This window comes from Meriones unguiculatus, chromosome 1 (assembly GCF_030254825.1).
Source record: "Meriones unguiculatus strain TT.TT164.6M chromosome 1, Bangor_MerUng_6.1, whole genome shotgun sequence".
Classification (NCBI taxonomy): domain Eukaryota; kingdom Metazoa; phylum Chordata; class Mammalia; order Rodentia; family Muridae; genus Meriones; species Meriones unguiculatus.
The window spans coordinates 53,805,370-53,877,177 of NC_083349.1; the positions used below are offsets into that span (position 1 = coordinate 53,805,370).

Here is a 71,808-nt window from a genome sequence, read left to right on the forward strand (position 1 = left end):
CTAATATTTCCAGCTGTGTATTATTTGACTATTTCTTCTCTTTTTTTTTTTTTTTTTTTTTTTGTGTGTGTGTGTGAATTCATATGAATTCTAGGATTTTTTTCTAAATAATAAAATATAACACCATAATACTGATAAATATCACATTAAATATGTAATTCTGGTATCAGAACAAGACTGATTTCATAAGATGAATCTGGTAGTATTCCTTAACTTTCTATCCTGTGGAACAATTTTTTTTTTTTAAGACATGGTTTTTCTGTGTAGCCTTGGCAGTTCTGAACTTGATTTGTAGACCAGGACTGGCCTGGAACTCACAGAGAACTGCTTGCCTCTGCATCCCTGAGTGCTGGAATTACAGGTGTGAGTCACCACACCTGGCTGTATTTTGTAGAACAATTTTAGAATTGGTGTAAAGTCTTCCTTGAAAGTTCTCTAGACCTCAGCAGTGAATCCATCTGGTCCTGGGATTTTCTTTTCTTTGAAGGGATGCTTTTGATTACAGCTTCTAGCTCATTGCTTACAACGGCCTATTTAAATTGTTTCTATCTTCTGCCTTTAATTTTGGTAGATGATATGCATTTAGAAAACTTCTATTTTTCTAGATTTTTTTACAGTGTGTATTTCATAGTAATCTCTGTGTGAGGGTCTACAGCACAAAGGAAGTTATCAGGAGAGCACATAGATGGTCCACAGAATGGGAAAGAAGTCTTTATCAGCTATATTTCAAGAAGGGGCTAAAATTTTAGAATTTGCAAGGAATTGCAGAAATAAGGAAGTAAAACTGTCAATCAACAAATGAGAAAATGAAAAGAATAGACAGTTTTCTAAAAAGAAAAAAAAACATGTATGGCTAATAACTACTTTTAAAAAGTGTTCAACATTGTGCTGGAGAGGTGGCTCAGAGGCTGAGAACACTGGCTGTTCTTCCAAAGGTCCTGAGTTCAATTTCCAGGAACCCACATGGTGGCTCACAACCATCTATAATGAGATCTGGTGCTCTCTTTGGTTCACAGGCACACATGCAGGCATAATGCTGTATAAATAATAAATAAATCTTTTTTTAGAAAGTGTTCAACATCCCTACTTATCAGGGGAATGCAAATTAACAATCCTTTGAAATAACCATCTCACCCCAAGTGAGAATGACTGTCATCAGGAACTCTGACAACCAATATGGAAGTGGGTGTGGAGAAAAAGGAACCCTTATTCACTGCTGGCTGGGATGCAAATTAAAACAGCTATTATGGAAATCAATTTGGATGTTTCTCGAAAGAGTAAAAATAGAAATGCCATATGACCCAGCTATTCCACTCTTGGTATATACCCAGGGAACTCCTTACCCTACCACAGACATAACGGCATACTCATGTTTACTGCTGCTCTAGTCATGGTAGAGGAATGCGGAAACAACCTGGACACCACCCACATCTGTGTGGATTGGATAGTGAAAATCTGGCACACAGAGAAAACGGAATACTATTCAGCTCTGAAAAAAAATGAAATCACAAAATTTCAGAAAAATGGGCACCTCCACTCCTAATCCCCACCCCCAGTGCTAGAGACCCAAACTTTTGTGCAACCCTGGCGAAGCAGGGAAGCTCAGACTGACCAAGACTCAGTGGTTCCCATCCAAAATCAAACAGAAGCATGCTCACAACAGAAATTCAGTTTGCAGACAACTGTTTTCACCTGAGTTTTTGTGTCAAGCTAAGATCTGAAAAACGATATCAATTAGAGATTAATCTAAGTAAAAGAAAAGGAAGAGAATTCCGAAGAGAAGCATGTACATCATCTTGTTTTCAGGGAATTGTGCAGTTCATTTAAAATAAAATTCTACCAAAAGACTTAGTTTGTATGTTTTGTTTTTTGTTGTTGTTGTTGTTTTAACATCCTTAAGAGAACAGCTCCCAAAATCTACTGAAAGCAGTGGTTAGTATATGAACTCTATAATCTGTTAGCATAAAAATAACCAGAGGTATGTTCTCCAAAGAATAATGATATTTATAGTACTTGGGAAAAGCAACATTGTAACAGTTATACTCACGGACAGAAAATGGAATGTGTGTTCAATGAGGAAGGAAGGGCTTCAAAGGCGGAAGAGGAGAGAGCTATGGAGATCCTTAAATACTAGGTTCGCTGACTTTGGAAGACTCGGGCAGAAGCTGGTGTCAGCTCATGCATGGCTGTACCGCTGCTGGAAAAGCTCTCTGTTCAGAGTGTCTTGTCTGAGTGGTTACGGTCTTAGCACATGCTGAAGATAACCTTTGTTACAAAAAACTGTCCGTAGATATCAGGTGAGCAAAGCACAGGGTGACGGAGAATTTGGAAGAGCCATTTGTGGTACCTGTAGAAAGTTCTTGAAATAGTACTTACCTTGGACGTGACTTCCCTCTTATGGTTATATCTAGGTCTGACAAGAATGATTTCATTTTGCCATCATCAACTTCTATAGCATCAGGGTCTCTTATGAGTTATGCTGTTTACATGCCCAGGCTAGTGTTTCACTACTCTAACAAACACCTGAGAGAAACCATTTCAAAGGAGTAAAGATTTCATTTGGCTTACGGTCAGGTAGCTTCACTGGGGGTGGGGGTTGGGGGGCGGCTATGAGGCAGACTACCATGGCAAATGGGTGTGGCGAGCAGTGCTGTCACCTCCTGGCAGCCAGAAAGAAGCCAGGACAAAGAGACAAGGAGAGACAAGAGTGAGTTTGAGGCCAGCCTGGTCCACAGAGTGAGTTCTAGGACACCCAAAGCTACACAGAGAAACCCTGCCTTGGAAAAGAAGAAGGAGGAGGCGGAGGAGGGGAAGGAGGGGAAGAAGGGACAAGAGGCAAGATATTTTTTCAAAGGCATAGCCCCAAAGATGCATTTTCTCCTTATGAGGTCATAGAATTGTGAATTTATCTGTGGATTAATTAATGATTGGTCCAGGGCTCTCAGGATATAATTAGCTCCCAGTGAGGGAACCACCAGTTGGGGACCAGGTCTTCACCACATGAGCCTTTTGCAGGACCTTTCATATCCAAACCATAACACAGAGAGAGTGGTTGCCCTATTCCACAGTGGCCCTATTCAGAGTGAATTGATAATTTAGCAGTCCATGCTTGTAACAAACAATTAGAGATTATAAATTAAATCAATAGAGACATCTGGCCCCATGTGAAACCATCAGATTCACTCTTGGAAGTTAAGTCTGATGGCTACCAAATTAATAATTTGCAGGGTGCAGCTGGAACTGGGCTTTCTTTCTCTGCCTCTCTTTCTTCCCCCTTCGCCCCCCTCTACACAGAAAGAGGAAGAGAGAGAGAGAGAGAGAGAGAGAGAGAGAGAGAGAGAGAGCACTAAGAGGCTTTCCCCACTCAATAGAGAAATAAAGAGAACTAGCCTGAAAAGTCAGGGAGAGCTAGTGTCCAGGGACCATACGGACATGAGAGGAATCCAAGGTCACCTTACTCATGATGACATTTCCTCAGACACCCAGTTGTGTTCCTGCCTAAGATTATGGGGTACATTCTGCGTGTCACTAAGCCCACCCTTACCTCATTTCTTTCTGACACTAGCTCAAGTGACTCTCCTTACTCAGCAGCTAAAAGACTGTACAATGCATAATTGTGCTTGTTTCCTGATGGGGCAGCCAAGAGCAGCTACATGCCCAAGCAATGAAATTACAAGTTGCCAGGCCAGTTAAGACAATCTGATCTTTAACAGGCATGCTATGACTCAGCAGTTTTCACCTCAAAAATCTCTGCAAAGTCCTGGGAAAACTCAGAAAAGTACTTTCCTCTCCCCCTTGTCTCAGAACGCATGCAAGCAAGTCTTTAGCACCAGGATTTGCAGGAAGACCAACCAAGCTCCTACCTGCCTCGGACGGCTAGCTAGTGAGGGACACAGGCCAATAAGCAAAAATTATAATTCTCTTTGAATGCTGTTTAGACCTGGGGAGGACTGCACCTTGCAAAGGCACATGGCAAGGGTACTTCTAGTCAAGGGATTGGAAAAGAAAGTTATCTCTCCATTGAAGAAATAAAGAGATCTAGACTCCATCAAAGTCATAACATATGTGGTGTTCGCTGTGTGCCATATGTTGTTTTAAGATCTATATATGTATATCATAAATATATATGCGCGCACACACCAATTTAACCCTCACGGGTGTAAATACTATTCTGTTCTAAATTAACAAGCACCTACAAATGTATAACTAGTACCTGTGGAGCCGAGCTTCAAGCCCATATTAATAGTGAATGTTTGTTAATTGATTATCAGCTGCACTGTGGGTAAAGTGCGCAATGCTTATCCACCCTCTTATCCCCATGGAGATTATTTTTATTTCCAAACTGTCAATATCTCTAGGCTTTGAAACATGCATCCAGTATGACCCAACTGTGTGCACAGAATCAATGTCAGGAGGGCTACAGAGAGCATTTCCAGGCAATTCGACCATGTTATCTTACTCCAGAAAATAAATGAGCAGCCTCCGCTTCATTATCTGCGGTGACCTCTACACTTCAGGGAGCAAGGAAAACAAACATCATTTCAAGGTTGTACCAGCTGCCAGCTGCAATTACCCCATCAGGGGCAACTCTGGAGGAGGAGGGCTACCGGGTAACAGGAAACTTGTTTACACGAAATGTTCCTTTCTGAAAAAAAATCCCTCCGTAAAGATTTTTATTCCCATATTTATAAAGCTGATTTTGTAATTTCATCAGAAAATGTCCATCTAATTAATCTATCTAACAAAAGGTACTCTGCAGTTACTTGTAAAGCTGTTGCCATGGGCTGTTCTGTGTTTGCTTTTAATTAGAAAAAAAAAATTGTGTGTGTGTGTGTGTGTGTGTGTGTGTGTACGCACATGCACTTATGCCACAGTGTGATGTGTGAAAGTCAGAGGACAACTTTCAGACTTGGTTTTTCTCTACATTGCTCAAGGTCTTTCTTGCTCTGTTCTTTGTTGTACTGTACTCCAGGCCAGCTGGCCTCTGAGCTTCTGGGCAGTCTCCTGTCTCTGCCTTCTATAGCAGCGGAGTGGTAGGATTGTGGCTGTGTGCTAACACACTCAGTCTTTTCATGTGATCCGTGGGAACCAAACAGGTCGTTCGGCTTTTGTGGCAAATATTTTTACTCACTGAACCATCTCTCTGGTCATGTTTTGTTTTTAAGATACGGTCTTTCTGCATAGCCTAAGGTAGCCCGGAACTCTTGATCCCCCTGCCTCAGATTTTTGAGTGTTAGGGCTAGAAAGGAATGCTCCCACATCTGGCTGACAGTTTAAATTTGTTTCTGCTTTTCTTCCCTCCCTTCCCATGACTTTCAGTTGACATCTGCATCCCTCTCAGTGATTTTCTGCTTATGCACTTCTGGAAACTTTATAGTAGTTAAGTAAGAGCTAGTAATCCGATTTGTGCTTTTGGACTTTCAGGTAAGTGGTGAGTCACTGATAGCACTCATTTCTCTTGATATCAACTACTCGGTTGTCAGTAGGTTCTCTTCACTTATACACAGCACTCCTCCTCCTCACACGTGACAGGACCGTGTCTCCTACCTGTCTTGATGCTTCCTTGGAATCGGATGACTAAGCTACTAAAACAAGAGGAGTGTTGTGACTGTATTAAGAGGATACATAAATTCTAATAATAGTAACACTAATTTCTTGATGAAAAATAACAAGTGGTAATGAAGAAGTAGAGAGAAACTAAAATGTCATTGAAACTTTGGGAAACATTTGATTGTTCTCAATGAATGAAACGTGGAGATGGTTGTGGTAGTGCATGCCTTTAATCCCAGCATTTGGGAGGCAGAGGCAAGCAGATCACTGTGAGCGCCAGGCCAGTCAGAGCACACTGAGACTCTGTCTTTAAAAAAAAATTAAATAGAACTGTTATGTAAGCCAGCAATTCAACTCCTAAGTATACACTTGAAAGAGAAAATAAGCACTCAATAAATCTGTACACAAATATTCATAGCAGCTCAGCTACAATAGCCAAGTACAGAAAGACTATCATATAGAAACCAATTAATAGATAAATAAAATATGATGTATATAAAATGAGATATTATTTAGCTGTAAGCAAGAATGAGGTAAAAGTATATGCTACAACATAAATGAAAGTTGACAACATTACACTAGGGAAGACATTAAACACAAAAGGACATTAATGTGTGATTCTATTTATATCAAATGCTTGGAAGACACAAAGTAGATGGCTAGCTGCCAGGTGCTGGGGGAAGGAAGCGGGGGTGGGGTGTGGCTGCACAGTGAGGAGGGTATTTCCACCTGGGGTTATAAAGGTTTTCTGGTTCTAGAAAGTGGTGATTGTTTTCTATAACTGTGAATACAATTAATTCCACTAAGTTATAATTGCATTTTGTTAAGAATTAGTTAGTTTATGTTTTTATGTACTAGATCACACGTTTTTAAAAAAGAATGTGAGGGACTGGAGAGATGGCTCAGCAGCTAAGAGCACAGGGTGCTCCTCCAGAGGACCTGGGTTCAATTCTTAGCACCTACATGGCAGCTCACCACTGTCCAACTCTACTGTTTCAGGGGATCCAACTCCCTTACACATACAGGCACATACATACATATATACCAGTGTACATTAAAAAGAATATGTGTACACGAGCGCACATAGTTCTTCCGAGTAATCACAGATGCGGTTGTTGATAAATAACATCCATCAGCCAGAGTGACAGTAGTCTGATGAAAACACAAACTTTTGTGTTAAGCCATTTGTCTCAGCTACGTAAATAACCTGTCCATCCCCACTGGAAATTATTATAATGTACTTGGTTCACCTAGCCTTTTCTTATACCTCCTTTGTGCTGGATAGTGGGAAAATGGAGAGAATAAGCCTCAAGCTACTTATAAACTAGCAAAGGAAGTAAACATATAAATCAAGAGATGTTCTTCAGTGTGATGGCAACATAATAGAGGTAAATTACAAGTTATAGTGAAAGCACTAATGGAGGAGATTATGAGTTACAGTGGGAAAACAGAATAGATAGATTATGTGCTAGTTACAGAGGAGACACATAATGAAAGGGAAAGTACATAATATCTGGATTCTGAGTCACAGTGGCTGGCCTTGCCAATTCCTCCCTAAAATCCAGAGGAATCTACCCAAGGAGGCCCAACTTGAGTTTAAAAATTCAGAAGAGGTGTAAAAACTTTGCCAGCTAGGAAAAGAGAGTTCACTTCCGGTAGCTTGAAGAGCTTGGTCCCTTTGCAATGGTAAAGGCTGGTGAGAGCTTGGAGTGCAGGGAAATAGCAATCATTTGATTAGAGGAGAGTGGAGGTGAGACCAGAGAGGTTGGCAAGGATCTGGATTTTGGACAAAATCTTGTTACCAGTTCTTTCTAAGTTTCTTTTCACTCCATCTAAGGAGAGTGAATGCTTATACAGTCTGCAAGCCTATAGAACACTTGATGAACTGGCATACCTTAGTTCATGGCAGCAGTTGGAGGTTGTCGTTGGGAAAAGTTACTATGGGTCATGGAGAACATGAATGGCACTTGTTGGAGTTACTATTGCTGTGATAAAACACCGTAATCCAAAGCAACTTGGGAGGAAAAAGTTTATATGGCTTATACTTCCTCATTACTTCATCATTGAAGGAAGTCAGGACAGGAACTCAAATAGGGCGTAAATCTGGAGGCAAGAGCTGATGCAGAGGCCATGGAGGCGTGCTGCTTACTGGCTTGCTCTCTCTGGCTTGCTCAGCCTGCTTTCTTTTGGATCCCAGAATTACCCGGCTAGAGATGGCACACTCACAATGAGCTGGGCCCTTCCACATCACTAAATGCCCTACATGACTTTCTATAGCCTGATCTTATGGATGCATTTTCCCAATTGAGGTTTCTCCTCTCAGACAACTATAGCTTGTATCTGGTTGACTTAAGAGTAGCCAGCATAGTACTTAAGCTAAGAAAGGGGATGATCAGAACAATATTCTAAGGCATGGTTTAGGAGACAAAACAGTATGAAAAGTAAGTGTCAAATCAGTAAGATGTGGATATGTAGGAAGAAGAAGGAACCCGTTCTTAGGAACCCATTCTCTCAGTGACTAAGAAGGGAAGAAGAAGAAGAGGAAGAAGAAGGGCTTAAAATGGCTCCCAGCCTGAGTGATGACTGGTAGAGGGAAGGACAGGCTGGCTTCACACTGCAAAAAAACCTGTTGATTTGGACCTCCTAGTAGAGGTGTTTGGTAGATACTTAAAATTGGAGTACTCACATATGATTTAAGGAGAGGACTGGATAGGATTAAGGATGTACGGGTTATGGACTTATGGTTAAAGCCTAGAGGATGGTGAGGTGGCTGAGAGAAACAAAAGTACAAAAGTACAAAAGAGCTTAGGGCATTTAAGGGGGGCACAGAGAAAGGAAAGCCTCTGGGAAATAGTGTTGACAGTTCTTTGATGCCTAAAGGGATCTTCTCAACTGGCTGAACACTGAAAGTCTGAAAGAGTAAATGTTCCATAAAGGCACCTCGGAGAATTCCAGAAGATTGGCCCCTGGTACAGGCAGACACTTTTTATTAAAATGGAAGGGTGGAAAGATTATACCATTTACATAAGTTTAACAAACCCATAGTCATCTCAAACATTACAGTGTATTGTCATTATTTATTTATCTTTCTGCTCTTTTAACTAACTGGACTGTGAAATCCTTAAAGGCCTCTAGTCCTGGTATCTTGTGTGATACTTGGAACATAGTGAATACGCAGGTGACATATATTTGTGAGTGAATATGTAAATTTCAGAGTCCAGTCTAGATAGAGAATGTGTTTTTGGGAACTTACGCCTAGTCTTTCCAAGGTTTTGTAATGGAAATATGTTAAGTGGGCAAGAGCTATATAGAATTCTAAATATGGCAGTGGCCTTCATCCTAGTCAACATTGATGATAATGCATGGACTATATTTAGGATGTACTATCATACATCAAATGGGATGAATCAACTAGAACCACGGTTACATAGACAAATCTCACAAATAATAGTGGAAAGAGTCACATAAGAGCATGCTCTTTGAATCTGTTTTGTGCTGCCATAGCAGAAAACTCAAGACTTGACACCTTTTTGAAGAATAGATTTTGTTTTATGGTTCTGGAGGCTGGGAAGGTCCAAAGTCAAAGGGAGAAATTTCTTGCTGCCTCACCCCATGACAGAAGGCAGAAGGGCAAGAGGACACATACATTGGAGAGAGGCAGGGAATGACAAACTCAACTTTCTTAGAAACCCATTCTAAGAATGGGCAACTAACTCACTCCAAGATAATGGCATTAACCCACTCAAGAAAGCAGTGCCCTCCAGACCTGATCATTTCTCTGAACACCGAATATTGAGGATTACATTTCCCATATGAACTTTTTTTAACTTTTATTAATTACACTTTATTCATTTTGTATCCCCCCATAAGCCCCTCCCACCCCCCCCTCCCGGTCCCACCCTCCCCCCCCCTTTCTGCATGCATGCCCCTCCCCAAGTCCACTGATAGGGGAGGTCCTCCTCTCCTTCTTTCTGATCTTAGTCTATCAGTTCTCATCAGAAGTGGCTGCATTGTCGGGGTTCTAGGTTATCTCCATGAATAGTCCTTGGTTGGAGTATGAGTCTCTGGGAAGTTCCCTGTGTTCAAATTTTCTTGTTCTGTTGCTCTCCTTGTGGAGTTCCTGTCCTCTCCAGCTCTTACTATTTCCCACTTCTTACATAAAATTCCATTCACTCTGCCTGTCAGTTGGCCATCAGGCTCAGTATCTGCTTTCACAGTCTGCATGGCAGAGGCTTTCAGAGGCCCTCTATGGCAGGTTCCTAGGTTGTTTCTTGTTTTCTTCTTCTTCGGATGTCCATCCTCTTTGCCTTTCAGGATGGGTATTGAACATTTTAGTTAGAGTCCTGTCTTTTGCTTAGTATGTTTAGATGTACAGATTTTAGTGGGTTTATTCTATGTTGTATGTTTATATGAGTGAGTATATACTGTGTGCGTCTTTTTGCTTCTGGGACAACTCACTCAGGATGATCCTTTCCAGGTCCCACCATTGACCTGCAAATTTCATGATTTCCTTATTTTTCATTGCTGAGTAATACTCCGTTGTATAGATGTACCACAGTTTCTGCATCCATTCTTCAGTTGAGGGGCATCTGGGCTGTTTCCAGCTTCTGGCTATTACAAATAAAGCTGCTACAAACATGGTTGAGCAAATGTCCTTTTTGTGTACTTGAGCCTCTTTGGGGTATATGCCTAGGAGTGGTATGGCTGGATCTTGAGGAATCACTATTCCTAGTTGTCTGAGAAAGCGCCAGATTGATTTCCAGAGTGGTTGTACAAGTTTACACTCCCACCAGCAGTGGAGAAGGGTTCCCCTTTCTCCACAACCTCTTCAGCATGTGTTGTCACTTGAGTTTTTGATCTTGGCCATTCTGATGGGTGTAAGGTGAAATCTCAGGGTTGTTTTGATTTGCATTTCCCTAATGGCTAATGAGGTTGAGCATTTCTTTAAGTGCTTCTCTGCCATTCGATATTCCTCTGCAGAGAATTCTCTGTTTAGTTCTGTTCCCCATTTTTTAAGTGGATTACTTGGTTTGCTGCTTTTCAGCTTCTTTAGTTCTTTATATATACTGGATATTAGCCCTTTGTCAGATAAAGGGTTGGTGATGATTCTTTCCCAATCTGTAGGCAGTCGCTTTGTTTTGATGACGGTGTCCTTTGCTTTACAGAAGCTTTTCAATTTCATGAGGTCCCATTTATTGATTGTTGCTCTTAGAGCCTGTGCTGTTGGTGTTCTGTTCAGGAAGACCTGGAAAGAAAAATTCTCAACTTTGTATGGAATAACAAGATACCAAGAATTGCTAAAACAATCCTCTACAATAAAAGATCTTCTGGAGGTATCTCCATCCCTAATCTCAAGCTGTACTATAGAGCAACAGTTTTAAAAACTGCATGGTACTGGCATAGAAACAGAATGGTGGATCAATGGAACTGAACAGAAGTCCCAGAAATAAACCCACACACTTACTTATGGACACCCGATCTTTGACAAAGATGCCAAAACCATACAATGGAAAAAAGATAGCATCTTCAACAAATGGTGCTGGTCCAACTGGATGTCTACATGTAGAAAAATGAAAATAGATCCATACTTGTCACCCTGCACAAAACTGAAGTCCAAGTGGATCAAAGACCTCAACATAAAATCAGACACATTAAATCGGCTAGAAAAAAAAAAGTGGGGAACAGCCTAGAACTCATTGGTACAGGGAGAACTTCCTGAACAGAACACCATATGAACTTTTGAGGGCACAGTCAAAGCATAGTAAAGGAGAACTTCATAAAACACTTGAAGTTCAGACAATCGGGACTAAGGTGGCAGTGAGGAAGGATCACGTGGGGCGGACCTTTTGAGAACTGTTCTTTATTTCCTGATCTGGGTCATGCTGACATGGGCACACTGAGTGTGTGATCTTTCATTGAGCTGTACCTTTTCCGGTATGTTTGACATTTCCATATTGTTTTCTTACTAAAATAATCATAGTACACAATTCTACAAGGTATGTAGAAGCCTTAAGGGAAATTTTTGACCTGAGTATGGCATTAAGGCAGTAGTTAAAACTATACTCTCAAATACTGGATTTCAGAAGGAATGGGAGACTTGGCTGATTTATAGGCTAGAGACCCAATATTTCCTGCGGGTGTACTTGGCTGGCGATAAAGCAAATAAATAAATAAGTAGACTCAAGAAACTGTTGATAAATTATTTATATATAATTATGGATTCTGTTAATGTCGTTATAAAACCATTTTTCTTCATTTTATAGCCTTCTACCCCAAGAAAATTGAGATGTTTGAGAAATAACCACAACCCTAGTGAAAACCACATAGTATCACTATCGTAGCAAAAGCTGGCAAAGGATGTTGCCAGTTCAGGGCCAGTGCAGTTGCCAGTCTCAGAATTAAAAACAAAAGATCAGGGGAAAGAAATTGCTCTAATGAGGGGCTCTAAGAACCCAACAATCCAGTTAATTAAATGCTTGCCCGGCGACTTGGGCAGAACTGTCCAGACCGCCCACTGAGATGTCTAAGATCTTGAATTCTAGTCCTATCCCTGCCCCTCCCCCTCAGTGTGACTTTAAGCAAGCTGCTTGACCATCTCTAAGCTTCACTCTTCTCATCTATAAATTGGGGATAAAACTCATACTTTAAAGAAAAAAAAAGAGCACTTGGATCTGGGATTTGCCATGAATCCTCTCATTTTCTTAGCAGCTACATATTCTTCTTCCATTTTCTATAGTAGAAAAAGGGGTCGGGGGAGGCTCAGACGGGGGTCATCACTTGTCTGAAGCCACACAGCTGGTAAGTGGTACAGACGAGCCATACTCCTGCGCCTTGCTTTTAACAATTACTTAACTGCTGAACTTGCCTGGTCGAGCTCCCCAGGGGTTAGTGAACCAGAGCACCTAATTGTCCGTAACATATTTGGAGCATTTCATGAATGTTAATTATTACAAGAGTGGGATGGAACCCAGATATCAAACCACAGCAAATCCAAGGTTAACATGGATCAACTAGGGCCAAGCCGAAAGCTGAAAGCCGGGCAAGCCCGGTCTCAGAGCATCTGGAAGGTCTCAGAGGAGGGTAAAGGTTCCCCGGGTGTAAGGTATTATGTATGTAACTCGAGTTTCTCAGTGTGGGAACAGACTGGAGGGAGGGAAATGAACAAGAACTGGAGAGCCTGCCAACACAGAAACAGAGCAGTAAGGCCTGCAGGGCGCCCTCTGCCCAGGAGACTGCAGGGGTGTAGCCCTCTGACTCATTGCTGAAGACATGGATCCAGAGCTACACACACACACACACACACACACACACACACACACCTGGCTTGCTTGCTCCTGCCTCCCAGGCCAGTCTGTCAAATGGAGCAGAGAGCAGCCTAGGTCTGGATCCCCTGGTTTACATGACGTCAGGTAACGGCAACGTCAGTGTTTGCCGCTCCCCCGTCATCCCTCTCCCCATCCTCGAGAGGTCAGCAGCTCTGTCTCTTTTGTTTCCCACTTAATCTCTGTTGTCTAGTGTAAACACTTAGACCTTAGTCAGATCTGCTCCTTAAAAAGAAAAAAAAAAAAAAATGGGATGAAGATAAATATTTCAGGGACTAGAAAGGAAACCTGACATAAATATTTCAGATGGAACACCGGACTTCATAGAAACTTCTAAAATCTGATAAGGGCTGTACACTCTGTCTCCAGAGATTAAACTGGTAATATTTTTACTACTGGTAATATTTAGCTAGAAAATACTGAAAAGGTTGGAAGGCACTAAACGAGGTTTCCTTTCCCCTTTTAGCGTTTTTCCCCTTTGATGCTCGTCTTTAGATCCCAAGCCAGCTCAGGCCGATGCCCAGGTCTCGGTCATCCCAAGAAGTGTCTCTCCCCTCCCTTCCAGCTGATTTTCGCACAGGTCTCAGGTTAACACACTCTCCTCCTTCCCGTTTGTCACACAGGAATCAGAGACAGCCCGACTGCCTGCGCTGTATTAAGGACCCATCAATCACAGACCCTCCCCCTTCCTCTGAGACCCGGAAGAAGGGACCTCACCACCAACGCACTCAGCCATGTGGGCTTGTGCTCTCCTCAGAGTCCCCATCACGTCTGTCTGTCTGTTTACAGTGTTAATTACTCCGAATAAATCTCTTCCTCTAAAGGACAAGCTGTCTCAGTGTCCCCTAAACCCAGAATGTTTTACTCCTCAGCCTCTCTATAGTTCAGAGCCGGGACTGAAGAGCTGAAGAGGGACCAAGGCCGGCGCTAGGGTCATAGCTCGGGTGTCTGGGTGGGAAAGCAGAGCCAAGCTAACTGCAGCTATGGCTCTATGTTCCTGTGGAGCCTTTTGCTGGTGTTTGCTCTCCGACTCCGTATCCTCCTGCCTCAGACTCTGTTGTATGGGGACGGCAGATGTGTGGCACCCTGCCTAGCTACACTGCTGATTTATTATCTGACTACTATATACTCTCAGACCGGTTTTCTCTGGAATGTTTACCCTCTTCAGGTTAGTTGGTGTGGGAACAGAGAAGTGGCTGGAGATGTGGTTTAGTTGTCAGGGTGCATGATGCATGCCTGTGATTCCAGGACCGAGTGGGTAGCGGGAGACGGACCAGAGGTTCTTGGCTATACAGAGATCTCAAGGGCAATCTGAGCTACACGAGACCCTGTCTCAAAAAAATTCATTAAGCCCGGTATGGTGGCACACACCTGTAATACCAGCACTCTGAGAGGCAAAGGCAGGTGGATCTCTGTGAGTTCGAGACCAGCCTGATCTACAAAGCAAGTCCAGGGCAGCCAAGGCTACACAGAGAAACCCTGTCTTGAAAAAAAAAATCATTAAGTAATTACATAACTAAAAAAAAAAATAGACAATCCCATATGGTCACAATTTCACCATTTTGAACATAGAGCTTAGTGGTGTTATTTACATCACTATTCAGACACCACTGCTGTCTATGCACAGAATTCTCTCAGCTACTCAACTGAGACCACACCCACTAAACACTAGCTTCCCCGTTCCTTCCTCACTCCAGCCCCTGGCAACCACTCTTCACCTCCCCATCGCTATGGATTTGATCACGCTAGGCCTCTCTAACAAGCGAAACCATACAATTTTTGTCCCTTATGTTTGATTCATTTTATTTGCACAAAATTATTAAGATTCATCCATGTTGTAACTTGGGTAAGAACATTTTCCTTTTTAATGCTGAATAATATTGCATTATATGGCATATATCATATTTTTATGTATTTGTTTATTGATGGACTTTTGAATTGTATTCACCTTTCTGTCTTTCTCTTTTTTGTCTTTTGCTTCTGTGAACCAGGTGTACAAATGTATGCTCAGGTCCCTGCTCAGTGGCATTTCTGAGTCATGTGGCAATTCTCGGCGTAATCTTTCACGAGCTATACTTACATCCGCTATTTTGCTTCTTACATTTCCAGAGCCGGTTTGCACCTATTTGAACGGCGTATTTTGCCTTTCAAGTGTACAAGTGTATATTCGTCCCAAGTGACCTTTCTTTTGCCTGTTCCTTCTTTAGTAAGAAGGCTATTTCACAACATGATCATAATGTTCCGCCTCACTAATTCTTTCAAAACAGAAACATTAGGCTTCACGCTTTAGAATGAGTCGCTGTTTCCCAAATCATGGAGTATATTTATACTTCAATGGATAAGAATCTACACTTCCGTGGGGAACCAGTCTTTGAAATCAATATTAAGATGCCAGTGTGGCTGGTTTAGGGCATGCCTGTAGTCCTGGCTACTCAGAAAGCAGGTGAGGGATGGTTGCTTGAGTAGGTGAGTTTTAGGACAGCCTGGGCAACATAGTGATATTATTATGAAATTTAGAGTCAGCCTGTGCTCCAAGAAGCCAGGTTTAGATACTTTTACCCAAGCCTATTGAAAGAGTCAAATTAATAGTGAAACACACACACACACACACACACACACACATACACACACAGAAAAAGATTTGTTAAATTTAGCCACTTAGAAAAAAGGGACAAAGAAATCTAGCTATTTGTAAGCCCATCTTCAAGCTCCTGACATGAAGCTAAGGATATATTAAAAAAAAAAAAAAAAAAAAAGCAGTTTATCTAAGGTGTGATTCACCCTGTCACCCACATCTTCAAATCTGTCTTGCAAGGCTGACAATTTCTAAAACCTTCTCCCAGTGAAAAGTAGTTGTTCCTCTCCCCAGCACACCCCACCCAGGGCATCAACCTTTCCTCCCTGCAAATTTCTCATTCTTGCAAGGCAGGCTGGTTTCGAGGCTTGCTTGGGAAAATGACTTTAATATCAGCCCGGGCAACAGAGTGAAGCCTTGTTTCCCCACAAACAAACAGCAAACCAAGATCTCGGTCTGGTGTACAGTAGGTGGCACACTAAAACCACGAGGTTCTCAATGCACACCCATCCCACCTGGAAATAGGCTTGAATGCTAACGGCAACGGAAGCCAGGAGTCTTATTCTTGTGGTTCTGAGTCTCCACCAGCTGTGCCTGGACTGTGAGGCGCTTGGATTTGGGGTTGTTGTTAGGGAGAGGCAGGAACTACCTTTCCTCCACTTGTACCCTCCTTCTTGTCACTAAGGCTCTTGATGTCACCCCCTTTGCTTACTGGCATCAAAACGAGAGCTCCTGTTTGCCTTGGAGGATGAAATCCTTCCAGCCACAACAGTTTCACGCCAATTGATAGACCCCGTCTTCATCTAAGTTGACCCTTCCTGGCTGCTTCTCCTACCTGAGATCAGAACATCTATGCTTCATACCGTAGAGAAGGGGGCATCACTGCTCACCAGCTCAGTAGCTCTGCCCCCGAAGTCCTGGAATAACAAAGGTCAGTGGAGAATTTTCACCAGTCCATACCTCTCCCGAGGATCTTCAGAGAGCCAGGCTCACATTAATTGGTTGCCTTCTATCTGTACGGCTTTTGTTTGTTGAGCTAAAACAGGAAAATGAATGTGATTGATACTATTCATATAGCAAGGGCAACAGTGGAGAGGGAGGCAGTTAAAGAAAGCAGAACTGTAAGCCTGAAATTGTCTCAGCACCCCTTAGTTACTCTGGTCAATAAAATCAGTTTGATACCTATTTTATTTTTCTCTTAGAATTTTCTTTTTTCAAGGATGATATTTCTTTTTTTTTTCAAGGATGATGAAGGTGTAGTAATCAGAGTACTCTCCCAAACCACCATGCATTTTTCTTCCTTTTCACACTTCCTAACCACCATCTCAGTCTCTACAGCTTTCCTATATCAGAATCCTGGAATGTAACGAGAAACTGCAGTTGCCTCTCTGGATGTTTGGAGAAAGCATCTTCATTCTTACTTCATAATCATCTGTTTGGGTTTTTAGGTTGTACTCACCTTTCAGCTCGGTGTGGTGCTCCTGTGAACACAAACATCTATTAAAGTTCGGGCTGAGTGGAATTGCTGGACCCCATGGTAACTGCAGGCTAGGTGTAAAGAGCTAAAAATCCTGCATTGTTCCAACCAGAGCCGAATCCCTCTGGAGGGCAGCGGTTCCATCTTCCAGGAAGAACAGTAGGTCTCACCTTGATCAGCCACCCTCAACATCCCTTCCTGAAAAATCTATTAAATCCACGTTTATCTTGTAAGGCTCTTTATCAAGCTTATGAATGTGAAAAGGATGAATTTGTAAGAGCCACTTACAGACAGTATTTTCCTCTCCAGCAGTGATTCCATTCTGCTACTCACAGTTCAGTCTACCCTCTGTTTTACAGTAGCCACACCTCATTCCTCTGGATCTGAATATACAACTGTGTGTTGCAGACAAAACATTTTCAAGTGACTTTCAAATGATATAAGTAAGGAAACAATAGTCAAGCTTTCAAGTTTAGACAACCATACTGCAACAACTGACCAATATAAGCAATATAATAGCGTTTCTCCCCCTTCCCTCCACCTCCTCCCCCCTCCTCCCCCCCCCCCCCCCCCCGAGCTCTGGCAGTTTTATTAAAGGAAAACTTTCCTGGCTTACATTCCAGCAGTCTGTTCTGGAGTGTTCCTAATAATGTCAGAATCACCGGATCAGTCATAGCTGGTACACATACTCCATAGTATTTACCCGGCTCAGTGATAGCTGGTATGCATACTCTATAGTATTTTCCTCATGCTGTGCCAATATTATTGCCACCAATAATGGCCGCCAGCTTTAGCCAACATGCATTGTATTCTAGTTCAGATTTCTTCAAGTCTGGGCAGCTGTTGTGAGAATAACTGATTTCGCTCTGCCCTGTCATCCTCAGCACCTGTTTGTATCCCAGAGGCTACTTTCCAATTTTCATAACAAGTTGGAGCCTAGAGTTGACCAACTCTAGAGACTTTTCCCATCTTTTTGTCACCATCATCTTCCTGCCTCAAGTAAGGGATGGCTCTCAAACAAGAGCAGCCACCAAGATAACTGGGAGCAAGAAAGGCGAAGCAGCTCTTAATACTTGTTTATTCTGTTTTATTCAGATAATGATACTAAGATTCCTAACTCCCCATCACCTATACATTTTCTTTTTTTTCCCCCCCCAAGACAGGGTCTTTCTGTATAGCCAATTTATTAGAAGTTATAATAAATATAACAATAAACTAGTGCTCCAAACTTGGGCTGTGCATAGGGAAGACACTACAAGAAGGCACAAGCACTTGCCTTCTTTTACAGAGGTGGAGATATAAAAGACAATTTACTGTACACATTTTAGTTACAGTTTTGTACACTGCCTTAGTATAAGCAGGCCCCATTTTCTACTTAAGCCATTTTTAAACCAAAGCAAAATAACCTAAGCAATGCAAGTTATTAGAGTACAGCACAAAGATAAAAAGCACACACACTCATTCCAGCCAGGAATGTGATGGCAGTATTATATTTCATAGTTCACAGTCATGTTCAGAGAGTCACACAGACACACACTTACAGATCACTGGCTTCAGTGAAATTTATGCAGTGGTAGCAAAGCTGTGTAATTACAAACAAACAAACAAACAAACAAAACTTTACTGGACTGGGGATATGGCTCAATGGTTAAGCTCTTCCAGAGGTCCTGAGTTCAATTCCCAGCTATCACATGGTGGCTCACCACCATCTATAATGGGACCTTCTGCTCTCTTCTGGCATGTAGGTGTACCTACACATAGGGCACTCACACACTAAATCAATCAATCAATCATCAATCAATCTTTTAAAAAAATTACCAAAGAATGTACAAGTTTAAAGTGTATTCACCTTTCTCTGTCATATTCCTGGATCTTTCACCAATGATACCTAAGGACAAAAACAAAGGCAGACAAACGAGAAACTGAAATCGGAATCACTTAAATGTTATCGAGGAGGGAAGCAAACAAACTCAAATCTAGTAGCCATCAACAAGAGGACAGCAAGGGAATTCGGTGAAAGGAAAAGAAGACTGCCAGAAAACTGAGCTCACCCTTCTCTCCCAGCAGGAAAAAATGCTCCTTCGTGAAGAGGAGCATGAGCTGATCTTTTCCTGCTAAGGTAATAGAAATGCAAGTTGCTTTGGAATACTGTGGAATGACAGGTGGATGTGCCATGGTGATTCTAACTAGTTGTTGCAGAGTGGGCCAGGAGCACACCTGCAGGTTCTGGGGATGGCATATGCTGTGATTGGAATAGTGGACTCTAGAAAAAAGAGAGTGGGGGGGGAGAAAGGGAAGAAGGAAAAGAGGGAAGGAGGGAGGGAGGGAGCGAGGAAGGAAGAAAGGCAGGAAGAACACAGGCATACATGACAAAAGCAAATGAGATTTCTTTTACATCTTAGCAACATTTAGATGAAATCAGCTTCAGTGCAGTCCACTCTGCTTTGATGAGTTCAGCCCCTGATCTCGACTGCATGACACATCTTCTGTGAAAACATTCAGAAGATGTCTTCTTAAACACAGACCTGTTTTAGAGATGTGTCTGCACAGGACTGAAAGCCCATCAATTGCCTTTCTTTGGAGGAAGTCCTAGCCTCTTCTGTACACCCTCCCTATGAGTGTGACTTCTTCCCTGGGTTTTCCCTCAGGAGTCTACATTGCTGTCTTACCAACTCTAAAACTGACCACAGCTCCACATACATCATTACTGTAGCTATCACAAGATTCTCCAATACGGGTGCAATGGTGCACTCCTCTAATCCCAGTACTCGGGAAGCAGAAGCAGGTGGATCTCTGTGAGTTCGAGGCCAGCCTGATTTACAAAGCAGGTCCAGGACAGCCAAGGCAACACAGAGAAACCCTGTCTCAAAAAAACAAACAAAAAGATTCTCCAATAAGGAACACAGTGTTTCTAGCTGAAAGTGATTGAGGTCACACCATCTCTGCTGTTAAATTAGCAGTGGCTGTGAGTCTTCTCCACTTGTTTTTCTCATCTTCCCACACAATATCAATAAAGGTTGAGTAGTCACAGCCAGGCATTAGACAACTAGACAACTGGATATGCTTGTATTGAGCCCCAAACTCTTCCTCAGTGTCAAACTTACATATCAGTGAAAGGTTTGCTTGCCAAAGTGTTCTCCTGTTCTCCAGAGGATGACTAACACAGTACTCAGGGTTAGCTACCTCCTGACCCTATTCTGGTCCTTCCTCTTCCATAGGTGATGATTGGGGGATAGTGGTAGGGATGATTCCCAGTCCCAGAGCCACCATCTTAGCTGTGTGTAATTTTGTAAGCAGTCTTAAGTTATTTTTCAGACAACGCAAAGCTATGTATTTGTCAAGTGAGAATTGAGGCAGTTTACTTAGGGCAGTCCCAGTTAACCCCACTTACCTTGCAATTTTTAAAAGAATTTTCCGGCCTAACCTAATTCTCAAATATAAAGAAAATTCCAGTTTGGAGGATGAATTCTCTGTTCAGTCCAGGTAAAATACATCATAATCTCCCAGGGAAGTTTCCATGCTCTGCTGTGAGCTCTGGTTATTGCATCTCATTTGCTAACAGCTCTGAAAAGCAGGCAGAGGCACATTTCATCTGTACTCAGTGAAGGAGGTCATCGTGGTTTCAAGGATGCATAGATGACTGAGGCTGTGAAGTCACCCCAGAAGGAGGATTCTTGTTGACTTCAAGTCCAAATTGTTTCTGCTATGAGCTGGTGTGTGCCAATGTCTGAAGAAAGTCTAACTTCACGCCCTCGTTTGGTAATCTGGTTGGTTCCTGGACCTAGAACAGTTTAGGGCACGTTCATCCTTGCCCAGAGTCTAGGCAAGCATTTAAACCAAGCAAAGAGATGGGAAAAGAAGATAAGCATTAGAAGGGCGTTAGCAAATCCAGAAAGCAAATGATATAAACCTTTAGCTTTACTGGGTTGTGTCAGGTTATTTGAATCTTACATCTAGCCAAATTAAGGATGGAGTGGGAAGGAGGTAGGGAGAGAAGAGTGAGAGAGAAAGAGAGTGGGGAAGGAGGAGAGAGTGGAAGGGGGAGGGAGAGAGAAGATACTGCATTTGGAAGAGTATATAATTAAGTTCTGCTCTGTCTCATAGATGTATTTTCCCTTTGTCATATGGGACAAAAGTATGTATTCATTGAGTTAGAACTATAAGAAATATCAAATATGGCTCTTTTCCATCAAACACTATAAAACCTATGTTTAGGATAAGGAATTCAAATCTTTTTATCACCCCCCACCTTATAAGACCTCTATGCAAATGTTTTAATTTCCTAACTCAGTAAAATTTTTGGTTTATACAAAGCCTCATTGCTGTATTCCAATAACAGATGGAGATATGTAATAATGATGACAGACTATATATGAGAAGAAAAGGACCAAAGGGGATGTTTAAAGGGAATATTAGAAGTTTAACCCACAAGGAGCTAAATCCATCCCTGACTTATATAGTCATTAAGAGTTGATGGGTGTTGTATTCATGATTTTAAAATCAGCATTTGGGAGGCAGAGGCAGGTGTATCTCTGAGTTCAAGGCCAGCCTGATCTACAAAGTGAGTTCTAGGACAGCCAGGGCTACACAGAGAGATCATGTCTTGAAAAACTAATCAGTCAAAGAGAAAATAACAAAAAGAAACAAAAAAGTTGAATGGTTTCTTTGACATGTGCGTTTTCTCTCTCTTTCTCTCTGTCTTTCTCTCTTCAAGAGTTTTGCTGGATGTGAATCATTAAGGTCACAGGGTATTAAAGAGTGGAGGAATGGATAACTCTAATAGAGTCTGTCTTCTTCATGGTTACTAATGAAAAAGTGGAGGATATAGGCATTCAGATCCATATTAGTACAGGGGCTTATCTGTTAATTTACTCCTCATGGTTATTTGTGAGAAAAGGAATAGAAGTTAGAAACTGTGGGGGTGGGGTGAAGGTGGCACATGCCTTTAATTCCAGAACTCTTTAGGTATTAAAGGCAGATTCTGTGAGTTCAAGGCCAGTCTGGTCTACAGAGCTAGCTCCAGGACAACTAGGACTACACAAAGAAATTCCATCTTGAAAAACTAATAAAATAAAGTTAGAAACTCCTCAGAGGATGCTCTGAAGAGGAAGACAGAGAAGATCTGGAAGAAATTCCAACATTCTCTGTTTCACGGGTGAGGCACCTGACAGAGAAAACTTCCCCTTAAGGAGTCTAGTGGGTAAGAATACTCTTAAGGCTACCCACTGACCTTAAGAAAGAAATGTCTGCTATTTTTCTGTACAGAAATCTGGCTTGAATAGAGGATAAAATGAGTCCTCTATAGAAAAGTAACAGAATATTATGTTGTCTATACTTTAATTTCTATGTAGGAAGGAAGGCATTTACCACACTTTTCAGGTCTTCTGCCTCCATTTGCATATGCATCTACACTGATTGTGGGTTTTGGTTACTCTAAGTCTAGCCAGGGAGGGCTCCAGCTTGGACATTTGTAAAGGCAGATGCATCTGCTGCCTTGATGGTCCTTGAGCATGGAGTCTAACTGCCACTTACCCATGATAAAGGTGTCAGAGGGTGACCCTTCAGAAAAAGTGTTCTGTTGGCCTAGGAACCTGTGTCTACCTCTGGACCTATAATTATATCTAGCTACAGGTATACATTCCTTTGTCTGTTCTTGCTAATTCCTAGCCCAAATGCATCACCTACCAGATGGTAAGGCAGATCTGGACAAATCTCTTCAGGTCATAAGGAAGACAGATGCTTTCAGTCCAGCCAGTTATCACTGGACTCAACAGCAAGCCTCATGTTCAAAGTAAACCAATGGTTTAAGCTTCATGAAGAAACAATAATTTTGCGTATGCTTTTAGTATCTCATGATACAAAGATGTCTGTGGCAAAAATAACCACTGGGATGTCATCTGTACAGAAGATAGACAGAACTCTCTGTCTAAAGATCTCTCAATAGTCACTCCAGCCATCTTAGTTTTAACAGGGCTTCCCCCTCAGTGAGCTTTTCTGGATGTTGCAAACAGCAGTTGGATAATGTTTAACTACGTATTCACTAATTCTTTGTATCTGTGACACATACTTATTCAAAAAGCACAGTTGTGCTAGTGATTCCATGTACTATATGAAGACTGTCTTATGTTTTCTAGAAAGCTTTCCTGGAAACTTCCAAAGGCTCATACTTTAAGAGTATGTACCCAGGTAATATATTAATTTGTTACATTATCATATGTACACAGCTTTCTTTCTTAATGGTGGCATTGCACAGCCTTATCTTGAAATAGACAACTGCCTTTTCCGTAAGATCAGCTGTGCCTGCTTACAAAAGATGACCACACTCTGGCTTGCTGACTGTTGATCCTCCTTCATAGAAGTGGGCAAGAGAAGTCCCTGGGCCCTCACCTGAGTATTAGGCTTTCTCCCAGCCAATTGTATGCAATTCTGCCCTAATTACACATAGCCTCATGATTTGGGGGAAGAGCTAGGATATACAGGCTGGAAAAGTCTCATGGAAGGTGGCTGGTGGGTGGCGTGTCCCAACTCATGCGGCTATGGTGTGGGACCAGGGAACCATGGAACCAGGAGGAGCCAGTCTGGAGCAGAAGTGGGGACAAGTTGTCCCCACTCAGAAATCTCATCTCTAGAGTAGTAGGAGTGAGGACCACTCACTCCCTTGTCCCGGGCCTGCACGTCCTGGTGCATGCAGCCTTACTTCGCCCACCTCTGACCCTTTAAGTGGTCATATAGCCTGGTGGCCAGGTTACAGGTTAGACTCCCTCTCTCTTATAAGGTCATGCCCAGCAGGTACCTGGAATCCCTCCTCATGCAAATAAGACATTCCTAGCACCTTGGCCCTGGCCAATAATATACACTCACCCCAAAAGCTTCAACTCACTCCCCAAAAGGTTTAAATAATCTTTGTTCCCCCCAATTAAACAAGCTGCTCAACGAAGCCTCCCTGCTGAGAAGCCTGTTTCTCCTAGAGCTAACCAGCAGCCTGAGGTCTCCATTACCCCTGACCATTCCTGCCTCATTTTCCCTCTCAGGCCACCAGTCTGATTGGGGGCGGTCATGCCATTAAAGAAGAGGGAAAGGACAGGCATTGCTTGGTAACCTTCCCTTTTCAGAAAGAAAATTCTCCTAATAGATAGTAAATTCATTCGTTAGTGTCATCGTGTCTCTGTGGTATTAAGAAAGGAAAGCAGTAAATAAAATAACATGCTAGAAGAACGGATGCAAGGAGATTGTTTCAGTAAAGAGGGATTTATTAGATATGAAGGTTAAGATGGCTAGATGTCCAGAATGGGAAAGAAGACTTGAAATCACTCGAAAGTTATGAATATTTTAGTAAGTCACTTGAAGTACATAAAGGAGACTTAGAGATGATGTATATGGTATTAAAGTTGCTAATGTCAATGACAAAGAACTATAAGGACTGGCTAAAATGTATGTCTAATCAGTTTATTTAGAATTATTGTACAGTAATACAAAATTCCAGACTGGTGTAACTGACCCTCTGGATGTTTAAAACCATAGCTGGAAGCTATTTAATGTGCTCAGAGGGATTAAATGGGAAAACATTTCTCCCTTGCGCTCTAAGATTAATAAAGTCCCGGGGACCTAGAACAGTCTCCTAAACCATCTTGTGACTGAAGAATCACCTGTCTCTTGTTCAAGGAGGCCAAGGAGAAAATCTCACTTAGTGAATTCTACTCAGCATCCAGTCTACAAACAGGAGGGTCAATGCAGAGGAAAGATTTCCTCAGTGTACCCAGGCAAAGCCACAGTCAGGCCAAGCAAGGCCTGGATTTATCCTCCCATAGACTGACTACTAGTAAAAGAGAGGCTAGCAGAGCCTGAGATTCCTCACACGCCTGAGCAACTGGCCTTGATAGTACAAAAGAAAAACTAATTTTGGCTACCTGCATGGTCTCAAATACCCAGCTGGAGAGTATCACCAGAGACTAAAAGAACTGGTAACAGTCCAAGGGATTGCACTCCCCAGGCGTTAGAAGTAAGTCTACAGCTGGGCAGGGGTGCTACACGATTTAATTCCAGCACTGAGAAGGCAGAGGCAGGCAGGTCTCTGAGTTCGAGACCAGCCTGGTCTACAGCCTGAGTTTCAGAACATCCAGTGCTACACAGAGAAACCCTGTCTCGAAAAACAAACAAACTAACAAAAAAGAAGTCAACAAGGGATGTTATTTAGACAACTATGTCTCACTGTTATTTTTATCTTGATAAAAAAGAAGTTGTCAAGCAGGAGTGGTGGCCCACAGGCGGATCTCTGTGAGCTTGAGGACAGCCTGTTCTACAAAGCAAGTTCAGGACAGCCAAGGCTATACAGAGAAACCCTGTCTCAAAAAACAAACTGAAAAACAAAACAAAACAAACAAACCAGAACAACAGCAACAAAAATGTTGTTCAGTCAGGCACAAAGGCACACGCCTTTAGTCTTATCACTTCGGAGGCAGAGGCAGGCAGAACTCTGGGACTTCAAGGCCAGCCTGGACTACATAGTAAATTCCAGGACAATTATGTAGAGAGATCCTGTCTCAAAAAACAAACCACAGCAAAGGCCCTGGGTCACTGCAGTACGTGCTCATAGCCAAGTTTACTATCTTTTCTTTCTTTCTTTCTTTCTTTCTTTCTTTCTTTCTTTCTTTCTTTCTTTCTTTCTCTCTCTCTCTCTCTCTTTCGTTCTCTCTTTCTCTCTCTCTTTCATTCTGAGACACCATTTCTCTGTGTAGCCCTGGTTATTCTGTACTTTGTAGACTAGTCTAGATTTGAACTCATAGAGATCCACCCACCTCTGCCTTCCAAGAGCTGGAATTAGAGGCATGTACCACTACACCCAGCCTGGATTACTGTTTTATTTTTTTATTTTTTTTTTTGTTTTTTTTTAACTTAAAAATTAAATGATGGCTGAATTTCTTCTCTCCTCTTAGAAGGCACATGAGAAAGCCATCATGTTTAGCTGATGCAAGAACTATCAAGGGGTATGAAAACAGATTGAGGGTTCATCATTATGGAGACCAACTTCAGAGGCCAAAGAAAAATGAAGAGCCCAGTAGATAAAGGCTCTTGTGAGCCCATGAAGACATTCTAATAGATTTTGATTAGGACACTTAAAAACCCCTTTAAGACATCAGTCAAGGAGTTCCTTTCCTTCCTACATCTAAGAGTTGAGCTCTCTGGAGAGGTATCCCAATATGTCAAATTCAATACCCTAGATCCAGCTGGGAGAAACCAGATTCACCATTACCTCATATGGTCAATTATCTCATTATGGTACAATCTCATAATGACAGTTAGGTTTATTTTACCTCTTCAGAGAGGAGAGATAATTAAAAAAACAAAAACAAAAGGTAGAAATTGGCTAGGCAGTTTAGGGTAAAAATACTCTACAGAAAAGTAACCAGTTTGTATTCGCTCTCCCTCTCTCTCTCTTTTAAAGCCAAGGTTTCTCCATATAGCCTTGGCTATCCTGGAACTCATTATCTAGACCAGGCTGGCCTTGAAATCACAGAGATCTGCCTGATTCTTCCTCTTGGGTTCTGGGATTAAATGCAAAAAATAAACACTTTTCTTAACTAAAAGCCAAATGTTTCATTCTTGCCAAAGGCCAAAGATGCCAAGTGTTTGGGGAGCTCCGGTCTTTGGTTTGGATCCTCCCCATCTTTGATCTGGGTTCTAGATCATCATAGGGTTACCTCTTTTAAGGAGGTGGATGTTAAAGTATCAATGGAGACCTGTTAAGTGGAAACTCCTCGTCAAGAGAATAGACTCTCTCTGGCCTGGGTACAGAACTAACATTCAATGGGGTCATGATAATCACCTGGCCAAGGAACCAGCCCTTGCAACCCGCTTACCTTAAACCATGCTAATGAAACAGATGCCATAATTAAATTTTTTTTTTTTGTACCAGAGGCCTAAAACAAACAAAGTACAATTGTACAACTCAGCATGACTGAGTTGCTAATCAGGTAAACAAATATTATCTCCCTATTGCAGTTTCTTACTCCAAGATAGGACAGAAAAAGGGCCACCACCTTTTTTGTTTGTTTATTTCACTTTGGTCCTAGCTGTCCTGGAACTTGCTCTGTAGACAGGCTGGCCTAAACTCAGAGATACTCCTGCCTCTGCCTTCCAAGTGCTGGAATTAAAAGTGTAAGCCACCACTCACCAAGAGCCAACACTTCAATGAGTTTAAAGAAGTGTATTCTTTTCTAAAGAGGAGGGATTTGTAAGAAATATTAAACATGAATCTTTTTTATCAAATACTATAAAATGTGTTTAGGAGCAGGAATCAAAGTCTTTGATTTTACAAACGTCTTTACAAAGGTCTTTTTAATCTTACAAAAATCTTGTAAGATTTTTACGAAAGTGTTTCAATCCACTCATTAAAAATCTTTGTTTACACAAAGGCCCAGTGCTGAATTCCAGGAATTGGATGAACAAGGCTCAGTGTCCCCTTTCCCCTTCTTCCTTCAATCCTGAGCTCCAATTTGTAAATACCAGCCACAGAAAAGACTGTAAGGTCTGACCCCAGGCAAAGGCGGGGGTGGGGGCTTAGCGGGGAGGGGAAGGCACAGTTCCCTCTGTTTGGATTAAAAAACAAATCCACTTCCTGTCTCTATGTGTTCCATCTTCTAAGAGCACCTTCTTAATCAAGAGTAACGTTTACCTTGCCCAGACCCTTCTTTCTTTGCCAGCTGGAACTTCAAATAGAACTGAGGCAGCTACTTGCCTCAGTTTGCTGAGACAATCCCCTTTGCCCTGACATTTTGTTTGATTTTTTTGGAGACAGGATTTCTCTGTATTGCCTTAGGTTTCTTAGAACTCGTTCTGTAGACCTGTCTTTGACCTCATATGTCCAGCTGCCCTGCAATTTTTAAAAGCCTCCTCCCCCTCTCTTTCTTCCTTTTTGTTTTGTTTTTAGAGACAGGGTATCTCTGTGTAGCCTGGGGTGTCCTAGACTCGATTTGCAGAACAGGTTGGCCTTGAACTCACAGGGAGTAGCCCTACATCTGCTGATGAGATTAAAGGCGTTTGCCACCGAGCCCAGCTCCTCCCTTTCAAGCTTAAGTTTCTCTATGTTTACTACTTAAATTCTATCTCCCTTGGTCAGGTCGAACTGTGTTTAAAAACTGACATATTTCCAAGCCCCGGAGCATCGCAGAGGCACTCCACATCAGTAGACAGCCGTGTGTTTTTTGTTTTTAAATTTAATTCACTTATTTATTTAGGGACACCGTCTCTCCCTATGGCCTTGGCTGGCCTTGAACTCCGGAGATCCACACGCCTCAGTCCCCAAATGCTGGAATTAAGGGCGTGGTGACACGCCCAGCTCAGACACACAGCACACAGTCTTTCTAAAGCAGCAGAAGGCCCGAAGACCCGAAGAGTCAGGGCTGAAAACCGAGCGACCCTCCCTGTCTGTGCAAAGAGGAGGATCAGCGTGCGGTCTGCACAGAGGAACCACCGCCGAGCCAAGCGGTCGCCACCGCAGCCCGAGCGCAGGCGAGCAGGCGGCGGGCTCCCCGGGGGCGGGAGGGCAACGGAGGACAGGCGCGCGGAGCCGGGAGCGGGCGCACGCGCACACGCACCGGCGCGCCGGGGGCCGGAAGAGCCGAGCGGCCCGGCGGCGGCTGCGGGCGCCAGACGGCGCGCTGCTGCGGGGAGAGCGCGGGCTGCGGGATGGGGCCCCCGGAGAGCGCGGAGGTGCTCGCTCCCGAGGCGGTGGAGCTGCACGAGCCCGTGGTGCGGCTCGCGGACCCCGCGTCCCCCGGCGAGGAGCAGGAGGACGTCGAGGCGGCGGACGTCCCCGGCCGCGGCAGGTGCTGGCCGTGTGGAGCCTGGGCGTGCGGCTCGCGTGGGGAGCCCGGTGAGTGCGGGGCTGGCGGGTCCCCTGCGCACTGGCCTCAGCCGGGACCCACAAAGTTTCCGAGTGTTCGCCACCCCAAATTGGTGACGGGGGCAGGACCTCTCGGTCGGTGGCCGTCAGAAGTAAAAGGTCACCGAGAGGGGCCAGGCGGCGGGTGGGAGGGAGGAAGGAAGTCGACCTGGGACCCTGATCGCGAGGGTAAACCGATCTTCCCGAACCACGTAGGAGAGAGATTCTGAAAGTGTTCCCGAATCTTAGCATCTCAGAGACGAGAGTTAAGTGGACCACTGGCCCTCAAGGTTTTGGAAATAGGAGGACTTTTTAGCTACAGGCTTTATTAAAACAGGGTACGCTTTGTTAGAAACCCCGGTGAAGAACCCTTGACTTTTACTCAAACTTCCCTTACAGAGAGATAAAGTGAGGTCATGGAGGATGAGGGTTCGGGGTTGGACTCCTATCTGGCTAGGGCAGGTCCAGACAGTATTAGGTAAGGCTTTGCATTTTCCAGGGATCCTGCCTAGGGCCTTTTCCAGTACCTTTCCAGAAAGAAGCCCATGGAGATCTTTTAGAATCAAGTTAACAGCTGTCATAATCTGCTCCTGGGGCTCATCCCCTAAATATGTCCTGGGGCTTCCATGCCTCTTGTCCCACCCAGTTTTCTTCCTCCATAGTTGTGTTTTTCTGACTTTATAGAGAAAAGTTCTAGGGAGATGATTATTGCTGAAAGCGAAGAGATCGGGTTTCTGATTGTGTTTGCATGGATTTTCCTGAGATGCCTTCAGAACAGGTTACCCCGTGCTGGGCTGACCAGCCTGGCAGCTCCTGAAGAGGCTAGTCTCTCACCTATCACCCTATGGCTCATTGACATTCTGGCTTAATGTGGAACTGGTCCTTGCAAACTCTTTTTTTTAGTTTTCCATTTTCTATGTGAGCGAAGGGGTCTGTATGCTTACTCACTCAGGCAGCACATGGCCAAAAGTCAGACCTGTGTGAATGCCCAAGAATTGTCTTCCAATTTCAAGGCAAGTTTCTAACAGTTGTTTTGAAAACAAATCACAAAACCGATATGCTGTTGGCATTAGGGTTTTACTGGCTCATTTTAGACTCTATGTAGTCCAGGCTGGCGCATGCTCAGTCCTCCTGCCTAAGCCTCCTTAAGTGCTCGGATTAAGGGCATCCAACATCATACCTGGCTTTGAGATTCTTGATCTTAGTGGTTTCTTTAACAAAGTTCATCTTTCAGTTTAGGTTGGAACTGCTAGCCTTACCCAGCTTACAGATGTCCTGACACATATTTGCTGTTTTCAGGACAGTATAGATCTTGTACTAAAGGGAGAGATATTATCTTAGCTTTGTGCCTCACTTTCTCCCGTTGGAGTGTACACTAATGATCAGTGGACCTCGAACCAGCTTTTACTTCCAAAAGTTCAGAGGTCGAGCCTGGAAATTGAATTTTTAAAAGTTACTGCAGTGATTTTAATTTCCAGCCAGGTTGGTGTCACTGCAGGGCAGAGAGACCAAGTGCAACAGGTTTTTTCTTTCCTCTGGAAGTTGTATGGTGACCACTAAGTTGTATGGTGCGTGCTAATTTGGAAATTACGTCTCATGAGAGAAAATGCCCCTTTAGATTGCTTTGCTCATCACCATTGTCAGAGGGAATTGGAAATTATCATTTAATAAACTGAGGTTGCCTGAACATTCCTTGCCTTCATTAACCATCAAGTTCAGTTTGACTTCTGTTATCTGCCAGACACTAATCAGAAAATAGGGACCTCAGATATTTGTAGGTTTTTAAGCTAGGCATGGTGCCCATGTCTTTGGAGACAGGCAGGTGGATCTCTGAGTTGGAGGCCAGCCTGATCTATATAGTAAGTTCTAGGACAGCCAGGACGACAAAGGGAGACTGCCTCAAAATAAATAAATAAAGTGGGTCCCCCCAGCCCCCACCCCATGAGGAGACAGGGTTTCTCTCTAGCCTTGGCTGTCCTGGACTTGCTATGTAGAACAGGCTAGCCTGGAACTCACAGAGATCTGCCTGCTTCTGCCTCCTTGGGTGCTGGGGTTACAGGGGCACACCACTTCGCCTGGTCATATAAAATTTTTTTCTAAGGTGTTTTAAAGCAAGAAATCCATTTTTAAAGTTAAAAACATTACACTGTTATAATTCTTAGAGAAGAAGCAGTGAGTTTAAGTTGGAGAAGATCCTTGAATTAAACCAGGAAGGTGTTTTCTGTGCTAGAACTTTTCATTCTGTTTTGCTTGAGGGTGGAGGTTTCTTTTGAGAAAACTTGTTTTATTTGGATCAAAATTTTGTAATTTCAGAAGCCCAACTCTAAGACTGACCACAGGCAAGGCATGTATTTTGTGGTACTTCACTTGGAAGTCTCCTCAAGTTTCCTCCTCATGGCCTGAGTGGCTGTTTGTAGTTCATTCCTATAGTGTTGGAGCTCAGGGGTACAAAGTAGCATGGGGGAGGGGGCACCTATAATGACAAGTCCCAAGCCGTCTGTCCAGGTGTAGACCCAGAATAGGAAAGATTCTGATGCAGTGGTATTGCTGACGCAAAGGTCAGGCTATACAGTGTCACTAGAAAGTCTGCCATACCTTGGTCACGATTTGTAGTCACTTGTGGCCAAAGGTATCTGATGTGAGGATGTTGAAATATATTACCTGGTGTATCATTTATCAGAAGGGCATTTAAAAAAGAGAACATAATTATGCAATACTGTCCCATAGTGGGGGAACACTTTGTACATTCTGAGAGTGGAGTGGCTGTTTAAGTTGTTCAAAGTAAATTGCAGCATCCACGGGTTTTGTGACTCCAATAGACTCAATTAACAAGAACCAGTTGTTTTTTTTTCATCTCCTTTTGATGTTGATTAGGAGGGAGGAGGGTGTGTGTGACTTGTCCTTACTGCTCCACAAGATGTCAGTAATGAATTAAATATTTGAAGACCTAGAGAAAGTACAAATTTCCTGCTTCACATGAAGGTAGGAACTTAGTTATACTAACTGTAGTAGGAGCCCTTCAAGATTGCAGTCTTGCCAGTGGAGTTAGACCCGTGTCTTCCCATGGAGTTCTAATGCTTTCCCTCACTAGATACTGTCCAGGTTGTATATGTTGCAGGCATGAACAAGCTAAGGTTTCAGCCCTTGAAAAGGTCATTGACTTATAGCAGAAGCCATGTAATTAGCAAATGACCAATAGCACAATTGCAACTGATTTCCAGCAAATAAACTTTCTTCTTGAAGCCTACCAGTGAGAGGATGGAAGTTTCTGTCACTTTTCACCTCTGTGACAGTGTTTTGTAAAGATCTCTCTTACCATCTTAGCAAGATTTTTTTTTTTTTTTGGTAAAGTGAGGGATGATTCTTAGTGAGCCAAAGGAATCCATTGCTTTTTAATTGGGAGAAATAACATTTTTTAAACATAATTTTACGTTGTTACCCATACCTATGGGTTCTTCATAATGGATAGGGAAAGTGGTATAAGACCACAGGTATGTGTTGAAGGTTTTACCTGTAGTCTTTCTTCTAGCCTATGATACAGCGCATCTCTTAATTTCTAAGTGAAAGTGATAAAATATATACTTGGAGGCAAAGACTAACCAGAATTTAATCTTTTTCAGAAGCCAAGAAGAAAGCACCTTGTCCTGGACTTGGCTTGTTTTACACAGTGTTGTCTGCCTTCCTTTTCTCAGTGGCCTCTTTATTTGTTAAAAAAGTGCAAGGCATCCATGCTGTAGAAATCAGTGCATTTCGATGTGTGATCCAAATGCTAGTTATTATTCCTTGCTTAATATACAGAAAGTAAGTACTTTTTAAAGTGAATCGAGGAGATACATAACTGTATAAATCTTTTGAACTACCTTACCATTTTCTCTGTAGTAACTGTTTATATCATATTGACCAGTCTCTTCCCCTTCACCCTGACTAGTGATATGTTCTAGGGGTCTGCCTACAGAAGCTTCTACTGTAAGCGCATCCCACACATCCACTAAAGGAGAGAAGGGTCATCTAGTTGTCCACCACCCCTCTCTACTTGAAAACAATCCCTCCATACTTCACTCTGGCATAACTGGTATTGTGAAGGTAAACAGTAAATGAAGGAAGCTAAATGCATCCTAGTGTTGGGTTTAAGCGCGACAGGCTGCCCCTCCCCCTGCCAGATCATACCAGTAAGATTGAAGACTTTGGCTGCCTTGGTATTCAGGTTCTTCCCCTGTAAACTGAGGGAGTGGTGCTTTTTGTACTGTGCCCTGTATGAGTTCCCAGGGTTAGATAAGAGTTATTCTTGGTTAGAGTATTTTCTATAGACTTCAACATGTAGGTACCATTTTTTTTTTTTTTTTTTTTTTTTTTACTGTCCCCTCCCATCCTCTCCCTCCATCTCTCAGTAGGGCTGAAATTATACCCCCCCACACACACATACACACACTTGTAACTTACACCCTCATGTTCTTTGAACCCTGGGAGGAAACTAGTTGGGCCCAGACTAGTTACCCAGCTCTTTGTTTTGGAGTTGAAGATTTCTTAAATTAAAAATTAAAAGTTTCTGTTGCCTGCCTCCAGAGCCTCCTTGCATCTCTTGCCATGATAAAGATTCATTTAGAATGTCATTCTGTATCCTGAGAAATTGGTTAGAAAGTGACAATCTGCAAGGATTTATATTGCCAGAAATTCCCATGTAAATGTGGAAGCCAGAGTACTTTGGGAAATGTGGAGATAGCACTGGTTTCTAAAGGAGGTAACAATACCAAGATTAGCAACCATATTCCCCGTTTCGATAAAAATATCCAGAAGCTAGGAGTCTGTTTGTTGTGTTCACTGTCGTGGAAGACTTACAGCCATTCCACATACATGCGGGCCACAGATTTGTTCTGACTCAGGATACCCATGTGTGTCCGTGACGAGCCTGGATGCAGTCTGCTCTGCATGAGCCAGGGAGTTGCACCTAGCTAGGGCTCATAAGACCAGTGAAAAGTTGCCTCGTATCCAGTTACTGAAGTAAATTCTTACACTTTTACAGAAAAATTGATGGAATTGAATGTACATTAGCCAGGATTAAGTTCCCTCATGTAGTACCATAGTTATGTTTATTATGATTTGTTTTCATCATAGAAAATTTAAAAAGAAAAATTACCTGATACCACCTACTAGGATATAAAGTACCTTAACATCTAGTCCTTTTTGTTTATTATTTTTTGCAAGAATATACATGGAGAAAACACATATATACTTTTTATCATGCTGTTTATGATGTTCTGTGTTCTTTTTGCTCCTGCAGTGAACACTGTGAAACATCATTGCCTAAACCTAGAAGAAATATTTTTAAGGAATTTGTACTAGTCAATGCTAGAGAGTTTACCATTCCCTTATCTTTAATATAATGTACTTTTGGAATAATGTCTATACTAAATGTTTTGATTTAAAATCAATGCCACGTACATTTAAAATGCGTTTTTGTTTTTGTTTTTTCCATTTAAATTTGCAGAACTGGGTTCATAGGTCCCAAAGGTCAACGGCTTTTCCTCCTCTTCAGAGGGATCTTTGGTTCCAGTGCCATGATCCTTATGTACTATGCTTTCCAGACGACATCCCTCGCTGATGCCACAGTTATTGCATTTAGCTGTCCAGTGTTTACGTCAATATTTGCTTGGATATTCCTCAAGGAAAAGTATAGTCTTTGGGATGCTTTCTTCACCTTGTTCGCGATCGTTGGAGTGATCCTTATTGTGAGACCGCCATTTTTATTTGGTTCCGACACTTCAGGGATGAAAGAAAGCTATTCAGAGCACATTAAGGGGACATTTGCCGCAATGGGACATGCTTTGCTAGCTGCGCTGACTCTGGTTATCCTGAGAAAAATGGGAAAATCTGTGGACTATTTTCTGAGCATTTGGTATTATGTCATACTTGGCCTTCCTGAAAGCATCATCATCCTCTATGCCTTTGGAGAATGGAACCTCCCTCAGTGTGGGCTGGACAGGCTGTTTCTTATACTCATTGGACTCTTTGGTTTGGGGGGTCAGATATTTATCACTAAAGCAATTCAAATAGAAAAAGCAGGACTTGTAGCAATAATGAAGACAATGGATATAGTCTTTGCTTTTATCTTTCAAATTGCTTTCTTTGATAATGTGCCGACCTGGTGGACTGTGGGTGGGGCTCTCTGTGTAGTGGCCAGTACTACTGGAGCGACCATTCGTAGGTGGGTCCAGGGTTCCAAATGAAATGTCACTGCTGAAATCTATATTTTTATCAAGTGCACCATCACCCAGCTCAGACATCTTACCTACACACACCTGGGAAGTCTACATTATTCGTCGTTGGTTATATTTAATAAATTTTATAAATAAAGTACCATTTTGAATATGGTATGTTTTTAATTAAGAGTGGCTAGGCTAGCCTAGCAGTTTCTGGATAGCCTTTATTTTGGTTTGGCTTGGTTGGGTTACCATTGAGAAGTGAGCTCATTTGAGGAATTCCAGAAATTTTTTGAGTACAGTTTTTAAAATTTGCTTTTGACACAGGATGTGGATGGGAGGTAGTGTGCTCTAGCAGTGTAGAGAAGAAGCTCAATGTTGACAATGCTGCTATAACTAGTACTGTGTTAATCCTTCGTTTGCAATATAATTCCATTTAGGATGCCAAAGTTGAAACTTGGTACAGGTGCCTACGTACTGGTGGGAATATAAGTGAACCAGCCTTATTTTCAAGGACCTTATAGATGATTATTACACTTTTAATGCATTTGTGCCTTTTCATTTTGATGCCGGCATTTTTATATGTACTCTGAACAGCCAGCCATCTGTGGTTAGCAGTTCTCTCTTTCAGTATAGTAGCAACTCCGGATATCAGTTTGAACTTTCAAATGCCTCCTGTTTTATTAAAATTGCACCTTTTTTTTTTTTTTTTTTTTTTTTTTTTTACATTCCAAGATTTCCAATCTTAAAATCATGAGAGCGAAATCTTGGCCTGACCAGTATGCACATTCCTTTTCTGAGGTGTTTTCACTTCAAATGTAATGATTTTCTACAAATTGTCTTTGAATTCATAGTGTGATGCCAAATACAGTTTTCTCAGGATCATGCTAGGTTGGACAATATCAGGTTACCCAGATTCTACCATTTTCATTTACAAAACCCGTAGTTCCAGAAGGTTTACCCTGCAAGCCCCTTACACACTAAACCAAATGTTTATACCTTTAAAGTACGTGTCTGTTATTAAACTTACTCTTACAGTCTTCTTCCATTTTGGAATGATACATTATAATATTTGTGATATATGAAAAATATAGACCATTAATCCACAGTTGATTGGCTTTCACAGTCTCTTGCATATTAAACACACACACACACACATAAATGCTAGTCTTTGCCTGACAAGCTGTACCATGATACTAGTGTGGTTCTTACTATGGCTCAGCAGCAGGCCAGTATTCCTGTGAGAGGAAAGCGTGGGAGATTGAACAGGGTGCTAGGAGTACATTCCACAGTCTTTGGCACTGTGGACGCCTTCACGGTGAGGCCATCGTTTCTGCCACCTCTTAAGCTGCAGGGGAGGCACCGTGCACCCTTTCCTACCCTCCTCACAGTTCATCCCAAGAAAGGAATGGGGCTCCTGGAACTTACATTCTGGTAATATTTTTCACCTGATGGCCTACGTATTTACTTAGCTGAGTCATCTCAGATCACACTTGACCTGACTGGAACTTAGATTTGCGGGTGTCATTCTACCAGCATTTTAGAAAGTACAGCCCTTAGCCTTTTAGAACTCATCCTGTGGGGAGCCATGCTCCACACACAGGGATGACAAGGTGAAGGCCTGCATGCAGTAGCTGTGTTTCCATGGCAGCCCCCTCTCATTTAGTTCCTCGTGGAAAATCAGCCACTTTTGGAGTCACCAACTAACTTACACAATGGAGTTTCTGGGACTGGAAGATGCACATGTTTTACTTCAACTGTGTCTTGAGTACTTGAATGTCACAGTGTGTGGCTGATGTTGGAGACGATGTTTCTTATCCCAACCTCTACAGGGTATGATTTTTAAACAATGTTCAAGTGGTCTACAAGGCTATGTATTATAACAATTTGGGGTCGGGGGGTGATATGTATTTTCCAAAGATTGTAGTTTCTATATCTTGTAAAAGGAAATATTTTTCCTAACTTGTTTTTATTTTGTAAGTAATAAAATCATAAAAGAAAGTGAGATTGATTTTTTTTTTAAATGATTATAAAAACAATGTTTCCTAACTCATTCTTCTCAGTGAGGATCCTAAAAATTCATTTTCTGTAGTAGATTGGCCTCTATCCAGTTAGGTAGTCTTTAAGGTTAAATTTTCGAACATTATCTGTTCCTCATACACAGCAAATACAACATCTCCAAAATGAGAGTAATGTGTTCAGAGACCTTTGTTTTCTAGTCCCCCCGAGCCTGGAGCAGCTTGGAGCTGTGTTGTCCTAGGAACACATCTTACACCATGTCCGCTCCTGCTGTCTAATCATTACACTGTGATTTTGTGCAAATGACTAAGCTGTCTGCTTAAGACTTGCGCCCTCACCCAGCTGTCAGGGTAACAGCAGTCTTCCTGAAGCCCTGTGTCACTAGTTCTGGAGAAACCCTGGTGGTAGCTTATTCACACCATCATGCGCATATGGCCTCACTCCCTCTTCACCATGGCTTTCCACATCCTAGCACAAATGCGGCACTTGGATCAGCCTTCCTTCCTCTTATCCCTGCTTTCCTCATAGACTTCTATGTGTTCTCAGAGGCCTAGGCCTCCAGTGGCTGAGCCGGGATTTCTGATTCTTCCACTGTCTCCAGCTGCTCACCCTCACTGATCACTTTGGAGAAGGGGACAGAGTACCAGGTTAGGCATCTGAAGCCAGGTGTAGTTTTTGTCACTATCGAGGCAAACAATGTACCCACATTATTTTTATTTGTTAAATAGGTTGTAACTAGTGAGTGACATAGACTTTAGGCCAAAAAAGGAACACAAGTGCTGAGCTGTGGTTAAGAGTATTCACTGTTAGAAATGCCGTCTCTGATCCCTTCCCAAGAAGAAGCCTTACCAAGGAACTGCAGGCAAAATGTCCTAGAATACACACCTCACTCGGCCCCTCTTGTAAGCACAGACCAGAGTGGACAGTTCAGGCTGAGCTTTCCACAGAGGGCTGCCAGCAACACCACTTCTCTGTTTTATGCACCGGTGTGACTTTTCCCAGATTTAGTGCTTGTCTCCATCAGGAAGATGTTTGACTTGATTTGAAGAATAGGCCGAATCCTCCATGTACTTCCTTTGAACTAAGTATGGCTCCTCTAGCTTCTTTGTTTATCCACTAAGCATGACAACTGGTATTGGTTAGAGAGCTAATTTTTCCCGATACCACCCTATCCTTTCCTCTAGGTAAGCCTAAATTCAGTTAGTGGTTGCACGAGAACTGGTTTATTACAGTTTCGGTTGAACATGTGATACCCGGACACTACCTCCAAGCATGTTTTGTTTGTTTGTTTGTTTGTTTGTTTTGCTCCTTTTGGTGTCCTGCATCAAGTGTGATACAACCAGCATACTCACCTAGAATTCTGCAGGACGCTGATTGGTGATTCCCTATGATACCCAGAGAAATACTCACCTAGGATATAGCTTATTTGAAAATTAAATTTGAAACTAGACTTGGAAAACTTCACAGAGAGCCCGTGATAGGGGTACTACCTTTTATCTAGAAAATGGGGCGTGAGGGTTGTATCATGAGGTAAAGGGAAATTACATATGATATCAAGGCTGGACGGACAACATGGCAGCCTGGATGACCAAAGCAAATGCATAGAGTTCAGGAAATACCTCTGCTAGAGGAAGGCACTTGGCTCTTCTAACCTTTCATGACTCATAGCTGTTCATAGTCCTAAATAGTATAGCCATAAAGCATGGGAGCTAGCCCATATTTGAATGAATTGCCAGGCTGAGGTCAAGAATACATAGATCCACATTGGAGAAAAAGTAAACATGGGCAGGAGAAAATGTGTTGATGTGGTCAGTACAGAATCAAAGTACTAAGCCAAGGTCAGGTGCAGCACCTGGAGACTGAAAAGTCAGGGCTAGAGAGAACACGTGAGCCAGGAGGCCTGTTCCTGATGATGTCAGTACCCAGCCATTCTCACAGGTGACTAAACATGGCTGACCAGATTCAAAGCCCAAGCTGTATGTTCCAAAACACACCAGAGAGATGGATTCTGAGGATCTAATTCTTTGGGGCGCTTTATCACATCGGGTGTTACCATGTCAACATTAAAATCAAGTTCAAAGCATGAAGTCTAATTCAGAAAGCACTAACCATTTCTCCCATGTGATGCTTCCCCCGGGAACCGAGTTGCACCGCTGTGAGGAGCTGGGGCCTCATATAGAAACCCACACGAAGAGGACTCTCCACCCGTCAGGCCCTCCTGCACTCCAGCTGACAGCTCACACTGCCTCACCAGAGAGTGTGCACGCTGGGAATGGATCCTCCAGCCCTCAGGTAGGCTATCCCAACTCTTGCTGTGTAGAGAAGACACGTACCTAACCCACAGCTTGGTTCTCAGATCACAGGGTTGTGAGAATAAAAAATCATTGTGGTTTTAAATTAACTAAAAATAAAGATAAAGAAAATGTATTCATGTAGGTACTCAGTTATACATGATCACAGTTACATACAGCAAAACACTTCAATGTAAAACACAAGATCATGAAAAGGACAAGCAAACAGATTAAGTTGTCAAAAGCTAAATCTGTGGGGATAAGAATAACAAACTTATCTGGATCAAGTCTTCTCCAGTGCCCAAACTGTTTTAATAAAACAGTGTTGCTTTCATCTTGGGGGAAATGTTTTTATTTGACAATTTCACGTATGTAAACAGTGTATTTGGATGTTCGCCCTTGTTACCCTGTCTCCCCACTTCCCACTCCTTCTGAATGGAAGATATCTTAATAAAATACTGATGTTGACCAGAAACCGAGTTTATCTGTTTATCTGCAGTCCTGTAGAGCCATCCTAGGGTTGTGTGAATGGCATGCAGGTTCTCCATCACTGAGCTGTGCCCTCAGCTCTGCGAGGTTGGTTGGTTGGTTGGTTGGTTGGTTGGTTGGTTGGTTGTTCTGAGACAGGGTTCTCTGTGTAGTTCCGGCTATCCTGGAACTCACTCAGGCTGGCCTGGAAGTTTCCTGTCTCTGCCTCCGAAGTGCTAGGATTAAAGGTGTGCCACCCTTTATTCCGGTGGTAAAGTTATTTTTTTAATATTAGTTTTGCTTTTAAATATAGCAACTATATATGGAACCTCTTTGGCATCTTCAATAGTTTTAAAATAGAGATTCTGATTTATTGCTGTTATTATATTTTACAAGCAATTGATTTGCTGTAACGTAATCTGACCAATGATACCTGAGAGCAAAGGGGCCCAAGGACAAGAAGTGTGAGAGCAGTGCATTTAACAGACATATTAGGGGCTCAGTATGGCTCAGTGGTAGTGTTTGCCTGCATATGTCGGCCCCCCAGTCTGACCTTCTGCGGTCAAAGCAGAGGTTACCTTGAGAAAAAAGTATGGAACACAGAAATAACAGTTCAGTTTTCCAACTAGAGTGGGGGAAGGACAATCAAAAAGTCCATCTGGCAGTGCCCACTGGGGCACACTGAAGCACCTTCAGAGGCTCCATAGTTTGTGCCTTGGTTCTTTCAGATGGGCAGTTTAGAAACTAAGGATGTTTTGCAGCCTGTGTGCATAGGTCAAACTGTAAAGTGATTTGATAGCATCTGTCAAGTTTACAAATGCGCATACTGCACCCTCCCCCCCCCCCCAAATTCCACTTGGGGAGTTTATCTATAATATAGCTGCTTATGTGCAAAACAGCATATACAAGATTACTCACTGTGGCCTTATCTGTAATAGCAAAAAATTGAACAAGCCTGTTGTTCTTCAGCGGGGTCCTGGCTAGATAAGGCGTGGTACTTCTATATGCAGAGTAAGCTAACACACGGTTAAACATAATCGAAACCAAGGAAGCTTCTCACCCATGGTTGTGGAAGCCTCCAAATGGCTAAGTGAAAAAGGCAAACAATGTTCAGATCAGAGTGTGTGCTCACTTACATATGCAAAAGTGTCCTTTCAGGGGTACACACAGAAGGCATTAGCATTTGCTGTCACTGGGACAAGAACCTGGTTTTTGAAGGGTAGAGGAAGGAGGTTTTTCATTGACTTCCCCTGTTTTTGCATTTTGAACTATGTCAAAAATAAAATTGGTAAGCTGGGCATGGGGGCTCATGCCTGTGATCCCAGCACTCGGGGGCGCAGAGGCAGCCAGGATCTGTGTGAGTTCGAGGCCAGCCTGCTCTACAAAGCAAGTCCAGGATGGTCAAGGCTACACAGAAAATCCCTGTCCCGAAAACAAACAAACAAATAAAAAAATTGGTGAAATAAAAATTAAAAGATTTTATTTTAAAAAGAAAAAGAGCTAGATATGGACATACCTTTTGGGGCATGGTCACTTGCTGCTTCAACTTGGGGTGTTACTCTGTGCACCATCCTGAGTTCATGCTGTCTCCTTCCTCTGCCTCACACAGTCTACAGACCAGATTTCATGCCATTGGCTCCAGGACTGAAGAAAATACAAAAGATTAAAACTGAATCTCGGGTTTTAAATAGGGACAGATCCTCAAGCGATGACACTGAGGTCTGGTTTCCTATAGAAAGCCTTTCTCCCCTGGAGAAGGAGGCACAACTTTTGAATAAGTCCTACCCTGACCAGGAGTTCCTTGACATTTTGTCACCTCTAATCTTCGCCCTCCTAGAAAGGCCTACTGGGAAGCCGAAGTTCAGAAGGTTGGAAGGTGTTACCTACCTGGTTAATTCCAGTTCCTTCACTTAAATGGTGGGCCACCGGGTCTGCCTGACCTGGAAAGCTCACCCTGTCTGTAGCCTGGACACTTCCTTCCCTGGTGTAACATTAAGCCGAGGGTGTCACTATGGTAAATGGATCATTTCTTTGAGAACGGGGGTCCTTCCACCTCCATCCTTAATATAGGAAGAGCTAGCTGTGAGACCATGGAGAAGGATGACCGTCAGCATCTGTAATGCTGATCTTATTTCTTCAGCATCTGTTCCTCCAAGTCAGCCAATGTAAAGAAGCCCCATTACTGCCAAGCTTTCCAGCGAGGCACACCTGTAAGGGGACGTGATGTATGCACACCATATACTCAGCAGCCGTGGACTCTGTGGTAAGATGCCTTCAAGCAAGAAAGAATGGAGCTGTGTGAAGTCACCACAGCCACAGAAGTATGCTCTGGGCCAGCTGCATTCAGCCACCACTTCCCCAGACACCCTAAGAACGACGCTAAGGGTGCAGATGCTAAGGGAGAAGCAGTCAGTGTAGGAAGTGGGAATGGAGAGTGGGGGTGGCAGGCTCCTTCCCATCATGAACATGAGATGCACCGAGATGCGCTCTCTGGCTGGTCTTCCCACTGGAGGCATGGCACTGATAGATCTTTGTACTTCCTGGATCCTTGATTCCTAATCCCTTGCTTGTTTGTTGTTTAGAGGTTCTGTGTGTGTGTGTGTGTGTGTGTGTGTGTGTGTAAGTTTTAATGTGAATGAGTAATTCAGGGTACTTCACTTTTATTACCCAAACCTTTGCTGCCTTAGAAAGGTGTGTCCTATTTGTCCCCTGTCTCAAGGAGCCCTTGAACTCAGTTGAGGGGACATGGCTCTGTGATTAAGTAATCAAATCTTTCTGCAATCAAACAGTACAATTATAAAACAGTTCCCCTGTGTTTTGTATCATGCTATCTTCATGTTATTAAGTAACCATGTGATTATAATTTGGCTTCTCATGTACTATGAGTGCAGAGGACAATGAACTAATCATTCTCATATTCTCCCAGCTGTTAGGACTCTCATTGAATATTAATACAAAGTTATGTTTTCCCATTAGTATATATTCTGTATTTGTTTTCTGTGACGTTTCCTAAAGAGATAGACTCTTACACCTCTTTTTGCTGAGATAATAGATTTACATTAGTCAGATTAATTATTCTTGCTACTACACAGTCAAACCCTGCAAAATCCCAGAGGCCCAACAGACATTTTTTTGCATCTATCATAGTCTGCTACAAGATGCCATCTTTGCTGAAATGGCCCCCCTCCTCCAAACACACACACACAACGGTTCTTGTATTTGGGTACCTGGCGCCATCTGGTGGAGCTTTGCGGGGAGGTTGTAGTGCCTTTGGGGTTCCAGGCATGGCTGGAGGGGTGAGTTCCTGGGTGCCGGCCTCAGGGCATTTTATCTGCCCCCCCCCCTTTCTGTCTTGAACCCTCTGCGTCTTGATTCACCGAGATATAAACAAGTTCTTTACCAGCTCCTGCCACTGTGCCTTCCCCTATCATGATGGAGTGAAGCCTTTAAACTCTGAAACAAAACAAACTTCTCCCTTAAGTTGCTTCTATCATGTATTTTGTCACAGTGATGCGAGAAGTAGCCAGAACAGCACTTGCTGTTGTAGCTGTCCCTCAGCACGGGTCCAGGACTCTAGCCTCCTCCTATCTGCTGGTCCAGCCATCTTAGCATGTCACTTCCAAGCTTGTCAACATTTAACGGATATGGACAAACATCACCACCCACATTTTAACCTAAGTGAAAAAGAAGGCAGGAAACAAGGGTTTCCTTTCTGTGGAGGAATGAGGAAAGGAAAGCCATGGTCCTTCCATGCCCCTCTCTGGGGGAATGGCCCAAACTCATTTCTTACAGGTCTAGAGTAGAGATAGTGATACAAAACATCACCCCAAGCAGCCTAAAAGTCCAGTGAGTCTCTGGACTTGAGCTCACCAGTCAGCTGTGTCTCTCCTCAGTCTTGAACAGCATCACAGAGGCAGAAGACATGCTGCAGAGTCCAGAGCCGGTGCTCAGCGACCTGGGCTCTCAGTGCTGGCTGTGGAGCTTCTTGGCTACACTGGCTACTGTCCTTCCTCAGACCTGGTTGCCTAGCTGTCCTGTCAAGTCTGTGATATCAATGTTTTCCCTCCCAACAATCCCCTTCTCAGTTAGAATCCCTTTCTAGTGCTTTCATGCAGAATGCCTTAACAGCACCCAGTGTTTACCATTTACATGGAGACCAGCCATGTGTCTGCTCCCTTCAGGATTCAACCCTGAGTTGTGATAATTTTCCTCTCCACCAGACCCAATGGCATTTCCAGGTGATGTCCCTCCAAGGACATCCTTATTGCCTTACTTGCTGTCGTTAACCTTCCAAGTCTGTGTAAGAAAGCAAGCAGCGATACAAAGCAGGCATTTAAATAGTAAGGTGGGGCGTCCCCACAAACAAAGTCTGGGCAGTGGGATCGTACCTAGTAGTGACTGCTAAAGAAAGACCCCGGTCAACAACTTGTCAACCTGTTTCACAGACCACAATCAGGATCCTATAAGAGTGCTCTTCAGTAGAATGAAAAATTTGAATTTTCTGGAAGCCATATTAAATAATGTATCAAGAAACAGATAAATTAATTTTAATACTATTTAACCCAGTATATCCACCATACTACCCTTCCTAACATATACTCAAAATAAAACTTATTAGTGAGTTGTTTTATATCCTGTTTGTTATTCAGAGCTGGAAGTCTGTTTTTTAATGGCTGCACATTTTGATTAAGGCACATTTCCAGTGCTTAGTGGCTCCAGGAAGCAGTTGCTATGTTAGATAGTACAGATCTATGAAATGCAGAGAAAAAAGAATGGTGCTGCAGGCACCATCTCTTGTCAAAGCTCCTTGAACCTTCTCCATTGCGACCCTTGGGAAGGCCTTTGGAAATTATTATTCTCCTCACATTACAATGAGACAGATGGGTAGCTTAGGTGGCTTCTAATATTTGTGTGAAGTCACACAGCCAGCAGAGACAGAGCCGACCACACACTGGTCTGTTTGCCACACAACACCTTCTGATTATTCTCACTCAGAGATACGAGGAAATGAATTGCCTTGGACTTCACCCAGGAGACTGTGGATGAGAAAATAACCCAGGCAAAGCTCAGAGGTGTTGGGAACACAGCATGAAGGTCCTTGCACCCACAGATTTCCTGAAAAACCAGGAATGTTAAGCATACAGGATTGTCTTTGCAGTGGAGAAGATGTAAAACCTGTTCTTCCAACCAGAAAACTGGGAATTGGAAGTGATTAACAACAGCCTGGTGATCTGCATTAACTGTCGAGCCATGTCGTATTAAGGGCCTCCAACCAGGACCAGAGGTGGCCAGTAATCTAAATGACTCTTACAGCGAGGGGCTCTCCAGGCTCCCATAACCAGGACCAGAGACACATAATAGTTCAAAATAACCTTTACATTATCTGTATAACCAGAGGTTCCCCCCAAGCTCCCATAACCAGACCAGAGGTGGCTAATAGCCCAAATGACCAACATACTATTTATATGACCCAAACCAGGCCAGACCCTTCCTCAGGCCCCGAAGTTAACACAGGTAGCCTATCTCCAGAACCCATCTTCTCTGAAGAAGTAACATGCACCCGAGTTGAGTTTTAAAGTAATCACACTTGTGTGTGTGGGCACTGGGGATTGTATTACACCAGGAAACTCAGTTTTGTTGGCAATAAACTGTCTGGCATCAGACGCTCTAGAAGGTTTGATCCAGGTTGAGCGAGTCCATCTGAGCCAAGCTTTCCTTCTCACATCTTTGCAGTTCCTTTCCTTGCTTGACACCTGTGGAGACCCCCAATGGCAGGATTCTCAGTAAGGATGCAGCCGAGCTAGCCATCCCATGTGATCGCAGGAGTGATCCGCTAACTCACAGAAGTGTAGAAATGGGTGCTGATGAGTTCTCCCAGCCAAAACCCTCCTGAGAAGCAGTGCTGAGACAAAAGAAAACAGGCGAAGACAAAAGAAAAGCCACACCCAGGAGTTTGAATATTAACACTTGGTGATATAAAAGCCATAACCTTGGCAAATGAGCATTGTCAATAAAGTGAACACCTCAGGGCCCACCCACAGGCTTGTCCTTGGATGAGGCGCCAGAAGCCTGGAGCCAGGGCAGGCCAGGGCTGAGCCACTGGAGGGGCAAAGCCGAATGAGCCAATGTCACTGCGGAGGAGGTTGGGCTGTATAGCCATCCCGAAGGTGAGTGTGGGACACAGCTAGGTGGCTGCAGTCTGCACAGGCTACCAAGAAAGCTGTGCTTAGCTGGCACAAGCTCAAAGGCGGGACTAGAGTCCATACAAACAGCTCTCAATGAAATGGAAGCACCACGGCATTCCTTAAATGTTTCTCCCAAGCCTTTTCTCTATTAGTTATGATGTAGTAGTGGTAGTGGGTAGTAATTGTTTGAATGGCTTTGTCTTCTCCCCCTCGCCTTAGCAAATAGAAGTTAACATGGGGCCAGTGAGATGGCTCAGTGGGTAAAGGCTCTCTGTCAAGCCTGACAACCAAAGTTTGATCCCCAGGAAGGTGGAAGGGCAGACAGATAGACGGACAGACTTTATTCTCACAAATTAACCTCTGACCCTTACACAAGAGCCATGACACATGCTTCAGTACACACACACACACACACACATACACACTCAGGAGTGATTCCTAAGGTAAGATCCTATATGACAACAACTTCGCAACCTATTTCACAGATAAAACTCAGGTTCCTACAACACTGCCACACAGTGAAATTTAATGTGCACTGTATGGAAGGCTGAATTCTCTAGGAAGCCATATTAAATAATGTACAAAGAAAACATATTTTGAGACAGGGTCCAGGCTGGCTTTGGACTCACTATATAGCCAAGGATGGCCTTGAATTTCTGACCTTTCTGCCTCTGCCTCCTAAGTGCTAGGATTACAGGCACGTTCCACAGAAGCCTATTATGCCGTATTAGGGATTGAACCCAAGACTGCATGCTAGGCAGGGGCTCTGTTTGCAGAGTTACATCCCTAGCTCAAGACACATCATCGATAAGCTCAAATTTCTTCTTGATGTAGGAAAAACAATTTAGGTTTAAAATGGTGAGGCCCAGACTTCCAGGGACAAGAAACAACCAAGCTGAGGGCTGGAGCTATGACTCAGTGGTTAAGAGCACCAGCTGCTCTTCCAGAAGACCCCGATTCAATTCCCAGCACCCACATGGCAGCTCACACCTGTCTGTAACCCCAGTTCCAGGGCTTCTCACACCCTGGTAGACAGACGTACAGGCAAAACACCAATGAACATAAAATAGAAATAAATTATGTATTTAAGAAATAACCAGGCTGATTAGCCAAGAGGAAGGATGGACCATGGGGACAAGGTCAGTGTTGGCAGACCAGCTGCCCCCTGAAGCCATGGGGGACATAGGTAAAGCACTGTTGTCCTCACGAATTCTTGCTCCTAATGCAGCTAAATAGTAAGGGTTGTTTCTAACAAGCAGATTCTCTCTATCCTAGGATGAAGGCCACTCCAGAAAACACTCCCCTGCCCTCTGGGAATGAGCTAAATACACAGTACCCAAGAAAAACTACAGCCCCATGTAATGGCTGTGATAAGCCTGCCATGGTAAAACTACAGGTTGGCCATGTAAACAAGTTAACAAAAGGAGTATGGTTTAATGAATGGCCAACAGACCCTGGCAAGGTCTAAGAACAACAGAATCTTCAAGGTCATAACCACTTACCAGGCTAACTGACAGTCAAGCTCAACAGCTAGTCAGGAAAGAGAGGAACAAGAGGCTTCGAAGCCTGCCCATTCCCCTAGTTGACCGAGTGGTGTGGAAACAGCGTGTGGTCATCTCCCTGGTTAGGGAAGGGACATGTGCACAGCGTATGTGGGTCCACCTTGCCTCAACCTGGGAGATGATCAGAGATTTAAATCTGGATAAAAATGACCCCAGCTCTGTCACAGTCCTATAAAAAGCCCAGTGGGCTTTTCCCTCTCTTGGGACTCTCATCTGGAGCTTTGCTTGCCTTTCAGAGCTCTGCCTTTCACAATAGGTCTTTAGTGTTTCTTGTTTAATCTAGAATAAGAACTTGTAAAGTATTTTTATTAAATCCACCTGTCCATTGACAATATTATAAATGCACATAACACATTCTGATTGCTCTCATACCTACCCTCTACTGTCTCTCTCACCCTGCCAACTCTCCCTCCCTATTAACTCCCTTTCCCCTTGTTTTGTGACCCCTTGATGTTAACCAGGGTCCTCTCTGTGACTATGGGCTTAGAACTATCCCATGGGACCTGGTGGGCTCACCTGTGGGTACACTCCTGAAGACAATGACTCTCCCCTCCCTCATTAGCACCAATAGTTCACTGGGAAAGGGACAGGACCTGTGAGCTCCTCCCCATCTATGACTGACAGTTGACAGGTCCAATCTTGTGCAGGCCCAGGGCTGGCCACTATGGTTGGTGTGAGTTCATGATTACAGTAGCTATGCCCTGCCTACAAGACAGCATTTGTCTGGCCTGTTGCCTTTTGGCTCTTACAGCCTTTCTGTCCCTTCTATAATGTTCCTTGAGCTTTAAAAGGGGGTGTGGCATGAATGTGCTATTTTGGGCTGAACACATAACCCTTCTACCTTCTCAGCACTTGGAGCAGCCATGAGTCTCTGCTCCCACTACTGTTCGCTGCGGATTGAAGCGCCTCTGATTAAAATGGAAAAGAACCTTTGTCTGTTAGATATAAACTTATTTATTTAGAAAGTAGTTTGACATCATGTCAGTTTCGCTAAACAACAAGAAGAAGTTACATTTTTTTAAATAAAACTCATCCTTCTTGTTGTCTATGAATTTCATTCTTCCTTTGGGTTCACAAGACAAGAACCTAGAGCTGAGCCAAGACTCACTCATACCAAGGACTCACTCCTTTCCTGGCTTTACTCTGGTTAAACCAAATCAAACCAATCTTTGCTTAAAGGCACCCTCACCCTCTGCAGGCACACCTCAGCCCCTCATCAGTTACCACCTTTCCTTTTCCTGCAATTTCTCACCCTGGCAGTTGAATATTAAACAATTGAGCAATAGTTTTCCCACCCAGGGAAAGACGAATTAAAACATGTCATTGGATTTTAATGTTTTCCCTTGGGGTGGAATCGCTGTTGAAACAGTGTTGCTTTCTTTCCAGTTAGTCCCCTTGGAAGGCCTCAGCCTCACAACAGGAACAAGGTCTTTACCGGCAACCTTGGTAACTTAGCCAAGGTTACATGAATGTGGGGAAGATAAAGCCATGTTCCCAAACTGGCTTTCAAATGAATTTTGCTTCTCTTTTAATTTTTTATATTGACCAAAAATTTCAGATTTACAGCAACACTGTTAAGAATTGTGCTGAGAACTCCCCTTACCCTTCACCGAGTTCACGGAGTTAACATTGATACTTGAAAACGTGGTGCCATGTTCACCCAAGCACAACATGGCATGGGATGGAGGTTCATGTAGAACTTCATTTGCAGTTTAGCCCAACTTCCACAGGAGAGGGGACGGGACATACAAGCAGAGTTTCTGCTCTTTCGCGTTTGACTGACAGGCTGAGGCCCACCCGTATTGCTGGAATCATTCATCAGTTCGTAACACTGCTGCGATATTTGTGGCTCACAACCACTCGGTTTCATACAAGCTACCTTCATGCCATGCCCTGATGAGGTGCTATGTGCAGATTCATATGTGCTCCCTTCCGAGGACTGCCTGGCAGCTCCAGCTCTTGGCTTTTTATCTTTTATTCAAAGATAACAATATTGTTTCAAATAGAAAAAATTTAAGATTCAGAAACCATTGATAGGAAAGTGACTTTAGTAGGTGGTTTGGTGTTTCTTATTAGCAAAGAGTGTTGATTTTGGTATTTGCCTGAACGTGTGTGTGTGTGTGTGTGTGTGTGTGTGTGTGTGTGTGTGGGTGTGTGTGTCCATGTCCATCTGTCTGTCAGTCCAAATAACCCAGGCTAGATGCTGGCAATTCCCTTCATGAAACAGCTTGATATTACCAGCAGATGTCGCTACAGCCATGGGGGATAAGGAGAGGTTTTGGGTACCAGAGAGGCGGAAATTCTAAAATCTCAAAGTGAAGCAATCAAGAAACGACTCCCATGCAGATTTACCTGCAAATGACACACACGGAAATTAGAAAGATGAGTTGCAAGGCTGGCAACTTATGACTGGGTTGAACAATGGCCGAATGTGACAGTGTCTGTGACAGCCACCTGGGGCAGGTAAGTGGCTGAGTGGCTTCTCTTATTTAATCCTCCCCAAAGCTGTATGAGGCGAGGGTTTTTATTGTTCAGTTTAGAGGAAATTGATCTGAATGACTGGAAGTGTGATGGGTTGAAGAACTTATGCAAGGCCATTCAGTTAATGATGTAAAAACAAGGTTCGGTCTACCTTAGCGCCTTCACCAGAGCAAGGGTTAGGTCCTGGCTGACTGGGAAATGAACTCTGGAATCCATATCTGCAGCTGATTTCCCCTCATCACTCACGAAGGGACTCTGAGCAACATGGTCTGCAGGCCTTGCCCTTCTCTCTGATTCCCTCAGCCTTACTAAAGAACATTAGGTAACTTTCCTAAAGCGAGCCACCAAGGTCTATTCTCTTATTTGGCCACTTCCTCCCCCTGAGGCTGACTACCAACGTCCAGGAATCAAACTATTGAAGTCCAGCAATCAAAAGCCCCCTTTTGGCCACCTTAATTAACATGCCCATTTTTCTGTGGGTCACGTCTGTCTCCTCTATCAAGAGGCAGTCCTTTGTGACATGGACAAATACCCCTCCTCCCTCTCCCTTGTTCCCTTCCCCTTCTCCCTCATCCTCTATCTCCCGTCCTTGTCTCTTATTCGATAAGAGTCTCAATTTGGGGCTCTCCTGGAAATCTCCTTTGTGCTGAGAACTTGGTCTTGGGGGTTCTGAGCCGACACTTTTCCTAACAACCCATCTAAAAAATACCTTAGTGAACCCTTCTTACGAGCAAAGCTTTCTTTAGAGGAGTCAGGGCAGTCAGCTGTCCTAAAAGAACTTAGAACCAACTTCTGAGGGCAGCATTTGACGATGAGGACAAACCTGAATGAAGCTTACCCAGCATCTTTCTGTGTCCTCGGTACAATTGAAAGTTGTTTGAGAGGGGCTGGGGAGATCAGTCTGTGTGATGCTTGCTTGTCACACAAGTATGAAGGTCTGATTCTCAGAACCCCTAACAAACAAACAAACAAACAAACAAACAAACAAACCGGTCATGGTGTCTTGTTGTTGTAATCCTAGCACTGAGGAAGCAGGGACAGGAGGGTCCCCGAGACTCAGTAGCCACAGCGTGGTCTACTCAGTGGACCATGTCTGAGGAGGAATGACACTTGAGGTCACAGTCTGGCCTCCACGTGCATGTGAACACACACCTCTTGAAAGGATCGGAATTGGCACAGGACACATCAAGACCAGCAAAAGGGACAAAGGACTGCCTCTGGACAGAGAGGAGACACTTAAGGCCCACAGGCAAACGGCAGTTTATAAAGGGACAAGGGGAAACTGTTAAGATGACGTGTTTAATTTTGATTGGGAGTGTTAATTAAGTGAGGCAAAGGGGGTTTTTGATTGCTGGGCTTCAACACTTTGATAGCTGAGCCTTGGTGATCACTCTCGGGAGGAGGAAGTGGCCAACTAAGGGAATGGACCTTGGAAGCTTTAGGCATGTCACCTAAGGGTTTAACAAGGAAGAGGGAGTGGGAGAGAAGGGCAAGGCCTGCTGGAGCCATGCTCACCATGCTTGGGACTACTAGAACCCTGAAGACCCTACACACACACACACACACACTTGAGTTTGGGGAAATTTGAAAAGCTTTGGCCTCCTGTGAGGAACATTCCAGATTTCGTGATGTGTCTGGAGTGAGAAGAGACTTCAGAATTAGTAGATCTTATTTTCTAGGATTTTCCAAAGTACGACTCACCTCTAGCTGGCCCTCAAGCTTGAAGACTCTTGTTTCTTGAAATGCTATCAGCACCCCACCCCCGCCTTTTTAAAATCACAAGATAGATTATTCACACCATCTAAAGAGGGGGCTGAAATGCAGCCGTGGCTTAGAGTGTTCATGAGTTTGGCACCTTTATCTCTTCCACAGTCTCTGCTTCCAGACAAGGAAACCAGGTGAGCTAAAATCCCAAGGCAAACCTAACGGGAGGGGCTGCCTGGCGCCTTAGTTTCTGCCTCCCCAGCACTTGATAGATTTTGTTAAATTACTGCATTGAGCTTCCTGTTTAGGAAGGCTCTTTGGGCATTCAGTCTTGTTCCTGGGGAGAGAGTGAGGTCTGGCTGGGTGTTAGTTACCAGTGGAATTTTCTAAGACTATAACCTTCCCCACACACTTCACCCAGGGGCAGACAGAAGGCGCTGCCTTCTCGAGAGAAAGGATAAACGTCTCCAAGTCAACAACTCGGTGGCCAAGTCCACAGTCAGTGTAGTACCTCTCCAGAATTGCCATCGAAAACTGTAAATTCATCATGAAAGCCCCAAGTAAACAGAGAAGCCTTCGCTAACAGGAAGCAAATGTTCAGACATTGAGCTTGGCCATAAAGTACGGGAGCTGTGGCTTCCTTTTACTTTACTTAATCTCAGAAAGGAGAGGTGGGTTGTTAGCTTCTAATACAATACTGCCAGAAGGGTTCAAATCACCGGGAGACACTGGATACATGGCTATCTATATCTGTGTGTATATGTATGAATGTATGTATGTATATATGGATGTATTTAGAATCTTTATGAAGATAAATGTGAAGTATTTCCTATGGCCCAGGAACTCAACGTCTTAGACTTTCTCCTTTAAAAAAAAATCAGAAAAAATTTACATAAAAATATAGGTTTTTAAAACAATGTACAGCAGTAGCATAACTACTGCCTTAGTTGAGTACATTACACTATCTTCCACATTTCCCCCCACCACTATATGTATAAATGAAAGAAAAAATTGTTGTGATGTGACATTAATGGACAAAACAAGAGGGTAGGATATGCAATGTCTGCCGGATGATGGTGGCACACGCCTTTAATCCCAGCACTCAGGAGGCAGAGGCAGTGGATCTCTGTGAGTTCGAGGTCTGTAGAGTGAGTCCCAGGCCAGCCAAGGCTATACAGAGAATCTCTGTTTAAAACTGAAACAAAAACAGCGATGTGTAAATAGATATAAAGTACAGCTGAATGTATCACACACGCACACGCACACACACACACACACACACACACACACACACACGCACACCCTGCTAAATGACTCAACCATGCCTGGAGCCTGACTGTACAGAGAACAGTGTGGGCTGTCACTGCAGAGGATATAGCTGAGTCTAAAATGTGCCAGGGACGCTTACCACTTGATGAGCAGAATCTGAGACAGGCCAAGGGAGCGCACGGGACTTCCTGGGAGTGCATTCTTCAGGAAGATCCACGAGGGAAACTGACTAGGGAGGGCAGCTGTGAGCCAGCACGGGTTTCTGAGGAGTCTAGCACGGACTGATCCCAGGAATGCCCGGGCTGGCTGCTCTGTAGTTATTCCATCCTGAGAGAGCAACTCAGGGCTTGGGACTCTGAGAGCCCTTGACAATCAACGCACTCAGCAGCTGGGTGCTAGGTGCAAAGGGGATGTGGGCTGCTCAGAGGCCATCCTCATGGCCACTAAGCCACAAATGTGAGGGCAAAGGAAGTCACCGTTGTGGCCTCACAAGACCCGCCTAGGAACAGCGTTTCTTCCTGTTAACTAGATGGATTTTTAGCGCCCAGAGCTAGTTTTAGCTACATGTATAGATCTGGCCCTTCTGGGGAGCGTGTGTAGCTGCTGTCTCTTCACGCTTCCATGGAGCACGTATGCCAGTCACGATTAAAGATCCCCTGCACACAGGCCCCGCACTTTACAAACCCTTTGCCACCTAGCGCCTGTCTGGTAAGCATGCGCAGAAAAAGCAGATGGAGCCGGGATTCCCGACCGGTTAGAGCCTGCCTCAGGAGTACGGTCTTGGGGGCGGAGCTCTCACTACTTGGCTCTTGTTGAGAATCTTAAGAGAAGGTATTCAAACTTTAGCAAGAAAAAAATAAGAGAAAGAAAGGAAGGAGGAAGAGAAAGAGGCGGGAGGAGGAACAGAAAGAGGAGGAGGGATTTTCTCTAGTCAAGGTACCTGATTTTGTCTGATTTTTAAGGAGAAGGTGAACTAAGAAAGCTGGCTTCAGGCTCCCCTCAACTCCCCGAACTCCAAACACTCTGCCGGGACAAAGAGAGGAGAGGCAAAGGCCCCAGGAGGAAAATGCTCTGGATTTAGGATTGATTTGAACAAGATTTCCTTGGTCTTACTTTCCTCCAGCAGCCATTCAGGTTTAAGATAACTTAAGGCGTGCTCCCAGGACCCCGTCATTTTCACAACCTTGTCGTTTTCCCCACCACAGTGCCGGACGGGTGTCTTCAGCTCCTTGCAGAAGAAACCCACAACAGTTATACAATTCATTCAAAATCCAATGGCGCCCCCTTGTGGTTGTGATCTAGATTAACTAGCTCTGCATACCCCAGGGGTATTTTTTTTTTATTTTAATTTCTATTGCAGTAGGTTTCCACATCGCCCACGTAATGCTGCCCAATTCCAATCACCCTTTTGATCTTTATTGAAATGATCACGCACTGGTTACATCTCATCACTCAGGAAGCCAAGGCAGAAGGATCGTAGATTTGAGTCCAGTGTCTCAAAAAGACTTGATGCTAGAAAGGAATTCAATAGTAGTGAGTATGGAGAAAAAGAAAGCCTGTTCACTGAGGGTAGGCATGTAAACATCGGCAGCTACCGTGGAAAAAGGTCTGGTGGCTACACAGAAAACTGCCACGGGAGCTGCCATGTGACTCGGTAAACCCCATTTTGTGTCCATATAGCCAGAGGACACAGGAGTTGGCATCTCGGAATATTGCTCGTTGCTGCAGAGGTATCCATGATAACCAAGCTTGCCATGTGTCTGGTTCAAGAAGGGTGACACCCCAAACCACACTTTTTTCTTATTTTTTGACATCTACACAAACCAAAAACAAGCAAGCAAGCAAGCAAACAAACAAACAAAAAACAACCTCTTGGAGTTAAGTCCAAGGGAAAGCAAGAGGCTACTCAGCCATCTATTGCTGCCTTTGTCTTTGCAGACCCCCCATGGCATATTAGATGTTCAACTGATCTGAAGGAAGGGCGTCATTTTCAAACTAAGAATTTCAAGTGAAATGACTTTCTTTTTCCATTAAGGCGTTATGTGTATATGCTAAAGGAAAAAAAATGCACAGTATAGAAAACTAAGAATTAGCTGGTGTAGTGGTGCACATCTTTGTCAGGGAGGCAGAGGCAGGTGTATCTCTGTGAGTTGGAGGCCAACCTGGTCTACGGAAGAAAGAAAGAAAGAAAGAAAGAAAGAAAGGAAGGAAGGAAGGAAGGAAGGAAGGAAGGAAGGAAGGCAAAGAAAAAAAGACGAAAAGAAAAGAAAACGAAGAATTAAATATCTTGCACCTCCCCTCCCCTCTAACATTTCTTGTCTTGGTTCCTTGCTCCATGTAACTTCTGGTTTCTGGGTCTTTGATTGGCTTCTCCCTGTAGACATACCAGTCAACTTGTGACTTACCTAAGAGGAATCTGGAAGCTGAGTAAGGAAATGAAAGCAGTCCAGGTTTATTTCATTATGATCAGATGCCCGAAAATAAATCTAGATCATCATTATGTGCCCACAAAGAGAACAACTTGGCACCGACGGAGAGCTATTTCATTATAATTTGGATGTGTTACGGCATTCTGTGTTTTGTTTCATTATGCTTTCATTTATTGACAGGCCAACACGACCGCGGAGAATGTGGGGTCCCTGCCAGTCCTTTGCTGACCTCCAGTACTGTTAGGAAATGAGAGAGAGAGAGAGAGAGAGAGAGAGAGAGAGAGAGAGAGCTGAACAAAAAAGATGTCAAGATTCACTTTCATAAGCAGCTTTCATGTGATGCTGGGGAAGAGAAATGCATCTTGTTACTCACTTAAGCACATGGCAGAGGGGACCCAGCCCTGATTACAGCCTTTCACATCCCAGTTAGGGTGAAACCCCCCCATCTTCTTTCCCACTGTAGGGGCCATCATCCTCATTTAAAAAACCTGTATCGGAAGTGTGCTCCTAGTACTAATGTAGAGGACTGTCTATGCCATGATCAGTGAGCTCCCTAGAGGGCAAAAGAGTGCCCAGTGTAGGACACAGTCTTCTGCTGCCTGAGGATCAGCCCAGCATGGTGGCTTATGCTTGTGATTCCAGCACTCAGGGAGGCAGAGGCAGGCAGATCACTGTGAGTTCGAGGTCAGCCGGGTCTACAAAGTCCAGGACAGCCAAGGCTGCACAGAGAAACCCTGTCTCGAACAAACAAACAAACAAAACAAAAACAAAATAAAACAAAAGATGTAGAGCTCTCAGATCCTCTCCAGCATCATGTCTGCCTGCATGCTGCCATGCTTCTCACCATGGCTATAATGGACTAAACCTCTAAGCCAGCCCCAATTAAATGTTTACCTTTATAAGTGTTGCCATGGCCATGGTTTCTATCAACAGCAATGAAACCCAAACAAAGACAGACTCACTCACAGGAGAGTCTTTTTGTTGAGAGCATGTCCAGTCAGGTGGACAATCAAAATTTACCATCTCGGGGGCCTGGAGAGGTACTACAGCAGCTAAGAGCTCAGAGGACCCCACACCCACCTCCAGAGGCTCACCTGTAAGTTCAGGAATCCAATGCCTCCGGCCTTCATGAGAAACTGCCCTCACATGTACATATCCACACACCAACAGACACACAATTGAAAATAATAAAAATGAAAACCTTCACACAAAAATGAACCATCACAGCCACTACGGTAAACTGCCTGGCCGTTCCCAAAACCAACAAACTCAAGGCTGCATTTAATGAGACAGTAACCCTGCTCCTGGGTCCACACCCAAGTGCCATGGAAACATGGCTACACAGAAACTTAGGCCTGAGTGTTCATAGCGGAAATTCATAATAGGCAAAAGCCAGCAGCTGATGAGTGAAGCAACGAAGTGTGTTGTATCTGTGCAGTGGAATACCATGCAGCTATATAAAGGACTGAGTGCTGGTATGCTAGAATGCAAAGCATTAACTCTTGCAATCCCACTCATAAAAAGGCCCAGACTAGGCCGATCTACAGAAACCAGGCAGGCTGGTGGTTCCCTAGGGATCCATGGGATAGTGACTGACCGCCAATGGGCATGGAGTTTCTGTGACTTCTGAAACCACCTGCGATCACGTGACCCTGAATTACCTAGGAGCAGAGCACGTGGTATGTGAATTGCAGGTCAACTGAAGCCGTTACTAAAAACAGAAGAGCTGGTTAATACTACGAGGTATATGGCTTCTAAGGTTACAGAAAGACGTGCAATTTATGATTGGGTGTGTGTGAAAATGTGGGGCAACCGCTTATTTTTTCAGGAAGACCCACAGGACAGATAAAGGAACAATCGGTGGTACTCCTGCAGTAGGAGAGCAGGGACTTTGTAGCGTACAGGCCATGAAGAAAGAGGACTGCTGCTGCGTCTTTTGTCCCCCAGGGGAGCAGTGACCAAGAGGAAGGGAGGTAGACTCACTTCTGACAAAACGCTTCTGTACAGTGAAATTGAACTATAGATTAACGTATTGTAAACACAGAGACGAAAATAGCTAATTTAGGGTTGTATGACAGTTTAAAGATGAGGAGTCTGTAAAGTTCATCTTCATCCTTGCTTAGTAGGTTTGTTACCGGCAGGGGAGCAGCTTTGGACATCCTGAAAGTATATTGTGAACACTGTAGGAGGAAGCGGCGAATTATTCAATTTGTATCAAAGTTCTTTTGGAACTGGAGTGTTTGCCACTGGGAATGGAACGTGAAAATGTGAAATAGGGACTTGGACTTGGAGGAATCCTTCCTAGAGCCACCGTGTCTATGCATGTATGAATTTTCTGTCTTACTGGCTGAGAGCGTCCAGATGCTGCCCCAGCTGATAGATGGACAACTCAGCCCTGGCTCGTAGGCCTCTGGGAGCATTTCAGAAGAGGAGGCAGGACGACTGCAAGAACCAGAGGCTCAGGAAGTTTGCTGTGAGGTTGTGTCTCTTAGAAATGTCAAAAGCTACACCCAGAAAGTCTCATCAACATGGATGCCTAAACACGAGTCGAACAAGGATGATATACCAACAGACAGGCTAACACAGAAGGGGAGAGCTCATGGGGCCTCAGTCTTAGACAAAGGACTACAGGCAATTAAGGAATGACGAATGGGCAAACAGTCTTGCCAGGGAAGAGGCCAAACTGACTGTCCAGTATCAAGTGGTCAGCCCCGACTGAAATCATATACAAACAGGAAATTTTATACTGACTGGGCAGGATGTGTTATATATTTAAGAAGTATACACATACATGCATACATATGTGTGTATGTGTGCACGTGTGTAACAATAAATAGAGGCTATGAATCTGAGAGAGCGCATGTTTGGGAACAGTTGAAAGGAGGAAGGGGAGGAGGAAGGAAAAAAAGCGTTTTAAAAAGTTCAGCTATCACTCGCACAATGACAATTGCATACTTAGCATCTTGATCTTGCTAGCAAATTCCCTTCTGATTAACTGAAAGCCTCTTGGGGAAAAAAAAAAAAACAAACAACATTGAGCCAGAACAAAAATGAAGGAGAGCGTCTTGTCCAGAGAACTTTAGAATAATAAGAACCTGTCAAAAAAAAAAAAAAAAAAAAATCAGCTTTCAAGAATTCCCTGACCAACTCAGGGCCCATTCGGACATCAAAATAAGTATTGTTACTAATAGCTCTTAATATTTTCAAATATAAATCTATATACCCACTGTGATATTAATTTTTAATCAATAAATTAGCTATATGACAGATAGATAGATAGATGGATAGATAGATAGATGGATGGATTGATAGACGGTAGGAAGTTTCTTCTTGGCAGTAGTAGACTAGTGACTATAAACAGGATGATGAAACTAGAACATCAGTATTTGGCGACTGACACATTAATAAACTCAGCCAAGAAATATTACCGAATGGTCACACGGGTGAGTGGGTGTTTGGTGAGGAACACAGTGTCATATGATCTCAAAGCAGCATTGCACGAAACATTTGCCAGGGATGGAGAGAAAGCTGATGCAGTTAAGAAAGTTTGAATCAGGTTCCACTTCAATGAGCAGCATCAGACAGACGAAAATCATGCACTGCCTTGAAAGACACACGGAGGGCACACCCACCACTTCTGTGGCATCTCTACCCAAACATCAAGCCACTCGATCAGTTAAACATCTGCAAAGGTAGGGATATTCTAAGAGTGTCAAGGGCCACCAGACGTGGTGGTGTAAGACTTTAATCCCAGCACACGGGAGGCAGAGGCAGGCTGATATCTGTGAGTGTGAGTTCGAGGCCAGCCTGGTCTATAAAGTGAGTCCAGGACAGCCATTGCTGCACAGAAAAAAAACTGTCTTGAAAAACTTAAAAAAAAAAAAAAAAGAGTATCAAGGTCATTGCATTAGTTAATTACTTTTCTGTTACTGTGATAAAATACTATAACCAAGTGTGGGAACAAAAATGTCAGGCATGAGAAGACAGTAAGACTGTCCTAATTCCAGGGAAATATACATTAGGGATGAAATTGATCTTTTCAACTTTACCATGGGGGTTGGGGGTTGGGGCTGGAAAGAGAGCTCTAGTGAGTCAGAGGCAGTAAAAAGTCAAGGTTTCAAGCAGGGGTTAGTGGCCTGCACCCTTGGGAGGCAGGCGTAGAAGGGTCACGGCATGTTTGACCCCAGCCTGGCTAGCAACACAAGGTGACACCCTGTCTCAAACAAATAAACAAAACTAAGGATTTTCAGTTGTGAAGAAACTTCCTCATTCAACTCCGTATACCCATTTCCTGTTACAAGCTTCCCAGGTACTCAAGTTAAGTTAAATAATGTTCATTCTCTTTTGCCAGCTCGAGGAAATGAATTCTCTTCTTTATAAATTTCACAATTTCAGGGACCTTTGCTCTAGCACCTTCCAAGGTTTTAAAAACCGGACAAGTTTCAGCATTACCTGACTTTTGGCTTCTGGTAGAAATTCAGGAGAACTATGGCCAGTGAGTTCACACATTCCACCATGGTGGAAGCTGGCCGGAGCCTTCCAGATGGAATGACCTCTCAGGCCACCACAACCCTTGCCTGCACCTTTCTTACACTGCACACAAGCCTCTCCCTGTGTGTCCCATGGGTCTCGTCAACATAGAAGGGTGTGACAGGTGGGAGGGAGCCGGGCAAATCCCTGTAGTCTCCTGTAATGATGTTTAATGCTTCCCAACTTAGCCCTGCCTAGCCCCTGCATTTCCCACCTTCATGTTCTCAGAAAAATAATCAATCAATAATCAATTGAAAACAATAATTAAAATTAATTTAATAAAAAAAACCCTAACATGAATGGGTGCAGTACATGCCTGCATGTACTGTTTGTGTACCATGCATCCTTGGAGACCAGAGCAAGGCATTATATCCCTTCTGGAGTTACAGCCCTTTATAAACTCCGTGTGTGTAAATTTTGTTTTTATTTCCTCAGATGAGGGGATGAGATGAGAGCCATTCCCAAGCTTTACTGAAACATGGCGTGGGCTGAGCCCAGGGCATTTCTACCTAAATATCCTTAGGCCAACCCCTGGAAACTTTTAGCCTCCATACAATCTAAGATTCTGCAAGTCTTCTTCAACCTTCGTACAATCTAATCTTCTTCGAGGTCTGGAAATCAAGACCTTGAAGGCTTCAGCTTCCATCCTCCATCTGCTAACTTAGGCCTAGAATGTTTTCAGCATCTGAGACTTAAATGCTGAATAAACTTACCCATCCCAGTTCTTTCTGAACTCTGGCTGGCTGGTTCAACTCAGCTATCTGGCTCAAACTCCTCTCCAAGCTGACTGATTCAAATTGACTTCTTTTGGCTTCTCACTCGATTGCTCTACTTGGAAAAAAAATGTCTCTTCACTTCACAAACTGAACTACACTCAACAAACTCTATTGTACTCAACCGGACTCCACTGAATTGAGCTGTACTGGTTGCACAAAGTCTACTGTGCGTACTCTACTGTCCGTCCCCTACTCCTCCCCTGCTCTGCTCTTAAGTAGTTTCTCTTTCCTGTCTGTTCTCATGAGAGTTGAGTATATCTTATCTGTCAAATCTTTCTCTGATTTGTCAAAAAGACATCGTTGTTTGTTTGTGTCTGTATGGCAGCTGGATCACACAGACCTAGGTTTTGGATGTGATCTCTTGCCAGAGTAGTCACGTTGCTGGATTAAACTCTGTCTACTCATGTGGGTGCTGGGAATTGAACTTAGGTTCTCTGGAAGAACAGCCACTGCTCTTAACCACAAAGCCATCTCTCCAGCTTCCCGTTCTTAGCAAAATTACAAAAAACAAAAACAAAAACAAAACAACAACAACAAAAAAAAACCTAAATAACAATAGAGAAGTAAAGGGACTCAGAAGTTTGGCAAAATTAAGCTGTGCTTAACATTGACATACCAAGAAGTTAGAAAGTGCTTTACCACAGGCTGCCTCAGTTTCCCTAGTTTTGCATTAATTGGAATACACCAGCAGCAAAGACCTCAGTTTATCCTCACTACCACTTACTGAACAGCCTCACCCACAGTCCCAGGGCTTCTGTCTCTTTCAGGACACCGGCTGCATATTTTTGTTGTCTCTGCTCTTGAGGACTTTCAGAAACGTAACACATGCTGGATGTGGCAGGTGTGGTGCTAATTTTAATACGGGTGGGAGTCTGCCAAGCCAGCTATTTCAGAAGGGCTGGGGGAGCTGTGTCAGAGCCTCAGGCTGGCTGGAGCGCTGGGCTGCCTTCACCAAGCCCCATTTGGCCGTGAGTCCACTGAGCAGCCGCCTCCTTCTAGCTGCTCAAATCCCTTGAGCGCTGAGTGATAAAAGGGAAAAGGGAGTCTGCACCTGTTCTAGCTTTGGAAAGGACCTGAAATAGAGTGAGCATCTCTTGTGAAGGCTTAACAGCATTTGCAGTTGCTTCCTAAGTGACAATCAGTTCCCGTCTATTACATAACAAAAATATGATGACCTTTCTTTCCCTTGGTGTAGGCACCACTTTGCTTCTTCTAAAAAACAAAATCAAAATAAACCAAGAAAACCTTTTATTTGTTTTACGTGCTAAAGTGTTTTGCCTGCATGTATGCCTGGGCACCCCTTGCATGCCTCGTACACCTGGAGGCCAGAAGAGGGCACCAGAGGCCTTGGGACTGGAATTAGAGATGGTTGTGAGCTACTATGTGGGTGCTGGGAATCAACATCTGCCCCTATTCCCCCCACTCTCTGCACACTCTCACACCCCCACTCTTCCATACCCCTCTCCCCCACCCCCTTGTCCTCTGGAAGAGCAGCCAGACTCTTAACCATTAAGCCAGGGTTCCAGCCCCACCACTTTACTTCTCGATGAAAGGAAGCTTTTGAGCATTTCTATGTGGATCTGGAGTCAATGTTTGGGGGTGGGAGTTGGGGGAGGTGGTCATTTTTTCTCCTAACGTGACCCCTAAAATGATTTGTGTGTGTGTGTGTGTGTGTGTGTGTGTGTGTGTGTGTAGGTGAATGTGTTTTAATTTTGTTTTCTCTCCAAGGCAACCTACAGAAGGATGAATGAAAAAAAATATACATAGGAACATAGAGCTTTGCTCAGTACATACAATAAGCAATAAAACAGAGTTCAATTTAATGCAATAAAATACAGATGGATAGAGATACAGGAAAAAGGGGAGAGGAGAAAAGGGGCAAGAGAGACGGAGGGGAGAGAGAGATAATCAGTGAGGAGGAAAATGGAGGTGAAAAGGAAATGGCCACCTTTTGCTCAGACTAGTCCTCATGTAAAAACCACTTCCCTAAACTCATCTGCATCCCAGCTGTGCCAATGTCCCTAGTCCTGGCTCCACAACAACCTTTTATTTCGATCATGGGATGCCCTGTGCATCACTGGTTTTAAGGGGGGATTCTTTTCAGGAGTCCAAGAGTTTTTACAGCTCCGTATACATTCTCCATTCTACCAGCATTCCTTGCTTCTGGTGAACGCTATTTGATACAAAGAATGATCAGACCCAAGAAAGGACCACTCCATATGTTAAGTCTCTAATAAACAGACCATCAGCCACAGGCAGAACATTTTCCACGTGACCCCATTTATTTCGTTATTCTTTTTTTCTTAATTTATTTTTGTTTTATGTGTGTTGCATGTATGTCTGTGTGAAGATGTCGGATCCCTTGGAACTGGAATTAGAGACAGCTGTGAGCTGCCATGTGGTTCCTGGGAATTGAACCTGGATCCTCTCAAAGAGACAGCGAGTGCTCCTAACCAGCAGAGCCATCTCTCCAGCTCCTCTTTTGTTAATCTTTCACGTACATAAATTCAACTTGCTGATGCCAAAATTACATAAGAAGAATACACCCAGACTTATGTGGTCCGTGGGTTGCACGCACCTCAGAACAGCTACAAATCTGGCAAATAACAACAACAAAAATCAATGTTGTGGAGTGTTTTTGCAGTTTATTTTGTGCGTGTGGCTCAATGATATGGTCCTCAAGTCTGAACTTTGTGTGTGACAACATCGTATTGCCATGTCAAAGGCTAGTTGTGCTGCAAGAGGGATGCATATTCTCTAAGTATTTTTGTTTAAAATGTTAGGTAGAACACGAATTTAAAAGCAGTTTTGAAGATCAGAATGGCAATTCAGTCATCATTAGTCACATCCTTTTCTCCCTCCTGTCTCTCTACAAAATGTTGGTCCTCCAGTGCTTCTTGGAGAAACTAAGGACCAAATGGGTCCTGACTCTATGTGTTCAGGTACTTATCTTCCCTCCATCTCTTTTGATTTAGACAGAGACTCCACTATGAACTCCCTTTTCGCATCTCTCCCCTCGATCTCAAAATCTTCCAGTTATGTCATCACACAATCCTTGCCTGGCCTGGCATCATCACTGCTCCTGGTACAGTTCCTGGTTCATCTGGTGGCTAGCTCCCCTCCTACCAAAAATTGTCTTACAATATTCCCCAAGACCAGATGAGACTGTTGGATTATGCCTCGGAGTACCAGACTCCACCCTGAAGCCAGGATCTAACAGTGAAGATAGGCAATGCTCTCTAGGAAAGCATGGTCCTGGTTCTGGTTTTGTTGTAACCTTCAAGGCGTTTGACATCTGTTACAAAGCCAGATGACCTTCTGGTCTGTGCTAAACACAGCAGTGTTATTTGCTTAAAATGTAGGCCGTTAATTTTATCCAGCAATAACCAACATGCAATGATTGACAGATGGACAAAGTTCATGGAGTCACTGTGGACTCTATTCCTAAAATATTCCCACAAGAAGTTAAAACAGACATTTAATTCCCATTTTGTAGATGAGGAAACTAAGACTCAGGAGTCGGTAAGTTACCTGGGTCCAGTGACAGGAGAGCCTGGATGCAATTGGGCCTCAGCCCATCTCGCTAGTGCCTTAGGGTAGGAGTTCTGAGTCAGTGCTTTTATCTTCAAGATGCCATGCTGTTACGCTGACTAGTGCTGTGCTTGATGGACATACATGCTGTGGGGAGGAGGGGAAGACTGAGGTGCGGTCGTCTGATGTGAGGACCAGGGGGTTTCAAGTCCATAAGGCCTCTGCAAGAAGTGATCAGCTAAGGTCCTCAAAGATAGCGAAAGGACAACAGTGTAGTTTTTTTTTCTTTACTAAAGATTTATTTATTTTATTATTTATACAGTACTTTGCCTGCATGTGTGCCTACAGGCCAGAAGAGAGCACCAGATCTCATTAATAGGTGGTTATGAGCCACCAAGTGGTTGCTGGGAATTGAACTCAGGACCTCTGGAAGAGCAGCCAGTGCTCTTGATTTCTGAGCCATCTCTCCAGCCCCAGTGTAGCTTATTTTAACGTTTTAGTTTTTGCATTTGTATGTGAGTGGTGTGCATGCCTTGTGTATGACATGTTTGCTTGTGTGGAGCATGGAGTGCCTACAGGTGTTCCACCCATGTATGTATGCAGAGGCCCAAGACTGACATCGGGAGTCTTCCTCAATGCCAGGAGTCTTTCTCCCGAGCTCTCCACCTCATTCATTGAGGCACGTTCTCTCAACTGAACACAGAGCTTGCCCATATGGATCAGTGTAGCTATCTGTCTTGCTCTAGCGACCTCCTGTGGTCTGTCCTTCCAAGCACTGAAGTTACAGGTGGGGATCAGAGGCACACAGATCCAGCATTTACATGGGTTCAAGGGATCCAGACGCCGGTCCTCATGCTTGTGCAAACGCTTTGCTGTGATTTCCCCAGCTCAACAATTAGCTTATTATTGTAAGACAACATCCCCTTGTATGGATGTGCTGTTTTATTTCTAGTCATCAATAGAGGCATTTCCACTATTTGGTTATTATGAATAACTCTGCATTGATGAGCACCATTTCAGGAATGGTGCTTTATGCCTGAAATCCTAGCACTTGGAGCCTTTGGGAGCCTGAGATAGGACAACTGAGAATTCAAGGCTAGACTGAGTTACATAGAAAAAAAATTATTTTAAACAAACAAGCAAAGCATCTGTGAACAAGCTTTTGTGTAGGCATCTGTAATCATTTCTCTTGGGTATTTAGCTATAACTGCATTCTCATCATTTAAACACTTTCTATCATCCAAGGTACATATTGACATATTTAAGGTGTGTGTGTGTGTGTGTGTGTGTTTAGTTTTGGCTATTTCTGGACTCACAGGCTGGCCTCAAACTCAAAGAGATCCATCTGCCTCTGCCTCCCTGAGTGCTGGGATTACCGGCATGCACCATCACACTCAGATTTCCACCTTAGTTTTTGATACAGTGCTGCTCACTGAACCTGGAGGTTGCTGTGTGGGATTTGAACAGGCCAGCGAGCTCCAGCATGGGGCTTACAGGTACACATCACTGCACTCAGCTTTTCACGTGGGCCTGGGGATTTGAACCCCAGTCCTCAGGCTTGCTCCATAAGCACTTTACTGATGGAGTCACCCCCTCAGCCATTGTGTTTTCTTCACTAAAATTGCCCGACCTTTCCCCACAGAATATCAGTTCCCTGACTGTGAAATTTTACTCTTTTCCCCCCTCACGTTTTAGAACACTACTATACGGTGAATGCATGCACATAAGTGGCTCAAGGAATGCTGAAGTTAATAAAGCAAACAAAAGAAAACCTATTGATTTAATCGGCCAGTTGATTAAACAGAAAAAGTCAGTTTGTGGGGAGAGGTAGGCCTGGGCTTATGTGGAAGTAAGAAATTGTCCACAGGCTCCAGCCTGTGCCTTCTCTTTGGCCCTGGTTTTCATCTGTAAAATATTGGGGTTGAGCCATATTCCTGGATCCTCCCAGCTCCATATTCCATATCTGTAAAAAAATTATCAAGTGACTTGATTTAACCATACAATTATTTATTATCCATCAAACATATCTTTATCAAATTTCTTCTTGAGCCAGACAATTTTCAGATGTCTTATCTATCATGTCAACATTTGTAAGTTGGACATGGCTATAAGAGAGGGACTTCGGCTGGCCGGTGGTGGTGCTCGCCTTGAATCCCATCACTTTGGAGACAAAGGACAAAGGCAGAGGCATCTTTGTGAGTTCAAGGACAGCTTGATCTACAGAGAAAGAGAGAGAGAGAAACTTTATGTATAGACAAGAGGAGGATCATGAAATATTTCTTCTTCTTTTCTTTTTTAGACAGAGTCATACTATGTAAACCTAGCTAACTACTCTGGAACTCACTATGTAAACCAGGCTGGCCTACACTCACAGAGATCAACCTGCATCTGCTTCCCAAGTGACATTACATTTAAAGGAATAAGCCATCATGACTAGCTGACTATGTGTATTTTAAAAATAACCTTATTTAAAATGTGAATAGGAAAAAATAATTAAAAATTCATTTTGAAAATTGGCTCAGCGATGAAGAGCACTGGCTATTCTTCCAGAGGACCCAGGTTCAGTTCCCAGCACCCACATTGTAACTCTCATCTGTCTAACTCCAGTTCCAGGGGATTCAAAACCTTCATACAGACATACATGCAGGAAAACACAAATGCACATAAAAATAAGTAAATGTAAAAAAGAAAATTGGACAATAGTCATACCATTTAACAAAGTTTCACTATTTTTAGCCAGTTTGAAACTTGTCACCCTCTTTATTTAAGCTCAGGAGAGAGTACGGGAGTGACAGATTGAGCTTCTGGCCTTGCGTTATTCAAGGGAGGTATGGAGTGACGCTCCATATGATGGAGTTAATGTGACGTCCTACTAGAGGTAAGCATTGGTTCCCTCAAACACAGTGAGGTGCCATTGTTGGACAAAGGGAATGGAGGCAGGGTGAGGAAGAACCTCAGATGTTCATGAGTGGCGCCAGGAATTTGGTAGGGATCTAGCCTATGAGCTGAATGCTAGAGGCTGATGTGAACCTTGAATAGACACAGATAAACACAGTATCATAGCCAGAAAGGCTCAGGCCAGGAAGGTTCAGACAGGCCTGAGCCAGGGCAGGCAGACTCCAAGGAAGGCCCTCAGAGCTCTGAGGGCGAGCAGCTGTACTTTCCAATACACACTTCATCCAGCCGCTTGTTCTGAGAACACAGCCCATGGTCAGTGGAATGGAATTTGGAGCAGACACAAGCCCCTCAGAAGGCACAGAAACCTGATATGCCGGCTTTAGCCTGGTGTCCCTCCAGGCATTTCCTCTCATTTGATTCCAATTCTTTGTGATGTCCGACAGAACAAGGCCTGCCTGCCATGTCAGAGGATAAGAGCAAACCAGACAGAGTGGTCAGGCCAAAAATGCCCCTTTAGGTGAGATGAGGAAGTCGGTTGAGGAAGGAGAACACTTTCTTAAGCTGGAGTCACTCAGCTGGCCTTACAGGGAAGCCTGGTTTGATTAGAAGGTGCTGGTACCAAGCATGGAGTCTCACTTTGAAAAAGAGTATCAACTGCCAGATCCAAGAGGCCAGCTTGAGAGTGTGGGTATGAAGGAAGAGGAAAAGAGGGAGCTGAGGTCAAGAGCAAGTCTGTGAATAGACCAGGAAATAAAGCAGCCTGGCAAATTTTAGGGTATATATATATATATATATATATATATATATATATATATATATATGGAATAGCCTCAGAGATCAAAGCCTTGATCTTATTTGATGCCCCGCAAATAGGGCTGGAGGGTGTAGATTAGCAGCAGGGCATTTTCCTAACACGTGCAAGGTGACCCTAAACACCAAAAGAAAGGAAGGAAAGAAGGCTGGAAAAAGAGAGAAGGACATAGTCACATACCGAATCCTCCTTGGAGAAATCAAGACCCAAACAAAATACAAGCAGGAACCAGAAGTCTAAAGCAAAGAATCCAGAGGTCCAGAGTCAGACAAGACAGCAAGGCAGACCTCTGCCGACCTAGGATACCAGGTGTGTTAAAGCTTTCTGCTGCTTCCAGATAAAATAGTTAACAAGGAAGCATATTCATTCTAGCTTAGAAGTCAAGTTTTCTGTTCATGGTCACTTAGCTCTGTTGTACCTGGGTCTGTTTGAAGCAGAAGAACATGGCCTGGGATGCGTGGTGGAGCGAAGCCACTCACCTCATGGGAGTGGGCAGGAAAGAGTGAGCGACAGGAGCCAGATCCAGCACCTCTCAAAGGCCATGCTCCTGTGGTGGGCACCTCCAAACCAGACCCCTTTCCTCAGATTTCCACCATCTGTAGCACCTACAGCCTGGATCAAACCCTTGGGTGACATAACAGATAAAAACTATAGCAACTGTTGCAGTTGGTGACAGCATCTACTAAATGCAAGCCATGGTCTGGGTGAGCAAGAGCGGGTGCTTTAAAGAGAAATGGTTTTCACGCAGGGTCTCCACTTGCTGCGCACTGGGTTCACCTGGGGTTTAAATAGGTTAGTGCCTCATTTCTTTCAATAATCTAGTTTATTTACTCCGAGGTGCAGCCTGGATTTCAGAAGGGGCAGGGTCAGTTTAGTGGGTACTTAGTGAAACCACTGTACAGTCAGGGCTGAGGACCGCTCTCTTGGCGCTGGGTCTCACAAGTATGACAAGTCTTTCCTGAAAACCAGGCTTCAGAGCTACAAAACAATGTGAAGTGTCACATAACATCACTTTAGACATGTACTGGATAGTTTTCTGTCAACTTGACACAAGCTAAAGTCAGATCTGAGAGGAGGGAACCTCAATTAAGAAAACGCCTCCATAAGGCTGGATTGTAGGCAGGGCTGTGAGGCATGTTCTTAATTAGTGATTGATGGGGGAGGGCCCAGCCCATTGTGGGTGTTGCCATCCTTGGGCCGGTGGTCCTGGATTCTTAAGAAAGCAGGCTGAGCAAGCCATGGAGAATAAGCCAGTAAACAGCACCCTCCATGGCCTCTGCATCAGCTCCTGCCTCCAGGTTCCTGCCCTCTTTGGGTTTCTGTCCTGACATCTTTCAATAATGAACCATGTGTGATGTGGAAGTGTAAGCCAAATAAATTCTTTCCTCCCCAAGTTGTTTTAGTCATGGTTTTTTTTTTTTTTCATAGCAATAGTAACCCAAACTAAGACAGGAGATGTAACTAGTTCCCAGAGATTTTTCAGAAAAATAGCTTACCCCCCTTTGCTTTAATCAAATAACTTTTACATTCAGTAAATGGTCCAGGTTCTATGCATACAGTTTCTTTTGACAAATCCAACAGTTGATGAATCTCTGTCCTGGCTGTTCTATAAGTTGACAATATATTAAAGTTACTCTAAAGTATATACTTAAAAAACAATCATCACTTAAAACAAGAGATGGAACATTCCCATCACTCCACGAAGTTCTCTGGTGCCGCTTTCCTGTCACCACCAGACTATCCCTTGAGACACTCATAGATATTTCTATCACCATGGCTAAGCTTCAGCTGTCCTTGTAGCTTATAACAACAGTGTCATATGGCAAGAATTAGTTTGTGCAAGCTCATTCCCCTAGACACAGTGTTTCTGTTGTGTTCTGTGACTCGGCATTCATGTTTGTGAGGTCTATCCGTTCATGTGTGCGATTCAGCAGTTCTTTGCCGTTATAAACAAACACACTATAAGCATTCTTTAGAGCAGTGGAAACACCCTTTCATTCATCTTAGGTGCAGCAAGATTTTTTTTCTGTATATCTATATATTTTTGTACATTGGTAACGCGCAACACACACACACACGCACACGCTGAGACACTAGTCTATGAGTGGGTTTAGGAGTCGCACTGTTCATATCAGTACCAGCAGGAAATCAGAGCTGACCCATTTCTTTGCCCATACTTTGCACTTCAGTCTTTTTTAGCTATTGTAATTGATGTGAAGTGGCACATTATTGTGGTTTTAATTTGTATTTCCTTGATTACTGTTCATTTTAAATATCTTCTCTTGTGTTTACTGGCTACATGAAACTGAGAGACCACATAGGTTCTTACGTGAAGAGATTTGATTTTGTTGACTAAGCTGCATCCCCAGCCCTCTGGTTTTCTTCCGGTCCTCTTTCCCCCAACCCTCCCCTCCCCTCCTCTCCGTTTCCTTTCCTTTCTATTTTTTAAATGTGTCTTTTGTTTAACATGTTTCATTTGTTGAAATTAATTTTTTTCCCTTTGAGACAAGACATCACTAGTATCCCCAGGTTGTTCCCAACCTTCTTGCTTCAGCTGCCACGTGCTGGGATTACAGGCTTGTGCTACCACACAACAGGACAGTCTTGCTGTATCTAAGATGGTTGAGAGTCTTTCCACTGCTGGAAGAATGTTCATAGCAAGTTTTTAAAATAGCAACGAACTGTGGGTTCTCCTGGCTGTTGGAGTCAAATTTGTCTTTTTGTCTCCCCAAGTCATGAAAACACTTTTTTTTTCCTGGAAACTCGATGGGTTGTGCTTCCTTCTTCAGGCCAATCACACATCAGTTGATTTTGCATCTTGATGATTACATGATCTTCATTTTCCTAAACAATTTTGGTAATGAAACATACTTCCCTTCAAAACGCTCATCTCTATCCCCCAAATTAACCTATGAGTCAGTGAGAAAAGGGTGCTCCCCTAGAAGAGTCAGTGGACCAACGCAAACTGATGAACTCCACTTGAGATCATCAGATCCCTTTGTTACAAATCTGACCAAATGGACAAGTCATAGACTTAACACTTTGAATATTCAAAAGGTGAAACAAATGTCAGAGAATTTTCTGTGACTGTGTTAGTCGGCATTCTGTGGCTGGGACAAAACACCTGAGACAACCAACTTAAAGGGGAAAGATTTATTCTGGCTCATGATTATAGAGGTTTCTTCCCAAGGGGACTTGGGGCTGCTGTCTTTGGGCTTCTTGTAAAGCAGAGAACATTGAGACAGGGAACTCAGAGTGGAAGGGTCTGCTGGACTCATCAGAGCTGGGAAGCGCAGGAGAAAGGAAGCACTAGAGTCCACCATCCACCTAGTGACCCAACCTCCTTTCACTAGAGCCCACCTCCTAACGCTCCCTGGTCACACTGCAGGCTAGTGACCAAGCCTTCAGCACTTGGGCCTTTAGGAGATATTGGAGATCCAAACCATAGCCACCAACATACTAATTCTGGACCAAGATAAACATGAGTCCTTGGATATACTCATCTCACATTCTCTGAGAATCTAAGACAGTTCTGAATATATACTAAACACTCTGTAAGTGTATATTATATTAATTCTATATATTATATGTCTGTTGAGATAAGAGTTCATATATCACAAGCTGGCCTTACTGTATATTCAAGGCTGGCCTTAAAAGTTCTGCTTCTCCATCCTCTACCTCCTAAAGATTACAGGCATGGGCTGCATCATGCCTAATTAATAAACGTATTTTCCTTTGAGATATGGTATTTCTTGAGAAATTTATTTCAAGATATTTGATCTTTCTCTAGTGGTGAGACAAGTGACTTTTATGTTTATGTTTAAATCTCCATGTTTGTTTGTTTGTTTGGCT

The 71,808-nt window shown here is 43.5% G+C and overlaps 1 protein-coding gene, 2 long non-coding RNA genes and 1 pseudogene across 3 annotated transcripts; 1 reads left to right on the forward strand and 3 right to left on the reverse strand.

Annotated features, from left to right (window-relative positions):
- Nucleotides 1-10,532: 10,532 nt before the first annotated feature.
- On the reverse strand, nucleotides 10,533-17,313 carry LOC132648006 (uncharacterized). Its single transcript, XR_009586346.1, has 3 exons — nucleotides 16,907-17,313; nucleotides 16,408-16,483; nucleotides 10,533-10,795 (listed from the first exon to the last, which is right to left on the reverse strand). It is a non-coding gene; the product is annotated as an uncharacterized LOC132648006 (long non-coding RNA).
- A 223-nt stretch (nucleotides 17,314-17,536) lies between these two features.
- LOC110558281 (large ribosomal subunit protein eL30-like) lies at nucleotides 17,537-17,910 on the reverse strand (annotated as a pseudogene).
- Nucleotides 17,911-28,532: 10,622 nt separating this feature from the next.
- Slc35g1 (solute carrier family 35 member G1) lies at nucleotides 28,533-37,007 on the forward strand. The gene is made up of 3 exons (XM_021653105.2): nucleotides 28,533-28,796; nucleotides 32,426-32,606; nucleotides 34,291-37,007. The coding sequence occupies exons 1-3, from the start codon at nucleotides 28,610-28,612 to the stop codon at nucleotides 35,027-35,029; spliced, it is 1,107 nt and encodes a 368-aa protein (XP_021508780.1). The 5' UTR covers nucleotides 28,533-28,609; the 3' UTR covers nucleotides 35,030-37,007.
- Nucleotides 37,008-39,639: 2,632 nt separating this feature from the next.
- Nucleotides 39,640-53,665, reverse strand: LOC132655791 (uncharacterized). Its single transcript, XR_009593637.1, has 3 exons — nucleotides 53,121-53,665; nucleotides 41,297-41,424; nucleotides 39,640-40,016 (listed from the first exon to the last, which is right to left on the reverse strand). It is a non-coding gene; the product is annotated as an uncharacterized LOC132655791 (long non-coding RNA).
- Nucleotides 53,666-71,808: the final 18,143 nt, after the last annotated feature.

What these genes read in the sequence shown, in the direction of transcription:
- Slc35g1 (XM_021653105.2), top strand. Translation starts at nt 28,610, where the DNA reads ATGGGGCCCCCGGAGAGCGCGGAGGTGCTCGCTCCCGAGGCGGTGGAG. An exon ending in CGGCTCGCGTGGGGAGCCCG is followed by an intron (nt 28,797 to 32,425) that starts GTGAGTGCGGGG and finishes AATCTTTTTCAG; the next exon opens with AAGCCAAGAAGAAAGCACCT. An exon ending in CCTTGCTTAATATACAGAAA is followed by an intron (nt 32,607 to 34,290) that starts GTAAGTACTTTT and finishes TTAAATTTGCAG; the next exon opens with AACTGGGTTCATAGGTCCCA.